Here is a 72,089-nt window from a genome sequence, read left to right as displayed (position 1 = left end):
AACCGCGAAATCATCACCTGAGCCAAAGTCAGATGCTTAACCAACTGAGCCACCCAGGCGCCCTTAACATCTCATTGTTCAGACAAGCTGTATGGCCAAGGAGAAAGGCTGTTCATTCAGCCCATTGTAAGGAATGGCAGAGATGTATATTCACAATTTTAGTAAAAGGAAATGAAGAATTGGGTGAATATTTTCTTTTATCTGAAAATATGAAATAATTTGACCGGGATTTACCAAATTTCTTTCAAAAAGAACTTGGACCCCGTAGAAACCAATGCTATGACAAGACAAAGCATGACATTATGTTGTCTATGTCTGTATCAATTAATCCAATAGCTAACATGTGGGATCTTATTTTACTTACATAGCAGGAGACTTTCCTACCTTGGAAGCTTCCAGAAGAAATCATATTTAGTTCAATCACAGAACTATAACTATAGCGCTTTTAATCACTGTAGATTTTCCTCTTTTTTATTTATTGTAACCATATTTTTAAACCGAAATATAATTTATATACATTATATTATTTGCAGGTGTACAACGTGATAATATATGTGTATAGACTACAAAATGATCACCACAATAACTCTAGTTAATATCCATCACTCTACAAAGTTATAAAGTTTTTTCTCCTGAGATGAGAAATGTTAACATCTACTCTCTTAGTAACTTTCAAATTTACAATATAATATCATTAACTATAGTCACCATGCAGTATATTTTATCCCCAGGACTTACTTATTTTAGGTTTGGAAGTCTGTAATTTTTGGTCATTTTTATCCATTTTGCCAACTCCTTGCACCCCACCTCTGGCAACCACCAATCTTTTCTCTGTATCTTTGAGCTCTTTTTTTTTTTTTTAAGATTCCACATATAAGTGATATTATATGGTATTTATTTTTCTCTGTCTGACTTCTTTCACTTAGCACAATGCCCTCAAGTTCCATCCATGTTGGAAATAAATGACATGTCATTTTTTTACTGGCTGAATAATAATCCATCAATATGACATTTTCTTTACCTATACATCCATTAAAAGACACTTAGATTTTTTCCATATCTTGGCTATAGGAAATAATGCTGCAATGAACATGGTAATGCATATATTTTTTCAAATTAGTGTTTTTGTATTCTTTAGATAAATACCCAGAAGTGGAATTGTTAGGGCATATGATAATTCTATTTTTAATTTTTTGAGAAATCTCCATACTGTTTTCTATAGTGCAATTAGTATTCCCACCAACAGTATACAAGGGTTCCCTTTTCTCCACATCTTCACCAACACTTGTTACTTCTTGTCTTTCTGATAATAGACATTCTAACAGGTATGAAGTGATATCTCACTGTGGCGTTGATTTGCATTTCCCTAATGCTTAGTGACATTGTGCAATTTTTCATGCACCTGTTGGCCATCTGTATATCTTCTTTGGAAAATATGTATTCAAATCTTCTGCCCATTTTTTAATTGAATTGTTATTTGGGGTTTTGTTTTTGTTTTTGTTTTTATTTTTGTTTTGTTTTGTTTTGCTGTTGAGTTGTATGAGTTCGTTACATATTTTGGATACTAACCCTTCCTCAGATATATGATCCACACATATTTTCTCCCATTCAGTGAATTGCCTTTTCATTTTCTTAATGGTTTCTTTTGTTCTGCAGAAGCTTTTTAGTTTGGTATAGTACTACTTGTTTATTTTTGCTTTTGATGTCTTTGTTTTTGGTGTCAAATCCAAAAAGCCAACATGAAGATCAATGTGAAGGAGGTTACTATATATTTTTTTCTTCTTCTAGGAGCTTTAGGGTTTCAGGTCTTATGTTCAAGTCTTTAATCCATTTTGAGCTCCATTTTTGTGCATGGTGTAAGATACTGGTAGAATTTCAGTCTTTTGCATGTGACTGTCCAGTTTTCCCAACACCGTTTATTGAAAGGACTGTCCTTTCCCCCATTGTATATTTTTGGCTCCACTGTCATAATTTAGTGGTCATCTATATGTCATGTCTTTTCTTGAGGATGGAATAAAAAATGCTGAGAACTAAGAGAAGCAACCCCTAAAGGAATTTGGGCTTCAGAGAGTGTGACTTTTCTTTTTAAAAAATGAATGAAAATATGTAATTTTCTTCCTTGAATATCATATAACCTGTACAGGCAACTTCATCAATGGTAGAACAGTTTTATCCATAGGAAATTTAGGTTTAATTGCCACCAGTGACTCTTCAGTGTTCAATGAAAAGCAGTAGGCATATGAAATTGATCATATCTATGGAGGTCCTTAGTTAAATTGAAAATGAAAAAAAATTATAAGATAACTGCCTTTCTGTTAGACACATCGGAAAAGAAGTTTAATTTGGCTAGGAAAATAAAACAGATTTGACTGGACTTATTCTGGCCAAGGTATAAGGTGATTTTGTCCATTTATAGTTATTTCCAACCAATCTTCCATGCTCAGAACAATATATTGGGGATGAAAACCAGTACAGATACTCCTGGTGATTTGAAAGTTTTCGTTAAACCAATTTGCTTTTCATGAAGGACCTACATTAGTTCGTGTTTTCACTATACTAAGCAAAATATATCCAGAAAGAATTTTCCCTTTTATGAACAAAAAGGTGAAAAATGAAAATAGTATCCAGTATTTGTTGGCAGCAAACCATTATAGAGGCACAAAGAAGCTCCTTCCCAGGAAACTACACTTAGCATCTGTGTAGCATCAAGACCGCATAGCTTTGAACTTGTCTGTGAGCATCTGTGCTTCATCTCAATTTATTTTGTACATCTCTTAGCAAGATGTGTCATAAGGTATCAGAAAAGCATGAAAGGCTATTTTCTAAGTATGGGGATGCTTAAAAAATTCCATATTAATAATGGTATTGCTTCTTTGATTTCTGCCATTTCAGCTTCAGAAACTTTTCATGAAAATGCTCTACTTTTGGTCAGGAGGGGCAATCTGCAACTAAAAACTACTTTGTTTTATTAGCCATTGTTCCGGAAGTTTCATTCAATCACAGTACCTGATTCTTTACTTCAGATTTATTTGAAGTGGACGGCACCCACCAGATGGCAGCAAACTGCAGTTGCATCCAGGGTTTGCTTCTGAAGCCAGAACTCTCCAGAAATATTGAACAATTCTGTACATTTTTGCTGGATCATATGAAAATCCATTGCCTGCATTCATAAGGAAAAAAATTCTTATTTTTTAATCAGTTTGATCATGTTTTATAAATTATTTTTCTTAGTAATTTTAATGTGTTTACAGGAAACAAAATTTAATAAGTCAGAAAGAGACTCTACGGTCTTGGAAGACTCACTTAAGATATGGTCTTTCTTATGAAGACATTCACTAGCTATTGCCAGAAACAAAAACTGATACATTTTAAAGGGCAATAGAAAAGATGAGAAAGCATAGAGGAATATATGATTCTCATAAATGTGACTTGACTTAAAAGAATTAAAATAATAAACTATTTTTCCACATACGATTATAGATAACATAGATTTTAAATATCTATAAAATTATAGTGATCTCATATTTCTCGTATGTCAAATAATGCAATAATGTTTTCTGGAGAAAAATTATTAAATTTCACATCATTTGTTTCTAATATAAGGACAACTAAAAGGCATATATAACTTCACAAGGCTGAAAAACCTATTCATAAAAGATGAGTTATAATAATTTGTTGTGTCTTAAAAGTTGAAAGGTAGGGGCACCTGGGTGGCTCAGTCAGTTTAGAGTCCAACTTTGGCTCAGGTCATGATCTCATGATTTGTGAGTTCAAGCCCCGCGTCAGGCTCTGTGCTGACAGGTCCTAGCCTGGAGCCTGCTTCAGATTCTGTGTCTTCCTCTCTCTCGCTGACCCTCCCCTGCTCATGCTGTCTCTCTCTCACTCTCTCTGTCTCTCTCAGAAATAAGTAAAACATTAAAAAAATTTAAAGAAATATTGAGAGAGACCACATTCACATAACTTTTATTACAGTTATTCTGATACTTGCTCTATTTTATTATTAGTTATTGTTGTTAATCTTTTATGTGCCTAATTTATAAATTGAAATTTATCATAGGTATGTATGTATAGAAAAATCCATGGCATATATAGAGTTTGTTACTATCTGCAGTTTGTGTATCCCTAGGGGCCATGGAATAATTATACATATAGTTATTTATTTATTTAATTCTATCTTAACAGTGACATAACTGAAAGACTTGGGCATTATGATGATCTGAGGGTGAGGAGCACTGATGCAAAGAATGGACTCAACGATTTTGAAATATTTAATTTTAGAAAGTTTACTTATTTGAATCCCATGTACTTACAGCTGAAGAATATATTTGGACTATTTTTCCCTAGCTGTTGATTTTGGAGTGCAATGGCTTTCTCTACACTTCATCTTCATTTGAGTAAACAATGATGTCCATGTAATTTGATTTTAGGGAAAATATATCCCAAGTTTGCTACTGGCTCTCTAAGGATAATGTTAGGGTGTTTATCTCGAGTCAGTAACATGCAGGTGTTTGCTGGTTGATCACATGAGAATGACCTAGAAGTGACTCTAATGTTAGAGCATCTGTGCTAGAGAAATGCTACCTCATGAAATGAGGAAGGAAATTTAAGGGTAATAATAGTTCGTGGGTAAGAGTTAAGAAAATAAGCTCAGTTGTCAGACTGAGCTTTCAAATTCTGTTTTTGCCTGTGTAGCTTCGGGGAAGTAACTAGTATCTCAGCGTTGTTATTTCCTTCTGAAAAATGGGTGTATAACAGAATCTCCACCAGAGTCACTTGAATGATTAAATTATATGAATTTCATATAAGTTTGTTAAATCCATATAATTAACGGCCATCAGATTTGACCTTTCCTCCTGCTCTACACACTATTCATGTTACACCTGAGAGGAAGACACTAACTTTCTGTGCCCCTTTCTCTCCACTCTGTGCCATGAAGTGTCCCCAGCTCTCCAAGTGTATCTGTTTTCATTTCCATAGACAAAGCTTGAGAAACGCTTACTACTTTGTTATTTCAATCTTTACCTTTCACTGCAGAAAACTAAAAAAAAAAAGACTGTAAAATGACCAAAAAGGCAACAGAGCCCCCAATTATTTTTTTTTCTATTTAGTGCTATTTTTTATGTACATTTTAGCTAGCCAATATGCAAAGCAAATTGGTTTCAGGAGTAGAATTCAGTGATAGGTCATTTAGGTACCACACCCTGTGCCTGTCTCAAGTGTGTCCCTTCATACCCATCCCCCATCTAGCCCATCCCCAGTGGAATGCAAAATAGTATCTGATCATCAAATGCTGTATCTATTCATCTCTCTACCCATGCCTTTCTCTAGGAATCCTCTCTTATACTTTAACAATGTCATTTCTTTCACCCACATTTTAAAAAATGCAGATTGTTAGGGAAAATAGGGGACTCACTAGGTAGAAAAACTTGGTGAAGTTTTTCAAATAAGTTGTCATTGTGCTAAGGTTGTGTTTTGTCTCTCCTGAGATGAAGCAGAAACAGGTTTAGGTTGAAAGAGGCATAGTTTACTGACCCTCCCTAAGAATAAAATGCAGATACTCTCAGGCAACACTCGAGAATAAGCCTGAAATGAGAGAGGCTCCCAACTTTTTAAATCTTCATGCAATGATCCTTTATCAAATTGAGAAAAAAAGACCCTAACAATACTGCTGACTGCTAAGGGAGAATAGTGTCCTTCCATTATCACCATGAGCTGCACCCCCACAATTACCATCGGAGATGTACATGCACATAAATACAAACATTAATATCCTCTCTCCGTGTCCTTCTTTCTGTCTTACTCAATCTCTGTCTGTCTCTGTGTTTCTCTCTCTCTCTCTCTCTCTCTCTCTCACACACACACACACACACACACACACACACACACCTTTGAGAGAAACACCAAGAAAGATCCCGGATGTATCACTGACCCTAGAACAATGTATGTCCAATGTCATGCAGCTGACTCAGGAAAGAATCCTCAGGCTGATGTGGAAGCTAACAGACCTCACCATGACAAGATATGCACAATAATTTTTCAATTCTGACCTTCTCCTTTTTCCTGTCAAGAAATTTCTGTGTTGCTATAGGAATTGCATTCAGGTATATTCTGTTCTCACTCCTGTTAGGAAATTACTCTTCTCCTTTTACTTTTGATTTAAGGAGGATGCATGTGCTGTACAGTGTAAGTTCTTAAAGAAGGGATATATTCAGTAATGATGATTATAATAATAATAGCTAGCATGTTAATATAAATGAATCAAAATGGATACAGAAATGCATAAATATGTTTATATGATATATGCATTATATGAATATGATATATGCATTATAGGACCACTTATAAACGAATCAGTATTATAGTTTGAGTCATGTACAAAATCATTTTAATATATACAGCTAATATTTTAATTTGAGGATTACATGATTTTTTTATTAAGGTTTGATTTTAATTCCAATAGAGTTAACAGTGTTACATTAGTTTCAGGTATATAATATAGTGATTCAGCACTTCCCTACATCATTGTTCAGTGCTCATCATGATAAGTGTACTCAAAATCCCTTTCGCCTATTTCACCCAACCCATTGTCTAAAACTTTATGCACATGAGGAGCTTCTTCAAACTCATCTAATGACTTCCTCACCCACAGCTGCTATAAGAACAATTATAGTAAAAGGTTTGAGCCTACTTTTATCATTGAGTTTTTTTATGTAATAAATGTCTTCTATGCTTTCAGTAGTTTCCTGTTTTTAGGCCAAAATTAAAACTTAAATCCAAAAAGAGAGAGACAGAGAGAGACATCTCTGAGACATTGCTCTAAAATGCAACTCGTTCAACCTAAAATATAAGATCTGCCCAATTCTTTCTTCACCCACTGTATTGAGAAACAGTTGGTATAAAATAAACAGTATTCATTCCGAGTATACAGTTGTGAGTTTTGTATATGTGCTGCAGAAACAAGCATTACAATTCTGAGTTTTGGCAGTTTTATACAACAATGAAACCCTCATACCTAACTTTTATTTTAAAGTTTTTAAACATTTATTTAAGTAATCTCTACAGCCAATATCAGGTTTGACTGATGACCCTGAGACCCAGAGTTGCTTGCTCTTTGATTGGGCCAGCCAGGCACCCCAAGATACAGAATTTTTCTATCACCTCAGAAAGATTTATCATGCCCCTATTTAAATCATGCCTCTTTCCAACCCCATTCCCCGACAACCAATGATCTGATTTTTTTTTTTTGCATATCTATCTATCTATCTATCTATCTACCTATTTAATCTGCATACAATAGCACTCTTTCCCCGCAGACTTCTTTAACTGAGTAAAATTAATTTGAATTTATTCCTTTTTTCATGTGTAAAAGTAATTCATTCTTTTTATAGTTCAGTAGTATTCCATTTTCGGTCATACACAAACACCAGATTTGTTTATGCACTCTTAAATTGATGGGCAATTGAAGTGTTATCACCTTTTACATATTGCAAATAAAGCCAATATGAACATTCACATGATACATATTTGAAACAGGGCCTCCTCCGTCTCTCCTCTCTCCCAGACCAGCATGATAAGGAAGCACACAGGCAAGTGCAGACTCCTCTTCCCTTGAACCCCAGTCAAGGGCTACCGTACCACCTTGAGAATGGCAGGCTGAAAACATTCCTTATCCCCTCCAGCTCCATGCTACAGAGGCTATATTCAAAGCAAGAGTGGCTAAAAGGTCTAAAGATGTCTACCTCTACCCAGGACCCATTCATAATGTAGAAGGTCTGCCCCAAGCGTGATAGGCCAAGAATTATAAGACTTCAACTTCAATTGGTACATTCAAAAAATAGAGCTTTTTTTTTTTTTTTTTTTTTTTTTTTTTTTTAAAGAGATATTTTTTTTTTTTTTTTTTTTTTTTTTTCAGCAGAAACCTGCTCAAAAACTAGGGTGTCANTTTTTTTTTTTTTTTTTTTGCCAAAAGAGATAAGCTTAGAAGACTGTATGTACTGACTTCAGCAGAAACCTGCTCAAAAACTAGGGTGTCACTGTGAGAAAAGTGGGCTACTGCTCCTGTTCTAGTTCCAGAATAGTTGAGCAGGTTTTACTCAACTGAATGAAAGGCAAGCACTAATAACAGAGGCTCTAGACTCTCCTCAAGTGAACTGACTTTATTTGGAACAAAGTGTGGGAAAATTCTAAGTGACTCCCAAACACAAAGCACATTTGGTGGCAAGAGATTAAGAGGAGGCAGGTAGTTCCATGAGAGCAAAACACTAACTGTGACCAACTAGATATTTACCTGAGATAACCAAGGAAGGAGACAGCTAAGAAGGCCCTTCTGGGATTGGAGCAAACCTCAGACTGACCTTAAACACTATCCTTGCAGAGGGGACCAAAACAATTGGATCAGACAGAGGAGAAATAGATGTCCCACAATGTTTTCAAAGCAATAGAACAAGAAGAATTCATGGAGTCTCTTTGCTCAGTGGCAAACCTCCAAAGGCACATCACTCAATAAAATGATCAGGGGAGGACACAGCCAAAAGTGTCCCCAATAAAACCACTGTCATTCTAGATTACACACAGCCTAAGGTTGTGTCTCTGGGAAGGGACACAAAGGGTTTCTCCGAGAAAACAGATTTGAATAATAGAGTCAAAAAACCAAAACAGCAAAAACACAACAAAAATACAAAAATCAAATTCTGGAGTTTAAAGGGACAGTAACTGAAAAATATTATATAGCGGGAATCAGGCAGTGTGTACCCTTATCAGATTGGCTTCTTTCACTTAATAACATGGATTTACAGCTGCCTCATGTCCTTTCACATTATCCTTTGGATAAATACCAAGAAACATACTTGTTAGATCATAGATCAGTAAGTGTGAGGTTAGCTTTGTGAGAAACTGCCAAACTGTCTTCCAAGTCGCTGTTCAATTTTTGCAGCACCCACTAGTGATGCCTAAGAGCTCCTGCCACTCCACATGCAATGATTTGATGTTGTCAGTATTCTGTATTTTGATTATTCTGATAGGTGCATAGTGGTATCCCATCGTTGTTTTACGTTACATTCCCTGACTGTATATGATATGGAACACCTTTTCATATATTTATCTGCCATCTGCATATCTTCCTTGATGAGGTGTCTGTTAAAGTCATTGTCTAGTTTTTAATAGGGTTGTTTGTTTTCATATACTTGAGTATTAAGTGCTCTTTGCATATGTTGGATATCCTTAATTAGACATCTTTTCTACATATTTTCCGTGAGAGTAAGTCTTTTCTTCTTAATTGCTCAAATTGTCTTTCACATAGCAGAAATTTTTTTAATTTCAGTGAAGTTTAACTTATCAATTATGCTTTTCTTGGATCATGCCCTGGTGTTGTATCTAAGAAGGCATCACCAAACACAAAGTCATCTAGATTCTCCTATGTTATCTTCTAAGGGTTTTGTAATTTTGTGTTTTACACTGAAGTTTATGACTCCTTTGAGTTAATTGTTGTGAATGTCATAAATTCTACATCCAGGCTCAATTTTGCATGTGGATGCCCAGGTATTTCAGCAGTCTTCATTGAACATACTGTCTTTTCCCCATTGTGTTATCTTTGCTTTCCTCCTTTGTCAAATATCAGTTGAGTCTATTGATTTGGCTCTATTTCTAGTTTCTATATTCTATTCAATTGATCTATTTGTTTAATCTTTCACCAATACCACCCTGTCCAGATTAGTGTAGCTGTGTTGTTGTGTATGATTGAAGTTGTGTAGTATCATCAGTCATCCAATTCTGCTCTTTTCCTTCAATATTTTATTGGCTATTCTGGTTTTTTGCCTTTTCATATAACTTCATTTTAATATCTAAAGTTTGTTACTAACAAAAAAATTATTCACTAGAGTTTTAATTGGGATTGCATCGAACGTATAGAGCAATTTGGGAAGAAATTACATCTTGAAAATATTGTCTTCCTCTTCTGAACATTCAATGGTTCTCTATTTATATAAGTCTTCTTTGATTTCTTCCATTTGAATTTTATAATTTTCCTCCTAGAGATCTTATACTTATTTTGTGAGATGTATACCTAAATGTTTTACTAGGGAAAGTGATAATTAAAATAGTATTATGCTTTTCATTTTAAATTCAACTTGCTCATTGCTGGTATAAGGAAAGCAATTAAGTTTTGTATAGTAATCATACAAAAAATCATACATACATCACTACTATATTTCCTATTAGTTGTAGGAGGGTGTTTGGGTAATTGTTTCAGATTTTCTACATAGATAACTGTCCCTTGTGAACAAAGGTTGGTTTATTCTTCCTTTCATTCTGTATAATGCTTTATAGTAATTTGCCTAGGCTGTCATAACAAAATACCACAGACTGGGTGCCTTAACCACAAAATTTTTTTCTCCCAGTTCTGAAGACTGGAAACCCAGAATCAAGGTACATGAGTAAATATTCTGAGGCTTCTGACCTTGACTTGCAGGTGTTTGTCCTCCTGCTCCCTCTTCACATGCTTGTCCCTCAGTGTGTATGCACCTCTAGTGTCTCTCTGTCCAAATATTTTCTTATAAAGAGTCCAGCCAGACTATACTAGAACCTGGGTTAACAGTCTTATTTAGATTACTTCTTTGAAGGCTCTATCTCAAAATATACTCATATACAGAGGTACTGGGGGTTAAGGCTTCAACATATGACTTTGGTAAGACATGATTCAGCCCTTTATACTTTTATATCTGCTTTGTCTATTATACTACCTAAGACATCCAAAAAAGGTGCTGAAGAGATGTGGTGAAAGGGGACATCTTTGTCTGATTCCTATCTTAGTGGGATAGGAATCATCACTATTAAATATAATTTCAGCTGTATGTTTTTACAGATGTTCTTTTTCAAGTTAAGGAAATGACCCTCTATTCCTACTTTGCTAAGATTTCCTTTACTTTTTATTTGTTGGTACTATCAACAGGAACATTATACAAGACCAAAAATGGTGAGACACACCTCCTTTGTGGACCTCCGTCATACTAAGTAGTTAATTAGTTGTGTGTGTCTAACCTGCAATTTTTCAAATCACCTTTTTTTTCAATTACATTAGTATACTTCAAGCCCACATTGATAACATGACCTGATATATCGGTATCCTGACTCCAATCTTATTCCCTTTAAATAGATCTTTAATACAGCCTAAAGACATTACCTGATTGCCAGGACACACTCTTGGGCACCCTACTTTGGAATTTGTATGTTTATCTTTGGCATAAAAATCTGCGGATTTGGATTGCTTGTGCATGTAAGGATGTGATCATCGCACAGAATCGTAAGCTCCCTAAAGAATAAGGTTACTTATACCTGAGCCTACACAAAACATATTACACAGTCAATAAATTAATCAATTATATAAATATTCATAGGCATAGATGAGTAAATTGTGGTCAACAGACTATGTTAATGCTAACTTGCTCTGTACCTTTATTAAATATTCTTCACAACAATTAACCCAGGAAAACAATGTATGATAACCCAAATTGAAGCAATGATTGCTCAAAAATGTTTGCAGGTCTCTATCTACCACTTTGGTTCCTGATATTCAGATTAACAACTAGCAGTGTCTCAGGATACTACAATGCCTGATCATTCGATATGAAAATTTTCAAATTGATCTTTATAGCAAAGATTACATATTATTTATTTTTTATTATTATTACTTCCTCTTGACGCAATACACATCAGACCTGATTCAAAATGCAAATCCAATAATGACATGACATGCTAATACAAAGTAGTTATATAATTGGAAAACATATTATTTTAAAAAATAAGTTGGACATTCTTGTCAATGTCAGTGATTATGTTATGAAGCAAGGACAAATTCCAAAAGAAACAGCTGACAAAATATTGTTTATACACTGTGTTAATAATAAAAGTCATGCTCAGCAGCAAGCCATTAAATAAATACAAGTCAATTCTGTGAAACAGAATATTATTTGAGATAGTAGGAGGTTTCATCTCGAAAAATGCTTCTCTAATATCTAGAATATCTCCAGTACCTGAGATGTTCAGGATGACGAATGTTCCAGGGGCCTCACCAGAAAAAGGTTCTGATAATATATTTATGATGTTTAATAGAATAACTTTCATTAATGGCCACTAGGAGCATGAAAGAAATAACCACAAAATCAATGGTGAAAAAGAAATAATAATCAAAGAGTAGGATTCTTTTTCTCTAGAAGTTTTTTTAGAGCTTCTTTGACATCTTTGTTTCTCAGGGAGTAAATTAAAGGATTCAACATGGGAGTGACTAGGGTGTAACATAATGAGGCCACTTTACTCAGCTCAGGAAATCTATCAGGAGTGAGATACATAAAAAAGACGGCACCGTACAGCACACTCACGACTCCTAAATGAGAACTGCAAGTGGAGAACGCTTTCTTACGTCCCTCAGAGGAGTGTATCTTGAGAACTGTGGACACAATATACAAGTAAGAAATAATAATAACTATGATGGTAGGCAAGATGATGATGCTGGATAAGGAAAAGGAAATAATCCTATAGATGAAGAGGTCAGAACAAGATAGTCTCTGAAGTGGGCGGGTGTCACAGTAAAAGTGGTCAATGGCCCGAGAACCACAAAAGGACAGTGTAAAGGTCATGCTTGTCTGAAGAACTGAGCTGATGCAGCCACAAAAATAGGAACCAGCCACCAACTGGGTGCAGAGACGCGCTGACATCTGGACAGAGTAGAGGAGCGGGTTGCAGATGGCGATGAAGCGGTCATAGGCCATGGCTGCCAGGAGAAACCCTTCAGCCACGATGAAGAGGGCAAAGAGGAAGAGCTGCGTCACACAGCCTGCAAAGGAGATGGACTTGCTCTCAGACCAGAAGTTGATCATAGCCTTGGGGGCAATGACAGACGAATAGAAGAGATCAATGAAGGACAGGTTGCCTAGGAAGAAATACATTGGTGTGTTCAGTCGGGGATCGGTCATGATAATGGTCATCATCCCAACATTCCCTAGAAGGATCATGACATACACAAGCAGAAAGAGCAGGAAGAGGAGAATGTGGAGCTCTGGGAGGACCCTGAAGCCTACAAGGATGAAGTCGGTCACTTCTGAGTCATTGCTTCCTCTGTCAGCCATGGCAGAAACCTGCTGAGAGGCACAGGGACAAATAAACAAATGAACTATGGACTTTGAACATAGCTACAAATGATCATGGCAGAATTATGATTTCAAAGCTATTGTATGATCATTATTCTTGTTAACTTTATAAAATTACTGTGACTTAAATTTAAGCCGTTGCAACTGATGATGAATCAAAACATTAGTTTTATGTCCTTCTTTCTACAGTGGTGGAATTAGATGTTTTCCCTTGAATCGAATGCAGTCTCCTTCCACCCAAGTGCCTTTCACATTTGCAAGTATCACTTCTGTGTATATTTCTGTTTCATGGTTTATGCAATAAACTCACTGTCATGAAGAGGTGACTGAAAGGGACCACAAATAATTTAGTAGATGACATTTAAGAAGGAATTACAGTGTCTGCATTTGTAGATATGAGGGTTTCAATTTAAAAACTTAACTTCTATTTCATGTAAACATATCTAAAGGAAGTGACAGACTTTAAATAAAAATTACGTAAGGGGTGAAAATAATTTTTGTAGGTAATGGAAACTTCGAATTCTGATATAAGTTATTCACTCACTAGGATCAAAGTTGTGCACAAATAAACACAAAAACTATGGGGACTCACATGCTAAGGTTTCTCTCCCAGATGGGCCTCCATAGCCTTTTCATAAAGATAATTTCCCTGTATTAACTCAGCGTGCAGCTCCTTATTTTTTTAAGGAGAGGCCTCCAGATAGTCTAGATGGAAGAGTTACTTTAGAGAAAAATACTGAACAAAAGATACAGATGAAGGATTGTTGACTGCATTCATATTTACCCTAGATATGACTTGCATAGCTGTCACACCTTTAACTGTCATTTACGAGACAGCTCAACTGAGGATTTGAACTGCTTGTAGTAATAATATGGTAACTTTTTTTGTTCTCTCGGGCCTCTATGTGCTCGGTTCTCCCTAAATAATAATAATAATAATAATAACAATGACTACAATAATGTTGTACTTTTGATATGCCAGCCACTTTTCTAAATGCTTTTAGAGTAGCTCATTTAATCCATACAACAATAATATGGAGTACTATGATATTCCTTAGTTTACAGATGGGGAAACTGAGACACAGAGAAATAAAGAGCATTGATCCCATCTACTGGGGACAGAATCAGAGTTTGTAGCATAAACACTTGGCTCCCGAGTCCATGCATTCTTAGTCACTGCAGACACTGCCTTTTACAACAAACCCTTCTGGTTCCTTTACCAGACTTACCTCTACTTGTACTTCAGAATTCAGGTCAAGTTTCTTATCTCCAAAATATATTCTCTAATTTTCAACCTAGGTTAAAACATTTCTGCATGTATCATGCTCCTGAGGATGGTAGCTATTATCACCACATTTTAATATTCATATTAAATATTACTAAGTCCTTCCTTAAGACCAAACTTCAACTTGTCCTCCATAAATTCAGCACATTGTTCCGTGTCTGGAAAATAGAAGTCAATATTTCTTATACAGATATCTATTGCATGTTATTTGAACATGCAGAATCAGAAAAACTTGAGGACTTTGAAATACTGAGGTGGTTAGCGTGGGTTTAGGTTTAATTTAAGGAACGGCCAGTGATGCTTCTCATACTTACTAACTGGAACCTTGGACTAAGTGACTTACGCAACTTATTTGTTTCCTATACAACCTACTTATGTTCCTTAAGTTACTGATGTAATTATATGGCAAGTTACTACATCACTGTATCCCCGCATAGAGCAGGGATAACACAATATAACTACCAAGTTTTCCTGGGGGCATATACTTAGATGATGCACATAAGAGGTACCTGGGGGCTCAATTGGTTAAATGACTCTTCCTTGATCTCACCTCAGGTCATGATCTCATGGTTTATGAGTTTAAGCCCTGCTACAGGCTCTGTGCTAACAGCATGGGGTGTACTTGGGATTCTCTCTCTCCCTCACTCTCAAAATAAATAAATAAACCTCTTTTTAAATGTTTTCTTATTTTTTAGAGAGAGAAAGAGAACAAGCGGGGAGGAGCAGAAAGACTGAGAAAGAGAGAGAGAATCCCAAGCATACTCCGTGCTGTCAGCACAGAGCCTGAAGGGGGCTCAAACTCACAAACCATGAGATCATGACCTAAGATGAGATCAAAAGTCAGTCATTTAACTAACTGGACCTCCTAGGCACCCCATAATAAAGAAATAAACTTAAAAACAGGATAACACACATAAATGATTATCATTTATGACAGAATAGGCACTTGACAGATATTAACTATTATCACTTATCATATCTTTCTGTGCTCAATCCAACAATGCACACCAAATAATAAGCACTAATTAGGTTGAAAATAAATAATATGTATATGGGGTTTTTTTGGGTAAACTATTCTATGTTGAGGAAAGGAATCAGAGAAACTGTTAAAAGATTAAAAAGAATAAAGAAATCTGAGAGAAGTGTAATATTTTGCCCCAGAAGGAGATAACTGAAGAAAAGTAGTATGGTGTCTCAATATTATATTATCCACCTCCACCAAAATTAAATATGCAAATAATTGTATTATAAAAGAACAAAAGTTTAAATAGATAATACTTAGGTTCTGAGGAGACATAAGATACGTAGTTAAACAGTGAGAATAGAACCTGAAGTAGTCAAGAAATATTTCAATAATATATTTTATTTATTTCCTGAAATCTTGCAAAGGTCAAGATTGTACATCATTTTAATAATCCAGATTTATTCCTATCAAGTTTGTGCTAATCTTAGTAAGTTTACTTCTGAAGATAAGTAGATAAAAGATATTTATTCCTAGAAAAGGGAGTCTTGGGGCACCTGGGTGGCTCAGCCTGTTAAGCGTCCGACTTCGGCTCAGGTCATGATCTCGCAGTTCGTGGTTTCGGGCTCCCTGTCGGGTTCTGTGCTGACAGCTCAGAGCCTGGAGCCTATTTCAGAGTCTGTGTCTCCCTCTCTCTCTGACCCTCCCCTGTTCATGCTGTCTCTCTCTCTCAGAAATAAATAAACAACATTAAAAAAAAAAATAAAGAAAGAAAAGGGAGTCTTTCCTAGAGTAGCCAATAAGCAAGTAGTCAGTTTGAGACTTATTATTAGCCAAATCTCTCATGTTTTAACATGTACCCTTACCTTATACAGTCTGGTAACTTGTCAGATTCTGAAAATGAAGCAGCAGAATCCCCATGTTTTCCTCTTGTTATTGTTTTAATTCTAGAAAAGGTAAACATAAAGTTAATTAATGACTGTGCTACAAACACTAAATAATCAGTATGTGAGGATAAAGTGAATCCCCCCCCCCGCAAAGAAATTCCAAATGCATGGTTATTATCCCAGTTTTAGTTCTTCCCATAGAGAAAGCAGACTAATTCCCCTTATTGCTCTAATTAACAACTGTACTTTGCCTAACTAGTTGACTTCTTGGAATATCCTATGGTCCTTTGTAGAGGAGACACAAGGTGAATTTTCTGAAAGATGCTTTGCTAAGACTGAAACAGATCCAGGATTTACAGTCTATGGTTATGCAAAGGGAACCTGAGGAATCAATCCACAGGATATTCTGTCCTGCATTCTTGGATGCTGAGTGCTTTTAAAGAAGTGAAGTAGATTGTCTTGGATACGTAAGAGGTCCAGAGCCATCTGGAATCTCTGATCATCTACCGGAATATCATTACCAGTTATCCATCTTGGCTCTCGTTTTGGCATAACAGTGTAACTTTTTCAAATAATTACAGCCTTGAGGTTTCTCTTTTCTTCTGGGAGATAGTCCTCCTGGGAGAGAAGGAAGCATAAGGAAGCCATTAAGGTAGCTAGGTGCCAGAGCCAAGCTCCATCAGGATCACAGTTGCTCTAGATTTGGGGGAAAAGAGAAAGAAAGAGTAAGGAAAGAAAGAAAAAGAAAGGAAAAAGAAGAGCCTAAACTTAATAGGAGTCAAAATATATATAACAGTTGTTTTTCCTCTTTTCCTTTTTTGTTGTGTGAATCCTTTGGGAGGGACCAAAATGACCTCTCAATCTGAGTAACTTCACTGAAAAAGAAGCATTTCATTTATCTTTACAACAAAACTTGTCATAGACAAACTGACATAGATGTGAAAGAAAATACTGTTATGAAATATGTTTGTTAGAGGTATTTGTACTTCTAGTCATTAAGTTCATTTCATTTTCACTTAAAACTCTCCATATTTATTCTTTAGCTATATTTCATCATTGATAATTGATAATTAGTAGTACAAAAGCATACCACACTTGTTCATTCATATTTACCATCAGTCATGGTGGTGCTAGAAGACATCTTGGAAAATTCCCTAATTACTATTATACCTCTTCCTCTATTTTCTTTTAATATTTTTTTCTTTTTCTTTCTTTTTTTTTAAATGTTTTATTTATTTCTAGGAGAGAGAGAGACAGCGTGAGCAGGGGAGGGTCAGAGAGGGAGACACAGAATCTGAAGCATATTAATGTCTTTTTCTAATCACTATCAGTTACCCAAAAGAATACAAAGCATTTTGTTTACCTGTCGGTTCGGTGAAATGAATACCCAGGAGACAGGAGCAATTGCCGTGTCCCCCAGTAAAAGTAGTCCTCTGTTGAGTAGTCAGTATAATAACTCAGCAAAGTCCAATGTCATAGGGGCAGCAAGGAAAACAAAAGTGAGTTAGCAGGTTTTACAGTGGTAGTTGACATTCCAACAGTGACCCAAGGTACTTGGGCCAATAGTCATATTATGATAGAAATAACCTCATGTATTGTTTGCTAACTCAGTATATATACAATATCCTAGAGACAATAACCCAACTGTGTAAAGTGTTGCCAGCCAGGATATCAAAAAAAGGAATCTTCAATAAGTGATTTTACCATTCCATGAGTTCACCTGATTCTATCTGTTGAGGTGATTTATAATTCCATTGAATCTCATGGATATGAATATATAGCCTTATTTCTCTTCTTGTAAAGGGAGTGCCTTACACCAAAGTCCTAGTGCAATACGACTTGATATCAAATAAGGCATTTGTTGAGTCTTGATATAGTGGTATTGACATTAGTAATTTGAACAGGAAGGGCAAAATTATAACTAGAGCAGAGCCTGGACAAATCACTACTTCTCCTTCATGGAAAAACCAATGTAATCAAACTAAAGCATGATGACTGGTTTGTAGGCTCAAGTTATACTATATTTATCAGGAAAATTTTCTATTGTAGTAAGAATATTTATCATGAGATCTACTTTTTTAAAGAACTTTTAAGTGTGCAGCACAGAATTGTGACTATAGGCACAATGCTATACAACAGATCTCTAGAACTTATTCACTTTGCATAATCGAAACAAGTTGAAACCCATTGAATGATAATTCCTCATTTTCCCCTCTGCTCAATACCAGCAATCACCATTCTACTCTCTGTTTCTAAGAGCTTATATAATAAGATATATTATATAATAGGAATTATAGAATATTTGTCGGTGATTGATATTTTCTCTTAGCATTATGTCTTCCATGTTGATCCATGTTATCAAAAGGCAGAATTTCCTTCCTTTTTAATGCCAAATAAGGTTCCATTCATTTGTATATTCAGCATTATCCATTCATCCATCAGTAGGCATCTTGTTTTTCTCCCTATATATATATTTTTTAATTTTTAATGTTTTATTTATTTCTGAGAGATAGAAACAGCATGAGCAGGGGAAGGTCAGAGAGAGAGGGAGACACAGAATCTGAAACAGGCTCCAGGCTCTGAGCTGGCTGTCAGCACAGAGCCTGACGTGGGGCTCGAACCCACGAACTGTGAGATCATGACCTCAACCAGCTTAAGTTGGACGCTTAACCGACTGAGCCAACCAGGCGCCCCCTCCCTATATTTTTAATAACCATCATCAGAAAATTGTGCACTTAGTGTGGGTAATTTCCAGGTTAGCCAATGTTGAGCCATCCATGTTGTGAATTCTATCTCTTCTACCATGGTTATATTATTGATGAGACCTACTGAATGAGCAATGAAGTGGATGGCAAAGAATCTGGAAGATAATGATCATTGCTTTCACCAGATTACTGATAAACTACCCCATATCTGATATGAATTACTGAGCATTCGTGTGGGAAATTGATATTCTCAATTCCTTTTACCATTCATGGAGGCCCCTCTACAAATAAACCACCATGTCAGTAATCCTTCAATCTTGTTGCTTTCAAGCTCCTAGGTATCCATGTAAACCACTAGCCTACTGACCCTAAGTCAGTCTAAATATGTGTCTCAGACTATATTCTAGGCAAGACAACAACTATGCAGCTTGAAATTATGCCTATTTTGAATAATTTCCTTCTAAGCGATATGTGAAATACCTTTGAGCTGGACTACAATGTTGCAGCAGTAGTCCATTTCCAGCTGGTGCACCACATGCAACACCCACTATAAACCTGGCTCAATTTATTCTTTTCTCAAGACATAATAATGCTAAGATTCAAGTATTATTTCAAACCATGTATGATCTATGCTTAAATATGCATATAATGACCAGCCAACTTTCATATATTTTTGGCATTGGTTTCCCCAATTTAAGATACCAAATTCAGAAAGAAAACAAACTTCATAGCAGCACTCTCCACAATAGCTAAAACATGGAAAGAGCCTAAGTGTCCATCAACAGATTAATGGATCAAGAAGATGTGGTTTATCTATACCATGGAATACTACATGGCAATGAGAAACAATGAAATCTGGCCATGTGTAGCAACATGGATGGACCTTGAGGGTGTTATGCTGAGCGAAATAAGTCAGGCAGAGAAGGACAAATATCATATGTTTGCACGTAGAGGAGGATTAGGAGGAACTTGACGGAGGAACAAGGGGGAGAAGAAGGGCAGAAATGGTGGGGGAATGGGAGAGAGGCAAACCATGAGAGACTCTTGAATGCTGACAAAAACTGAGGACTGATGGATGTGGGGGGGTGGGGGGATGGGCATGGAGGAGGACACTTGTGGGGATGAGCACTGAGTGTTATGTGGAAACTACTTTGACAATAAACTATTTGTAAAAAAAAAAAAAAAAAAAAAAAAAGGAAGGAAAACAAACTTTAAAACGTATTTTGTCCTCTAAATATTTTTTGAGATTTTAAGATGGTTGTTCCATTTCCTTGTAATCCATGATGACATAGTAGTAATGATTGAGAATTATGATGTAAATAATTATAATGTTTGTGCTCCCTCTGTTTAATTAGCTCATCACAGTTATTTTAATAGCCCTGTTTGCAAGTCCACAATATGATTAACAGATAAGAAAGAAAAGTTCTATCTTCCTAAAATCATATACAGTTAAATGGATTGAATATAAATATATTTTATTCATTATATAATACTCATTATCAGTAGAAACACAGACATTATTAATTTTCCAAAAAGCATTACCTATATAAAAAACACAAGTCATAAATAGATAGCACAATAACATTCTTTCTTGTTGAAGGGGATAACCAATGGTTATAATATTCAGCAAACAAAAACTAGAAGGTCTAAACCCAAATTTGGTATCAATTTCAAATATTAACAGTAAATTTAAAAAGATTCCACCCTCATAATGTGTACATAAATTTCCTATTGAGAAGATAGTTATATCTTAAAATAATGAGTGTTGTCCCTCCTTTACATATTTAACTTGTTTTCTTATTTCATTGTTTATAATCCTTTGGTAAATGAAGATGAGTCGTTTGTAGTGGATATCTTTTCCTTTTACCTGGTTTCAAAAAGAAAGTTTCCAATGATTCCTCATTAAAAAATATTTATAGAAATTTTCTTTAATTCTGTGTTTTATGCCTACTTTCAGTTAGTTTTAAATTTTTAATGCCAGAAATGCATGTTGAATTGTATCAAATACTTTTCCTTGCTTATTGAGAACATTATGCTTTGCTTCTTCAGTGTGGCTCGATTTCTAGTTTCTCTATGCTATTCCATTGACTATTTGTTCATTTTTTTACAAATACCACACTGTCTGGATGAGTATGGTTGTGTATAGTTGAATTTGTGTATTGTCATTCCTCTGATTCTGTTCTCTTCTATGATATTATGTTAGTTATTCCAGTCTCTTGCCTTTTTCATAGAAACTTCATTTAATATCGAAAGTTTGTCAATAACCAAAAAATAACCTGCTAGAATTTCGATTTGGATTGAATTGAATGAATAGAACAAGTTGGGAAGAAAAGACATCTTGACAATGTTAACTTTTCTTCATCAGGAACATTCAATAGTTTTCCAAATTGTTAGGTCTTCATTGACTTCTTCAATTAGAATTTTATACTTTTCCTCCTAGAGATTTTGTTCATATTTTGTGGGATTGACATCTAAATATTTTACTGGAGGTAATTATAATACAAACGGTATTGTGTTTTTAATTTTAAACTCCACTTGCTCATTGGCGATATGGAAAGCAATTAACTTTTGTATATTAACCATGTATCTTGCAACCCTTCCATATATCCTATTAGTTTTACGAGAGTGTTTGGGCAGCTCTTTCAGATTTTCTACATAGACAACTATGTCACCTGTGGACAAAGACAGATTAACCTTCCTTTTCCTTCTGTATAATGTTTATGATGATTTGCTAGGGCTCCCATAACAAAATGCCACAGAATGAGTGCCTTAAACACCCGTTTTCTTCTCCCAGTTCTGGAAACTGAAAGTCCATGATCGAGGTGCCGTAATTATTCTGAGGCTTCTTTTCTTGGATTGAAGATGTCTGTCCTCTTGCTCCCTCTTCACACGGTTGTCCCTCAGTGGATATGCACCTCTAGTGTCACTCGATGTATCCTACTATCTCCTTATAAAGATACCAGCCAGACTGTATTAGAACCCACTATAACAGATTTATTTTATTTATTTCTTTGAAGGCTCTATCTTCAAATATAGTCATATACTGAGGTACTGGGGGTTAGGGCTTCACCATATGAGTTTGAGGAGGAGGAGTCAACATGGCAGAGAAGTAGAGGGACCTGAGTTTCCCTTACCCCTCAAACACAGCAGTGGTATTGAGGCCAGAAGACTTGGAATTCCAAGAATTCGGGCTATAGAGTGAGAAAAACATCCCCAGGGGCCACAGAGACAACACGGTGGGCCATAGGGGCATGAGTGCAAACTGGGAGAAATAAAATGTGTGGCATAGGAATGGAGGGGAGAGATTACTTTCTGTGAAGAGACAAAAGGAAGAAAAAGCAGGCTGGGGAAATGTAGGATTGTATTTGGACAAGAGAGAAATCACAGACCGGGGAGCAGAAAAAATGGAGAAAGAACCAATTTCTAACCGTGGGACATTCTCTACCCTATTCGTGCACCTGTAGAGGAGGGGAGCCAGACCCAGGCTCAGTAGCTGGCTCCCAGGTGCAGTTGTAGAGAGCCATCCTCTCCCTTAAGTGCAGTGGGAAGAAGGTAAATAACCATCCCAAGGACAAAAGACCCCGCAGACCCTCTGCCAACCAGAGGCCCTTTGTCAGCTGTCTGGTGGAGTGACAGCACCTCAGAACCAGAACCAGGGCATACAGAGTGGGATCCTTTAAGACATCGGGGTTTGAATCCCAGCCAAGCACTTGGGAGGAGTAGGAGACTATGGAACACAACACAACCAGCTCACTCGCACCTGTGTGGCACTGTGTGGATGGACTGAACAGACTCTTTGGGACACCCGGTTCTTGCTCAACACATCTCCAAAGGCAAAGGAAATAAAAGCAAAAATGAACTATTGGGACCTCCTCAAGATAAAAGCTTCGGCACTGCAAAGGTAACAATCAATAAAGCTAAAAAGCAACAGATGGATTCAAAGAAGATATTTGCAAATGACATATTGCATAAAGGGTTAGTATCCAAAATCTATTTACCAAACTCAACATGCAAAAAACAAATAATCCAGTGAAGAAATAGGCAAAAGACATGAATATACACTTTCTAAAGAAGACATCCAGACGGCCAACAGACACATGAAATGATGCCCAACATCACTCATCATCAGGGGAATACAAATCAGAACTACAATAGATATCACCTCACCCTGGTCAGAGTGGCTAAAATGAACAATTCAAGAAACAACAGATGCTGGTGAGGATATGGAGAAAGAGGAATCCTCTTGCACATTTGGTGAGAATGCAAACTGGTTCAGTTGCTCTGGAAAACAATATGGAGTTTCCTCAAAAAGTCAAACACAGCATTTCACTGCAAATTATAGCTAATGCAGTAAGGAAAATACATAAGGACTGGAAGAGAGTAAAAAGTATTAACATAGCAAAATAATTGCCCACAATGGCATACAATAAAATATAAAGAAAATCTGTATAAGGTTAGGAAGACTAATACATTAGTTTAGTCAAGATGCTCAATATTTCTCTATATGAACAGGAAGCAATTAGAAAATGTAATAGAGAAAGAAAGTATCCCTTTTATAATAAAAATTGGGTTTTATTTAGAAATAGCTATTAATGTGTGTGCAAGACCTTTTAAAGAACAGGATCTTTTAAAGAGCACTATACAGTTAGTGAAAGATATCAACTAAGGCATGAAGGAGGTAAAAGACATGCCATGATCAGAAACATATTCGTCATGAAGCTGAAGGAGCATAGGGTTAAGGACCAACCTGTACCATCCTGTACCATCTCCTTTGAAGTCACTGAAGGGATGGGAGAGCCCAGCAATGTTTTTATTTAGCTATGTGTTTTAAAATTTGCAAAAACATAGTACCTGCAACCAATTAAACAGCTTGCTCCATCCTCTGATAGTTCCTTTCAGGTCAGGTAATATTGAAGTGACAATTGCATTTTGGATCCAGGTAATGGGACTTTGAGTTGAGAATACATTTTAAAAACTTTTAGGAAGGTGTAGTTTATGTTTCTCAGTCACATTTATAAGTAATCAGGCAATGTTAGCTACCCTAGCTCAGAATGGTTTCCAGGAATATTTCTACTGCTAACTGTGTAGATCCATTGTTATAAGAATGTGTCTATTGAGTATGATGTGGTAAAGTTGGTGTAGCCACAGGAGGAAACAAGGAGGCTTGGAAGAAAGTTTATTTTGTTCACAGATCCCAGGAAGAAGGTTGAAAGAGGCAGGGGTTAAAATATGCCTTGGAGAACAATGAGGAAGATGCCAAGATGGAACTCAGGAAGTCCCATCAGCTATGGCTTATTGTTGAATAATATCACTGCAGTGATACTCCCTCCTCAAATTAGGTAGAAGTGGAGGGCTTAGACCATAGGTTTTATTGGCATTTCCACAGGAAAGGCAAGGTAGGGCCAGGTAAATGGTTTAGGATTGGCTAGTTTGAATAATTTCTGCTAGCTCTAACTACAATGGTGGTCCCTACTTGCTCGGTACCTGGTCCTGTAATGATTAAGATATAGGAATATTGCCTCTTGGAGGTAAGGGCCTGATAGCGGAGGTATGGCTCTGGATTGGTTATTTACCAATCAAAGGCATGCTCCTGGCTGGTTTCCTCTGATCAGCTAGCCCAGGGAGGGATAGTGTTTCTCCAGCCAGAAGAGTTTTTTAATATGTCAAAACACCATAATATATAGAAATTTGTTTTAATTTTTAAAGAATATTTGCAACATGTGTATCCAGGCATGATACAAGATGCAATGCCAAAGACTTATACGAAAGCATAAAATGGCACCCAGCACAGAAAATAAATGGGCTAAAATTACCAATACAAAAAACAACAAGTGTTGATGAGGATGTGAAGAAAGAGGAACCCTCCTGCGTTGGTGGGAATGCAAGCTGATTCAGCCACTGTGGAAAATGGTATGAAGGTTTCTCAAAAAGTTAAAATAAAACTACCCAATGATCTAGGGTAGTTTAGGTCTAGATTGCACTACTAGGTATGTACATAAAGAATATAAAAATACTAATTCAAAGAAATACACATACCATGATTGCTGGGAGCCACATTGGCCTCACTGGATGACTGTCACAGCGAGGAAATGGTAGCGTTTGCACAGCTCCTGCCATGAGAAACGAAAACTGGTATCTCCTTCTGCTACTACTGGCTCATGTTGGAAATGAGGCTGCTGATATTGACCAGGCCTCACAATATTCCAGATAAGACCGATATTCTCCACACAGATTGCTCATAAGGAAAAGCATATTCCTGCCTTTTCCAAACAGACTTCAGATGAAAGCATTGTGGATGATTGTCAAAAGGCTCTTCCTATGGGCCTTGCAGATCCAAGACTTACATAATAAAGGGGGCTAAGAACACAGAGTTACAACTGAGTCTGGCTCTGAGACAAAGAACCTAATTTAGAGTTAAGGACAGATATCTACCCCCACCCAATTGTTCCTTCTTGGAGCATCTTGTGAGTGACTTATTCTGGCCTTGAATTTGTGGATTGCTCCCTCTGATGGAACCTATTGAGGAACTTCTTCTTTTGTGATTATGGGAGCAAAGGTGTTCCCTGAAAGACCTGTTTTTCTTGATACTTCCACCTTAAACAACAGGCTATTGACCCCTGCCCACAAAGAAGTAACTTCACCCTTTTTATGCTAAAAACTTTGTCTGGTATGCTAAAGATGCCTTCCTTACCCATAGGATAAGCATCTAAATCCCCTATGTCAATCACTATTGATAAAGGTTATGCATGCGTCTTCTACAAATCTATGTTCTGGGAAATTCTTACATATCAAAGAAGTTTGTTATCAGAAATCATGGTCTAAGGCAAATGCCACTTCTGTGCTGTCCTGCAAACACTTAATGATAAAATAAAGTTGAGCCCCAGTCAGAGCAGAGTGGAGATGCCTGCCTGGTGGCCAGAAAGACTCTCAGGCCTCTCTCATCCCTCCCTTGCTGACACCATCCATCCTTCAGAGACCCCTGGACCCCAACCAGAGCTGGTCTCCGATGCATGATGTTTACAGCAGCATTATCTACAATAGCCAAATTATGGAAACAGCCTAAGTGTCCACTGATTGATGAATGGATAAAGAAGATGTGGTATAAATATATACAATAGAATATTACTCGGCCATAAAAAAGAATGAAATCTTGCCATTTGCCAATGACATGGATTGAGCTAAAGTATCATGCTAAGTGAAATAAGTCACTCAGAGGAAGTCAAATACCACATGATTTCACTCATGTGGAATTTAAGAAACAAAACAAACAGGCAAAAGGAACAAAGAAAAGAGAGAGAGAGTGAGAGAGCAAACCAAGAAACAGACTCTTAACTATAGAGAACAAACTGATGGCTACCAGAGAGGAGGTGGGGGTGGGGGATGAGGGTGACAGGGATTAAGGAATGCACCTGTGATGAGCACTGGGTGATGTATAGAATATTTGAATCACTACATTGTACGCCTGAAACTAATATTACACTATAGGTTAACTGACTGGAATTTAAACAAATTCTTTTAAATTGGAAATTAAACAAAATCTTTTTTAAAAATGCAGTCTGAAGATAAATCCAGTCTCATCACTGCTGTCTCAATCATCCTATGCTTAAATAATCTATTGGTGTATCTATACCTTTAGCAAATAATTTAAACATTGCATTGTGATTAGTACTTAGGACAATGTAAATAAGCCATCAGAGAAGTTTAAATTTTCTTCTGTACATATGGTTTGTTCAAAATAACTGGAAAATAAGTGTTCACAGAGGAAAAACAAAGAATGGACTCCAATTATTAAAGGAAAAAGTAACAATAGACCTTTTCATGTTTAGCATGAAAATAACATTTTATGAACAATAGCTATTTGTTCCAAATAAAATAGTAAGAAGAGAATCATTGGGGGTTTTTTGTTGTCTGTTTTGGGATGTTTTTAAAGTTCATTTCTTTGAGAGAGAGAGAGAGAGAGAGAAAGCAAGTGGTGGAGGGGCACAGAGAGAGGGAGACAGAAAATCCCAAGAAGGCTCTGTGCCAACGGCACAGAGCCTGACACAGTGCTTGAACTTGTGAACAATAAGATCATGATCTGAGCCAAAATTAAGAGTGGGACACTTAAATCAACTGAGTCACACAGTCACCTGAGTATCATTGTTTTTACTTTTGGAAATTTGTCTAGTATTTTGCTTAATAGAAAAGAGCTGGATTCTCTTATCTGCTCCTTCATTCAGTTGGTTGCAATATCAAACAGTATGTTGCCTGTGGAAAGCCTACTATATATACGTGCAAGAATGAAAGTGAAAAAGACCATAATATCTTATCATTATTATGAAATAGTTTTGATTTTTCAGTTCTTTCCCCTAGAGAACTCCCAGAAGTTCCCAGACTATCCTTAGAGAACCATGGTTTTTAAAAAAAAAAAAAAACACACTTTGGGGGCACCTGAGTGGCTCAGTCAGTTGAGCAACTGACTTTGGCTCAGGTCATGATCTCGCAGTTTGTGAGTTTGAGCCCTGCATCGGGATCTGTTCTGACAGCTCAGAGCCTGGAGTCTGCTTTGGATTCTGTGTCTCCCTCTCTCTCTGCTCCTCGCCTATTCATGCTCTCTCTCTGTCTCTATTATAAATTAAAAAGTTTAAAAAAATTAAGTGAACATGTATAATATTTCAAAAAATATTTAGTGGCAGAAATATTAAAGGCCAATTTCAGGAAGAGGAGTGTGATCCCCAAAAGCATATGTGATGGCAGAAGAATGATGAATAAAGAAAGGATTAAGTTGGTTGATAAATTTAAATGAACCATAATATTATGTAATGTTGTGTTAGTTTCAAAAATCAGACAAGACTAAAATGAAAACAACTGAGTAAAAGATGAAGGCATAAAAGAGCTCTAAGGCCTTATATTGTTTAGGAAAATGTTAAACATTTAGTAATCAACCCTAGATAAGTTAAACGCAGACGTTTCTAGGATAAATACTAAAAATATTAATGTTAAAAATGGCCAATTCAAAATATGACAGGAAGAAAAAGGAAGACACACAGAAACAGAAATCACAAAATCTGGTCAAAGAAAATAAATCCAACAATCAGTGTTACAAAAAATAAGATGTAATTTGGCTAACTATCACAATCAAAGGACAAATATCTTTTGACCAAATTAACAACACAATACATCTATGTGCTGTGTCCAAGTTACACATTCAAATATCAGAACAATAAGAGCCAAAAATGTGGAAGTGTCTGAACAATGCATTCTTCACCCATCAGATTGACAAAATTAAGATTGATACCACCCGGGGTTGGTTGTGATGTAAGACAAGGAAATGCATGCAATGTTAATGTCAACATGATACATATTTTTTATGGAAAACAATTAAGAATCATCTATTAAAATAGAAATGCATAAAAGTTTGATTCTAACAATCTTGCTTTTGGTGATGTATTTCATACAGAATAAAACGCTGACAGTACGTAAGGAGACGTGCAGAGGATGTTTACTACAGCAGTTTTTAGTAGCAAAAACATACACAAAGTGAATGCTCAACAATAGAAGAATGGTTAAAGAAGTAAGGAGAACATATAACATGAGATCTACCCTCTTAAAATTTTAAGTGTACAATACTGAATTGCTAACTATAGGCACTATGATGTACAGAAGATCTCTAGAACTGACTCATCTTGCATAACTGATGCTCCATCCCTGGAAAACAACAACTCACCATTTTCCTTTCCCCTAGCTTCTGACAACCCCCATTTACTCTGTTTCTATAAGCTGAACTATTTTAGAGACGTCAGTAAGTGGAATCGTGTAGTGTCTGCTCTTCTGAGGCTGGCTTATTTTACTTAGCATGTACCTTTAGTTAACAATTCAATGGTGCACTTAAAGTTTTTTTTAAAGGGCAGATCCCATGTTAAGTGTTCTTACCATTAAAACAACCAAGCAAGCAAAGCAAATCCAAATCAATCAAACAAATAAAAACAGGACAGGAGGAAACAGTTGGAGGTGATATGTGTGTTTACTACCTTGATGATAGTGATGACTGTTATGCCCAAATCGTGAGTCCCCAAAGACCTCCAAGGGGCTGGCACTGATGCAAGTACAAAAGTGTCTTTATTACAAGCTCAAGCAGGGGCTCACCCATTAGGCTGCACAGTGGCAGCAAGGAGAAGCCCTGAACAATAGTGAGCAGGATTTTTTATGGGGTAAGGGACGGGGGTGTTACAGTGCACAAGTTGTACGTATAGCATCATCACATAAGCACCAATCATAATTGTATCATACCCGTGGTAACTGTTTTGACCATTCAGTATCTGTGAGGTGTTCGTTACTTTTGGCAGGACCCAATCATGACCTTTGAGAATCCTTTGAAATGACCAATTGTGAGGTGAGTTCAAAGGGCCCACGTGGGGTTTTAGTCAAGAATCCTCAGTCCCTGACTCAGATTACAGGAATGTTACACATTTCTTTTGGTTGGCTGATCTGAGGGCGGTCCGAGGGTGGCTTCAGCTGAAGCTTTTCCTGGAACTGGGGCTACGTGCAGCCCGAGGTTGCTCTTAATGGAGGACTTAATTTCAGGCTCCTCAATGACCTCACTGGTGTATGCATATTCCAAATTCATTAAATTGCATATATTAAATGTCGTGTTTTAGATATCAACTATACCTCAATAAAGCTGTTTTTAAAAATAAATACATACAGGGAAATTCAAAAAATCTATAGAAAGGTAGAAAACCTGACTCAGAATGTGAGTAGAAACTAATTCTGGACACCCAGACTCACAACAAAAAATGCCAGCACCATGCTGCTCGGCGTTGGGAACCACCCTGTGTCACCATCATCATTACCTCAAGACAGTGAAATGCCACCACAAGCCACAGTGCAAAGTGTTTCAGGCATTAGATCCGGTCATTGCTACCGAGAGTGTTCATTTTAAACTGCTAAGGTTTCTTACCACTGTTCTCTCCTAATTCAAAGTCCCAGGCAAGAGCATCAGGTTATCTGACTCCTGATCATATACCCACATTCCAATTTACAGGAATAGAGAGACAAAGATATTAAAGATATCACTACTTGAGATTTCCGTAAGAAGTAGTGAGAGTATGCTTCCCACCAATAACTACACTAGCAGTTTTCCTGAATAGAGGAAAGTATTTAGATGCCAGGCAATCCAATAATAATACATTTTGTGACAAAATTATTATTATCTAAGCATCACTCTGATAGACTGTCCTCTAAGAACTGAGAAATTTAAAACTGTATAGTGGCTAGGTATTGCTTTTTTGCTGTTTTCCATTTCCCCTTTCTCAATAATGCCTGATTTATTTTTGAGGCATTGACCGTTTCCAATTTGATAGAGTCTGGTGGACTCAATTTAGGTGTCCCATCTTCCTTTAGTAAATTAATGGGCCCATAACAAAGGAAGGCCAAGAGAATAGTTCCTCACCAGAATTCAAAGTCAGCAGAGTGACTCAGACAGTACTAGTATTTCAAACTTGTGACATTCTCTTCAGAGGACTTCCTGCTATACCGTACCAATGTGCCACTTCATTCTCTGCAGTGTGTTTGTTCTTGACCTATTTTAAATTTTTTTTCTTCTGCCTCTTTATCAATTCTGTATGTTACCAGTAATTTTAGCCTTCTAATAAATAACTTTATGTTTAGGTTACTTATCTCAGTTTTTATTACTTGCACCCAAAACTCTAAACAAATACCCAAAATTGGTTTCATAATACATAGATGTAACTACATTGGTAAAACTAGTCAAAAATATAAGAAAAAGAAACTTTATTTTATACTGGGAATAGAACCTAGATGTTCACATTATTTGTGGCAAAATGGTCTATTAGCTTATCATACTAAGTAAATGGTTAAATGGAATCCTCTGCCCATGAAAGCAAGTATGTGATAGATGATACAGTCACCATAATGAGATAAAATTAGGGCATTATTGATTCAAAGACTGCAACATAGTACGAGTACTTCTGATAACTTAAAACAAAAATTAAGCTCAGATTTTTAAATTCATACCTCTGTATAGGAAACTTCTGTTACTCTGCAAGATAATCTCTTATATTTTTTAGCTGCGGAGATGAAATTCCAGAAAATTAAATCCTGGAGTGTGATTTGTTCTTTAATTTTTTCAGTGTTGATCTATTTTTTAGAGAGAAAGACAGACAGAGTGTAAGCAAGGGAGGGGCTCAGAGACAGAGGGAGATACCGAATCTGAAGCAGGCTAAAGGCTCTGAGCTGTTAGCACAGAGCCCAAAGCAGGGTTCAAACTCATGAACTGCGAGATCATGACCAGTTAACTCAAAGTCAGATGCTTAACTAAGTTAGCCGCCCAGGCGCCCCAGTGTGATTTCTTTTGGTTTGTTGACTACAAAGCATGTCAATTCATACTTCCAACATCTCATACAAATAAACTCTGCACATCTGGGTATGTAAGATTACTTAAAACACTTGGAATATCCTGATGTTTCTTTTTAACTTTTAGTTGTTTATTTTTTTATTTTTTATTTTTTAAAAGAGAGAGAGAGAGACAGCACAAGCTGGAGGCGGGGGGGTGGGGAGCAGAAGGAGAGAGAGGGAGAGAATCTTAAGCTCCATGCTTAATGCAGAAACTGACATGGGGCTCAATCTCACAACTGTGAAATCATGACCAGAGCCAAAATCAAGGGTTGTGCACTTAACCAACTGAGCCACCCAGGTGCCCTCTGATTTTTTTGACACTCTACCCCAACCACCTTCACAACAAAATCCACTCATATCCCTGAAGGAGCTCTTTCCTACTTACTTTAAGATGCTACTATTCCTGAAGACATTTCTCGAAGGAAGAAGTTAAATTCCCCTTTCATCCTGCTCCTAATTTTCATGAGTGCAGTACTAGAATCAGAACCCAGCATGCTGAGACAGGAGTATTGCTCCAATGCAGATGCAGATTTTTTTTGGCAAATACCTTAAAATTTTAAGTATTGTTTGGATACATACTGGCAAAATGCAAAGTGTGTCGATGTGAGTAAATTTTGAAGGCTCTTTTACTGGAGAGGAGAGAAGATATTGGGTAGGATCTGTACTTACCAGAGATTTGAAAACTCAAGAGCTGCCTCATGAAAATAAGTAGAGGACTAATGGTTTGCTGGATTGATAAATCCAAACCATTAACGGATCGTGGATGGCTCTAAAGAAGTTGGGACACTAGAAACACTTTGAGAAAACCTTAAAAAAAGAAATTCAATCTCTTTAGGAGACAGTGATGCTGAGGAGGACTAACCATAAATGTTCTGGGCTCATACACCCTGGTTAGGTGCCCCACAGGTATCAGAAAATCTTCCCTGCACCAGTGACAGAAGGAAAAACCAGTAACCTTCAAAGCCTCTGTGATGGCTCTAAGGGTGTTGGTGGGAGACAATGAAGTTAAATGTTTCCCTAGTGTCAATGGAAACAGGGCATCAAGTTGTGACATCTGACTGAAAGGAAAAAGGACAATTTGGTTAACATGATAGTAGCGGCTCTGGCTTATTAGTCAAAAAGGATGAATGTGGTCTAGTAATCTCCACATAAGGTTAGTTAATCATGAGATGTCTAGGAATAAAATCAATGGGCCTCTTCGGAGAGATAGAGAAAGAGTCCTGACTTGAGTTGTTATTACTCAGATCATGCTCATCCTCCAATTCCAAGACTCAGTTGGTTCACACACGGCCACTAGAATGTGGAGAAGGCTCAATACTCTTTAGTAAGGTGTGAACTGAAATCCTCCCAACAAGATTTCCTTAAATATTTTGGTAACTAATTCTCAGGTGACAAACCCTGAAGAAAAGTATATACCCAAACATTCTTTGGACTTTTAAAAATAGTTAGATCTTGTCTCAGAACTCATCAGCAGAGAGACAAAGAGCTGAAATTTTGTGAAATAAATATTTCCAAAAGTGTGGCATTAGACAAGTTCGGATCGTACTTAGAAATTCTTTGTCTATTTTCCACATTCTAATTTCCTGGAATGCTGACTAATAACTCATTCCCTCCAGGCTTACAATTGTGGACCAGAACCAAACAAAATCTATATATCTAATTCTTTAGCTTTTGCTTAAGTCATCCAAAGATAATTTATGCAAGTTGTAAGTACAAGACATTCAACTGAAAGAACTGAAAACAGTCGTCACAGTGACAGTGTGAATTAATAGATGAATTTTAAATGTTGATAAGGAAAGAAGAAAGTATTTCAAAAATCTAGAATCCACATTTCATAAAAGTAACAAATATAAAAATCACTCTTTGATTAATTTTTTTGTTTTTTTTTTGTCTTTTTTCTTTACCAAATTATAATAATTAAGAAACCACTTTGAAATATGCGTCTGTTTTCATGTTTTCACTTCCAGGATACGTTGCTTTTTTCTTATTCCATCTCCTCCCTCTTCTTCCCCTTCCTCTCCAGACCTCACAAATAAGTAGATTTGTCCTCAAAGAGATCTCTAGAAAAATAGCTTACACACACTCAAAACTTTTATTGATTTTATGACTTATACTGCTTTCAGGGGATTGGGCAAAGCAACATCTCATACTTGACTCACAAGAATAAGAATAACAGTCCAATATCAGTTCAACATTACATTTTACAATATCTTATCAGTTTAGCTTCTTCAATCACCATAACAATTTAAATCTCATAATAAGAATTTGAAACTATCATAATGAAAGACAATGAAGTAAGATTTGGGTGCTTATCCACAGATGCTTAATGTAGTCATTTTAACTTATATTAGTGAAGCTTCCAATCAGTGCTTAATTATCATTTGTAACTATCTAGGTCAGATAATGTTAGCGTCCTGGCAATAGAAAATATTATAAATGCCCTCACTGGAGTTCTGCATTATTACACTAAATGTTAGGTAAACATAAACAATACATAAAATTTAAAGACAAAATGCAATACATGATATTACAGAACAATAAATATATGTGCATGTCCAAAAACTTGTATCCAAGATGAATCATACAATACAGATAAGTTAACAGTGTTTGAGATATCAAGTTCAATCTTCAGCCTCTCAAGATAATATCACTATTAAAAGATTTCTCTATGTGGATTTTTTGCATATAATTTTAAAGTCCACTCTAAATAACAACTGATGGTGTATATGTTGCAAAATGTAATCTTCAAAGTCATTTGGGTATATCAGTGTTTCACAAACAATCCATGCATCATTAAAAAAAAAAAATAAAAGAAAAAAGAAGTTGTCAATGAAAGCCAACAAAAGTTGGTAAGACATTTGGGTGTCCTGATGGGATCTTAATGGCACAAGTAACAGGATATATAAATTAGGCACTACTTTTCATATAAGACCCAGAAAAAAAGCCACCAAGAAAAATGTTCATTGAAATTAAAAGAAAATTATAGGGGCCTTATTTAGCACCTTTGAAAGTATTCTGCCTTGGTTTTCAACTTTCTCAGATTTCTTCACACATTGGAAGTGGTTTCAGCAATGCCGTTTGTGAGGTTATGCACCTGAATACTGTTCTCTGTTATGTCTATAAAACAGGAAATGTAACTGACTAGACTAAAAACTAAAGCAAGCAAATCTACACTATATTCTTATCCAATATTCTAATCTTTTTCCAACAGTCCTTAGTAATCCACACTTGTTAGATCCACCACAGAGCAACATTCTGACTAATGGGCATCCAATGGAAATAAGTAAAACCTAAACCTAAAAGGGTGTTTTCCAGACTAACAATAATCAATGGCAACTATAACTTTCCCAGGCTGATCTGCGTTCCTATTTTGCTCTCAAATGATGTTTTTATGAATATCAATTAAACAGTAGCATCTGAGTACCTAGAAAAATGGTAAATTCATTCACAAGTTTAGGATGGAGAGGATACATACATTCTCGATTTTTTTAAATCATTTTGCTTCTCTCTGTATCTCTTAATTAGGAATAATTATTTATCAAGTGTCTTACCTTAACAAACATTGACCCACATAATGTATGCCCTTGTGCATTCATCAAAGAAGGCTTTGCTATCTAAACAAAACTGAAAGAAAAAGAAATGCCTAATCAGATATTCATATTTTAGGTTTTCACAATGCCAAGTACATGGACAAAACTAGTCACTGTATTTTACTTCTTAGGTTAGGGGTGTTTTTCACATTTGATATTGTCTGGACATAAGCACTGATTGTGTAGCAGAAGAATATTACTTATAGCACCTGTAAAAACAGTAACTTGCCATGATTCTTTCTGGAACTGGGTTTCCCTTGATACCTGTCAAATCTGTGGGATGCTTGCTTCATTAACCACTCTTATTCTCTCAATTGACATTTGATGTTTAGGATTAATCATATTTTTATTGTCCCTTAACCAAACTAATAAACACATTCATATAGGGGTGCCTGGGTGGTTAAGCTGGTTGAGTGTCCAACTTCAGCTGGGGTTATGATCTTCTAGTTCATGGGTTCAAACCCCGCGCCAGACTCTGTGCTGACAGTTCGGAGCTTGGAGCCTGCTTCATATTCTGTGTCTCCCTCTCTCTCTCTGCTCCTCCCTTGTTCATGCTCTGTCTCCCTCCCTCCCTCTCTCACTCTCTCTCTCTCAAGAATAAATAAACATTAAAAAATAAAAATAGAAAAATAAAAATGAACACACTCATACATACACAGACATAACACATGTATGTACACACACATGATCCAAATATTCATAAAGGTTATTGGAAGGCCTTGTGATATTTTTAACTGAGATTTTCAAGCTGACTTCATTTCAATATGGTACTTTCACTAACTGCAAACCCTCTACCAATAATTTTTATTATCCAAACGATAGAGGGCATGAATTGTAAAATATCATAAACATCCTAAAATGTTTTCATTGTAGGAATGACTGTGCCACTCAAAGAAAATCAAATAAAATATCTTAATTTACAAAATTAATTTTGCACTTAATGCAATTTTCATATTTCTTCTACTTTGGCCACTTTAATTCAACAAAGACCACTGGTTATTTTACCTTTCGATTTCCTCCTCATTATATGAACATGCTTTCTAATATTTTGCATGACATCAAAAACAAGATACAACACTAAAATTTATATGGAGTATCATTTGCATATAAACCATTGGCTCACACAGTTTCTGAGTTAATGTTATACTAGGTATTTACTGTATCTCAATTTTACCTTGGCATACAGGGAAGACAAACTATAAAATTCTATACTTCCCCATGTATATAACATATTATTACCTGGAAAATGAGAAATACATAACTCTCTGTAGAAATGCAGCAAATTTTCATGGTGTCCAGAACTTTCAGATCTAACATTGCCTTAAGAAAAAGTGAATATGTTGTTTGGAGCTTTCCTTGTAGGATGTTATTAATGCTGTGGAATAAAACAGTTAAGGTGGGTTTTTCTTTGGGGGGGGGGTGTTTATTTTTTAAATGAAACTGAGCTTTAAATGTCTGAGTCTAGAAGATCAAACAGACAAAATCAGTTGGTGCAAGACACAGTAAAACAAGTGAAAACAGATTTAAATTAAAACTTTTTTCTTCCATATGACTTTTTTCATGGCATCTTTAACATCCTTATTTCTTAGAGAGTAGATTAAAGGATTCAGCATAGGTGTGAACAAAATGTAACATACTGAAGCCACTTTACGAAGTTCAGGGTTGTTGGGAGGTGTGAGATAGACAAAGGAGACAGTCCCATAGAGCAAACTTACAACTCCCAGGTGGGAACTGCAAGTGGAGAAGGCTTTCTTCCTCCCTTCACTGGAGCGGATTTTTAAAACTGCCGACACAATATACATGTAAGACACCACAATAACAACTATTGTGGGCAAAATAATGAGGACAGCCAAACTAAATGACACCATCTTATTCATAAAGATATTGGAACAAGAGATCTTCTCAATTGGGTTTGAATCACAGTAGAAGTGATCAATGACTCGGGAAGCACAGAAAGACATTGAGAATGTTACACTGATTTGAAGGATGGAACTGACCCAGCCACAGAGATAGGAACCAGCCACCAACTGGATACAGAGGCTTCTTGACATGCGGACAGTGTAGAGGAGTGGATTGCAGATGGCGATGAAGCGGTCATAGGCCATGGCTGCTAGGACAAAGGCCTCTGTGACCATGAAAAGTGCATAAAGAAACAGCTGAGCCACACAGCCTGCAAAGGATATGGTCTTTTTTTGAGACAGGATGTTGACCATGGCTTTGGGTACAATAACAGTGGAGTAGGAGAGGTCAATGATGGAGAGGTTGCCTAGGAAGAAATACATTGGTGTGTTCAGCCGGGGATCGCTCACAATGATGCCAATCATGCTAAGGTTCCCCAGAAGGACCATCCCATAAACAATCAGGAATAGTAGGAAGAGGAGACTGTGGAGCTCTGGACGGACCCTGATGCCTACAAGAATGAAGTCAGTCACTTCTGAGTGGTTGTCTCCTCCCTTGTCACCCATGGCAAATTTCTGCTTAAAAGTACAACAGAAAGTCAACAAATAAAGCTTCCACTATTTCTCTATCATCACACATAACACTTCACATTAAAAAGACCTCGTAGTTGACAGAATACTTTCAAATCTATTATACCATTAAGTTTACACACATGAGCAAATTAAAGAGAGATACTAGACTTGCCTAAGGTAATACAACATGTTAAGGTTACACAACAGGAATTTGACCTCAAAGTAAATATTTTTTATTCAAGGTTACTGTTAATTTCAACACAACAAAATTTGATACTTCCATGTATCTAACTACCTTGTCATATGATGGTTTGTGAGATGACATTTGTGATTTCAAAAGACTAAAGCCTAACTCTTTATATGAAGAAAAAGACAATTTGTTAAATTTGATTTATAAGTTTATAATTTTATACTTACTTTCATAATAATACTTTGCTTCAACACAGTAATAAAAATAATTAATGAAAGAAAAGGAAGTTAAAAGTTCATTTCAAGAACTTTCTATCAAAAGGAGCTCTTACAACACCAAGTAAGTTCCTAAAGACTTAATTGTTTTATTTGAGATCTTTAGAAATAAAATCAGACTTCAACTTCTAGGAATAATCTAATTTCAAGTGAGAAACTAAAGTGTTATCGATGCCTTTATGAGTTTTATCCTGTAAAATTTATTGATACTGTGGCTCTCAAGTAAATCTGTCAAGAAATCCATTTCATCTCCACCTTCTGAACTTGAAAGAAAGTTAGAAACTTCAAAGTGAGTAACACATCAAAAGGCTACCTGTATAAAAGAATACATTAGATAGACAGCAAGTTTTATTCAACTCTTAACCTGATAGGAAAAGCTCAGTAGATTTGAAAATAAATTTGATTTTCTAGCAGCATCTAAATTAACCTATTTGGTTTTGGGTGACCTGCTAAGCAACCAAGGCAACTTTAGTTCATTTGAAATATTTTTTGTTATTTTTCTATGAAACAACACACTCGCTGTCAATTAAGAACGGACCTCACACATCTTTTCTTCTTTGGTGGCATTTAAACCAAGTGTCATTATGTTTTCTAGGAGAGGTATGAATAATGAAAACCAGCAAATAATTCACAAAATGTCTTTACTAAACTTAAAATGAGTGATAGAGCAGTAATCAAAATTAGAAAGTATTCAGTTTCTCCTTGACTTTCTATCCTTCTTCAATTGTAAGAAGGTTACATTTTTGTTTTTCAATTATCTACAAAAATCCCTCATATCCAAAAGCTTTTATGACTTTGCTTCAATTGTTGCCTCCCCCAATAACTTTGTCAAAGAAGGACATGAAATTAATTCATATACATTCAAAACGGGGGGGGAGAATATTAATGAAATATATTACTATTCTCACTCCTCACTCCACTGAACCATCATATGTTTGAAACCCATTCAAGTAATTGTACAGTAATTTGGTATTAGGAAGTGGTGGAATAAATCAGGTTTGCAAGTTAACATACATGAGGATGATTATATTTTATTCTAGAACTAATAGAATGAAGCTTTTTTTTTTTTTTTTAATGCATAAAGCTGAATACAGTAGTTTCAAGCACCAGTCATCATTTTCTGGTTTGGTTGGAATGGGAAAAAGAGGATGGTTAAAGAAAATAAGAAGCCCTTTTAAGACATGCTAAAATTTTTTCACACATAACCCTTCTTTTTGCAAGGAGGCACAAGTTTAATAGATCTTGATTTTTGGTCTTATTTAAAAAGGAGGAAAGGCGGGAGCCTGAGTGGCTCAGTCGGTTAAACAGGTGACTTCAGCTCAGGTCATGATCTCATGGTTCATGGATTCAAGTTTCACATCAGCCTCTGTGCTGACAGCTCAGAGCCTGGAGCCTGCTTCAGATTCTGTGTCTCCTTCTCTCTCTGCCCCTTCCCTGCTCAAGTGCCATCTCTTAAAAATAAATAAACATTGATGGGGCGCCTGGGTGGCTTAGTCGGTTAAGCGTCCAACTTTCGCTTAGGTCATGATCTCGCGGTTCGTGGGTTCGAGCCCCGCGTCGGGCTCTGTGCTGACTGCCAGCTCAGAGCCTGGAGCCTGTTTCAGAGTCTGTGTCTCCCTCTCTCTGACCCTCCCCTGCTCACGCTGTCTCTCTCTCTCTCCTAAAAATAAATAAAACATTAAAAATAAATAAATAAATAAATAAATAAACATTGAAAAAAATTTTTTAAGGAGGAGGGGGTTGGAGAAGGAGATGGAGATAGATCAGGAGAAAAACTCCTCAGTCCATATACCAAATCAAATGTTACTTTTTTGACACTATATCAATAAAAATAACCTATTAATATTTCAAAGATATACATTTTCATCTATTATCCATGGATGTGTTTATTCAATATTTTTGAGCAGCAATTCTGTGCCAACTATTGTGCTTATCACTGAATATGAAGATAAAAAGAACTGAATGCAATACTAATTTATGGCATGAAGTGATACTGGATACGAAATATTTATTATGACAGTAGAATTACATGTAATGCATTACTAAATGCTCAGTAATAAATTCACTGCTAGCTTTTGAAATAACACATTTTTTACAGTTTTATTATTTATTTCTGAGAGAGAAAGTGAGAGAGAGAGGGAGAGAAAGAGCCAAGTGGAGGAGGATCAGAGAAAGAGGGAGACACAGAATCCAAAGCAGGCTTTAGTCTCTGAGCTGTCAGCACAGAGACCGAAGTGGGGCTTTAACTCATGACCATGAGATCATGGCCTGAGCTGAAACTGGATACTTAACTGACTGAGCCACCTAGGCACCCCAAGAACACATTTTTTAAAATGTTTTAAAATTTTTTCTTAAATGCCAAACTAAGGATAATAAAACTTTTACCTATGAGGGTCTATGACCACAGCAGCCTTAGTATAGGCAATCCTCACATTAAATGCTCCATATTATATTCTGACCAAACTGGGTCACAATTCTTGGTTCAGAAAATGTCAATGTACCTCTAAGGAAAAGGTGATGAATCTAACCTAGAGTAATAAAATATAGTAAGATAATATTTTTTATTGCTTTTATACAAAATTACATAATATGGATGATGAAAGATTCACCTCTGTTCATAAATGAATGAATGAAAGAAATGCTCTTTCTTCAAGCAATGGAATATAAATCACCGGGATTTCTTCTCACCTTAATAATCTTTAATTTATGGCATACCATATTCTGATACTCAAAAAATATCTTTTAAGCATATAGAAAATGCCTATGGCTATTTTATGTGACAAAAATAGATATGATTGCTTTATAATTATTCTTTAAAAGTTTTTTTAATGTTTATTTATTTTGAGACAAACAGAATGCAGTGGGAAGGGGCTGAGAGAGAAGACACAGAATCTGAAGCAGGCTCCAAGCTGTTAGCATAGACCCCGACACGGTTCAAACCCAATGACAGTGAGATCATGACCGGAGCCAAAGTCGGCTGCCCAACCAACTGAGCCACCCAGGTGCCTTGCTTTATAATTATTCTTACCTGAACTTTTATACTTCTTTTCTATCTTGTGAACTTTTTCCTGTGACTCTGCAGAAATTCAAATTATTTTTCTTTCAGCCTAGGAAAGAAGATGTAGTTTAAGTATAAAACTATCAATGACAATGCCCAAAAGTAAACATCTCAAACAATGTTTTATCCCCAATAGAATAACAACCTCCTTAAGCATGGCCTGACCATGTTCTTTGTTAATGGCACTACCCATAGGTCCATAAGGTCCTATTACCTATTATTAAAGTTTGCTCTTTCTTTTATATAATTTTGCTTGAAAACCTGTTGTATTTGTCTTCCTGAACACTGAGTGAAGATGATAGACTAGGAATCTTTCTCTTAGAGAATTATGGGTATTTCTCTACCAAAATTGAAAGAAGAGACAATAAATCTATGAAATCACACTGCATGAAAATCTCTGCGTCCATGCTGACATGTTTTGCCGGCCTTGGAATGAATATGGGGGCACAATGGAAATTTAAGACCAGTAACAGAGTCCCCAGTCCCTGACGACCTACAAAAATAGCAGCAACCAGAATCAATGGTAGCCGTAGTTTCTTCCAATCCCATGAAACTATTTCAGAGAATTGCAGCATAAAGTTTTAAAATAAAGAAATAAAGTTTTTGGAGTAAGGAGTTCCTCTGAGAGAGAACTGAAAATAAGTCAATTATAATTTTGTAACAAGGGCAAACTCCAGGGCCATCCCATGAGGACTAAGTGAGGAGCACTTGTTGAATACTCTTGGGACAATTACAAAGTTATTTTGGACAAGACTCCTTGTTAGAAAGTTTTTTCTTCATATGATGCTACAGTTTGCTCGTCTGTAACATCTACACACCTGATTGTTTTCTTTGTAACTTCTACCCACCTTTCAAAGCCTCTACTCAAAATTCTGCTTTTGAAGTAACATTGAATATCTCCATTTGATCCTCTAAAATGTTTTAAATGTTTGCTTATTTTTGAGAGAGAGACAGACAGAGCACAGGAGGAGGAGGGGCAGAAAGAGAAGGAGACCAAATCTGAGGCAGGCTCCAGGCTCCGAGTTGTTAGCACAGAGCCCAGTGCAGGGCTCTGAGATCATGACCTGAGCTGAAGTCAGATGCTTAACTGACTGAGCCATCCAGATGCCCCTCCATTTGATCCTCTAAATGACATCCTTTCAAAATTTAAAAAAACAAATATACTATTGCCCTGTAGTTTTCTTATTTCTGGATTCAATGTCCTTATTTTTTATTTAGATCTTCTTTCAACAGTATTAAATGATTACTATCTGGGCAGTGTCTGTCAAACAATCCATTGCCACTATTTGATAACGGGCTGCACATAATCTATCCCCTTGAAATATCACTCCCTAATTACTTGTGATTTGTCATTCTTTTAGGGCATATAAGACTGAAAGTTTTTTAGCATATTGCCTCTTAGTAATCTTGCAGGTAAAAGAGACTTGTTTTGCTTTGTTCCATTTTGGCCTTACGTGAATGGCTCCTAAGCCTGATGTTCCCTGTTCTTATTCTGTGGATTTTTCCTACACCGTCTTCTATCTGTTCCACTATCCCTCGCAGTTTGCAGCATTTTATATTTCACCTCCTTTTATATTTTAGACTGTTGGCTTTAGCCTATATTTCCGTTATAAAACTCACTTCAAATATATTTGTGGACCCTGTAATATTAGTGAGTTCTACATGTTTTTAGACATGTAGATTACATCATATAACCTTCTAATTCTTCACTGACATGATTTTTGGACAGAAATAATTCAAGATTGCTTGAGAACTCTTCCCTACATGTTTGTGAAGATCTGTTAATCAATATAGGAAATGTATACTTGTTAAATCACTGTAAATCCAGCCTTTTTTCACATACTCTAAAATAGCTCATTAAAATACAAATACATTATATGATAAAATTCAAAATGACTAATGGTAACAATTTTAATGAGCTCCTAGCCTATTTATTAAATCACTGTAACTAACAACACAATTTTTCTATAATATAAGAAAATTTTTTTAATCCCGTACTTAAAATAAGGTGTACAGTATAGTGATTTAACACTTCCATACATTACCCAGTGCTCTTCGCAAGTGCCCTCCTTAATCCCCATTACTTATTTCCACCCTTTTCCACTCTGGTAACCATCAATTTGTTCCCTATAGTTAAGGGTCTGTTTCTTGGCTTACCTCTATCTCTTTTTTTCCCTTTGCCCATTTGTTTTGTTTCTTAAATTCCAACTATGAGTGAAATCATATGGTATTTGTCTTTCTCTGGATTACTTATTTCTACTTAGCGTAATACTTTAGCTTAATCCATGTCATTGCAAATAGCAAGATTTCATTCTTTTTTATAGCTGAGTAATATTCTACCGTGTGTGTGTGTGTGTGTGTGTGTGGTACACACCAAATCTTCCTTATACATTCATCAATCAATGGACATTTAGGCTGTTGCCATAATTCAACTATTGTGAATAATGCTGCTGTAAAGAGTGAGGTGCATGTGCCCCTTCCAATCAATATTTTCATGCCCTTTTGGTAAATACCTAGTAGTGCAATTGATGGATCTAGGATAGTTCTATTTTTAACTTTTTGAAGAACCTCCATACTGTTTTCCACAGTAGCTGCGCCCATTTGTATTCCCACCAGCAGTGTAAGAGAGTTCCCCTTTCTCCACATCCTCACCGATATCTGTTGTTTCCTGTGTTGTTAATTTCAGCCATTCTGAAAGGCCTGAGATGGTATTTTGTGATGGCTTTGATTTGTATTTTCCTGAATATGAGTGATATTGAGAATCTTTTCATGTGTCTGCTAGCCATCTGGATTTCCTCTATGGAAAAGTCTATTCATTTCTTCTTCTCATTTCTTAACAGGATTGTTTTTTGGGGTGTTCAGTTTCATAAGTTCTTTATAGATTTTGGATACTAACCCTTTATCTGATATGTCATTTGGAAATATATTCTCCCATTCTGTCGGTTGTCTTTTAGTTTTGTTGATTGTTTCCTTCACTGCGCAGAAGCTTTTTATCTCGATGAACTCCTGATAGTTCATTTTTGCATTTGTTTCTACTGCCTCCAGAGATGTGTCTAGTAATAAGTTGCTACAGCCAGCATTAAAGAGGTTGCTGCCTGTTCTCCTGAAGGATTTTGATGGTTTCTTGTCTCATATTTAGGTCTTTCATCTATTTTGAATTTATTTTTGTGTATGGTGTAAGAAAGTGGCCCAAGTTCATTCTTCTGCATATCGGGGTCCAGTTGTCCCAGCACCATTTGTTGAAGAGACTGTCTTTTTCCAACTGAATATTCTTTCCTGCTTTGTCAAAAATTAGTTGATCGTATAGTTATGGGTCCATTTCTGAGTTTCCTATTCTGTTCCATTGACCTATAAGTCTATTTATGTGTCCATACCTCATGGTCTTGATGACTACAGCTTTGTAATATAGCTTCAAGTCTGGAATTGTAATGACTCCAGCTTTGCTTTTCTTTTTCAAAATTGTTTTGGCTATTTGGGATCTTTTGTGGGTCCATGAAATTGTAGAATTGTTTGTTTTAACTCCATGAAAAATACTGGTGGTACTTTGATAGGAGTTGCCTTAAATGTATAGATTGCTTTGAGTATTATAGACATCTTAACAATATTTATTCTTCCAATCCATTAGCATGGAATGTTGCTCCTTTTTTTTTTTGAGTCATCACCAATGTCTTTCATAAGTGTTTTGTAGTTTTTAGAGTACAGATCTTTTACTTCTTTGGTTAGGTTTTCCCTATGGGTTTTCATGCAATTGTAAATGTGATTGATTCCTTGATTTCTCTTTATGCTGCCTCATTATTGGTTTATAGAAATGCAATAGACTTCTGAACTTTGATTTTATATCCTGTGACTGTGCAAAATTTGTATAACAGTTCTAGTAATTTTTTGATAGAGTCTTTCAGGTTTTCTACATAGAGTATCATGTCATCTGCAAATCATGAAAGTTTGACTTCTTCATTGCTAATTTAGATTCCTTTCATTACTTTTTGTTGTCTGATTGATGAGGTTAGGACATCCAATACTATGTTAAATAACATATGAGATGAGAGTGGACATCCCTGCCTTGTTCCTGACCTGAGAGGGAAAGGTCTCAATTTTTCCCTATTGAGGATAATATTATCTGTGGATATTTTGTATACAGTCTTTATGATGTTGAGGTATGTTCCATCTGTCCTTACATTATTGAGGATTTTTATCAAGAATGTATGCAGTATTTTGTTAAATGTTTTTCTGCATCTATTGAGAAGATCATATACCTCTTATCCTTGCTTGTATTAATGGGTGTATCACATTGATTGACCTGTGACTACTGAATGACCCTGGCAGCCCAGGAATAAATCCCACTTGATTGTGGTGAATAATTCTTTAAGTGAACTATTGGATTTGATTTGCCAGTATCTTGTTGAGAATTTTTGCATCCATCTTTATCAGGGACTTTGGCCTGTAATTCTCATTTTAGTGGGATCTTTGCCTGGTTTTGGAATTAAGGTAATGCTGGCCTCATAGAATGAGTTTGGAAGTTTTCCTTCAATTTCCATTTTTTGGAACTGTTTGAGAAGAATATATATTAATTCTTCTTTAAATGCTTTGTAGAATTCCCCTGGAAGTCATCTGGCACTGGACTTTTGTTTGTTGGGGAATTTTTAATTACTGATTCAATATCATTGCTGGTTAGGGTCTGTTCAAACTTTCCATTTCTTTCTTTCAGTTTCAGTTTTGGTAGTTTATATGTTTCTTAAAATATATCCATTTATGCCATATTGCCCAATTTGTTCAGCATATAATTTTTCATAATATTCTCTCATAATTATTTATATTTCTGAGGTATTGGTTGTGATCTGTCCTCTCTCATTTGTGATTTTACTTATTTGAATGTTTTTTCTTTTTTTTTATAAGTCTGGCTAGGGGTTTATCAATTTTATTAATTTTTTCTAAGAACCAGCTTTTAGTCTCACTGATCTATTTTGGTGGGGGTTTTGCTTGTTTATTTGTTTCTATATCATTTATTTCTGCTCTAATCTTTATTATTTCCCTTCTACTGGCTTTAGGCTTTATTTATTTTCTAGTTCCTTTAGATGTAGAGTTACACTGTGTATAACTTTTGGTTGTTTGAGGCAAACCTGTATTGCTATATACTCCCTCATTTTTGGCCACCTTTGCTGCATCACAAAGGTTCTGGACTACCATGTGTTCATTTTCACTTTTTAATTTCCTTTTTAGTTTTCTGGTTAACCCATTCATTCTTTAGTAGGATGTTCTTTAACCTCCATGTATCTGAGGGTTTTCCAAAATTTTTCTTGTGGTTGACTTCAAGCTTCATAATGCTGTGGTTGGAAAATGTGCATGGTATGATTTCAATCTTTTTGTACTTGTTGAGGCTTGATTTGTGACCTAGGGTGTGATCTAGTTTGGAGAATGTCCCACGTGCACTTGAAAAGAATGTGTGTTCTGTTGCTTTAAGATGAAATGTTCTGAATGTATCTGTTAAGTCCATCCAGTCCACTGTTTCATTCAAAGCCACTGATTCCTTGTTGGTATTCTGCTTAGAAGATCTGTCCATTGGGGCACCTGGGTGGCTTAGTCGGTTAAGCATCCGACTTTCGCTTGGGTCATGATCTCGCGGTTCGTGGGTTCGGCCCCACATTGGGCTCTGTGCTGACTGCCGGCTCAGAGCCTGGAGCCTGTTTCAGTCTGTGACTCCCTCTCTCTCTGACCCTCCCCTGCTCAGGCTGTCTCTCTCTCTCTCTCCTAGAAATAAATAAAACATTAAAAAAAATAAAAAAATAAAAAAGATCTGTCCATTGATGTAAATGTGGTGCTAAAGTTACCTATTATTGTTTTGTTATAAATGTGTTTATGTTTGTTATTTTATATATTTGGGTGCTCCCAAGTTGTCAGCATAAATATTTATAATTGTTAGGTGTTCTTGTTGGGTAAACCCCTTTGTTAGTATGTAGTGCCCTTCTTTCATCTCTAGTCGTAACTAGTCTTTGGTTTAAAATCTAGTTCATCTGATATGAGTACTGCTACTCTGGCTTTCTTTTGACATGCATTAGCATTATAGATTGTTCTCCATCCCCTTACTTTCAAACTGCTGATGTCTTTGGGTCTAAAATGAGTCTCTTGTAGGCAGCATATGGATTGGTCTTTTTTTTTTTTTTTTTTTAACCATTCTGATACCCTATGTCTTTTGATTGGAGCATTTATTACATTTACATTCAGAGTGATAATTAATAGATATGAATTTAGTGCCAGTTATTACCTATAAAGTCGGTGATTCTGTAGGTTTTCTCTCTTCCTTTCTAATCTTTGTTGCTTTTGGTCTTTCTTTCCTACTCAAAGAGTCCTCTTTAATATTTCTTGCAGAGCTGATATAATAGTCATGAACTCCTTTAGATCTTGTTTGTCTGGGAAACTCTGTCTCTCCTATTCTGAATGCAGCCTTGCTGGATAAAGTGTTCTTGGCTCCAAATCTTTTTCCATTCAAGCACATTGAATATATCAGGCCACTCCTTTCTCCCCTGCTAAGTTTCTGTGAAGAGATCTGTTGCTAATCTGATTTGTCTTCATGTATAGATTAGGGATTTCTTTTCCTTTGCTGCTTTTAAGATTCTTTCCTTATCTCTGTATTTTGCAAATTTTGCCATATCTTGGTGTTGGTCTACTTTTGTTAATTTTGATAGGAGTTCTCTGTGCCTCCTGGATTTGGAGATCTGTTTCTTTCCCCAGGTTAGGAAAGTTTTCAGCTCTAATTTGTTCAAATAAACTTTCTTCCCCCTTTTTTCTCTCCTCTTCTTATGAGACTCCTAAAATATGAATGTTATTGTGTTTTATAGAGTCACTGAGTTCCCCAAGTCTACGTTCATAACCCAATATTTTTCTTTCCCTCTTCTTTTCAGCTTCATTATTTTCCATAATTTTATCTTCTATATCACTAATTCATTCCTATGCTTCTTCTGTTCTTGTGCTCATTACACTGAGTCTATTTTGCCTCTCAGTTATAGCATTTTTTATTTCAGCCTGACTAGTTTTTAGTTCTTCTTTCTCTGCAATAAAGGACTTCCTGTTTTCCTCTATGCTTTTCTCAAGCCCAGCTTATTATTGTTGTTTTAAATTCTTGTTCTGGAACAAGAATTACTTATATCTGTTTTGAGTAGACCCCTGGTTGTGACCTCTTCTTGTTCTTTCATTTGGGATGAATTCTTCCATCTTGGCATTTTGCCTAGATCTCTGTCTTCTGCGTGTTAGGAAAGCTGGTTATGTTTCCTGCTCCTGTGAGTAATGGCTATATTAAGAAGAGGTCAGAGTGCCTGGGTGGTTGATTCTTGATTTTTACTTAGGTCATGATCTTGCAGTCATGAGATCAAGCCCCATGTTGGGCTGACAGCACAGAACCTTCCTGGGATTTTCTCTCCCTTCTTCTCTGCCTCTCCCATGTTTGTGTGCTGTCCTTTTTTTGTGTGCTCTCTCTCTCTCTCCCTCCTTCCCTCTCTCTCAAAATAAATATTTTTTAAAGAGGTCATATACTGGCCAGGGTGTGGTGCTTCAGGAAGTTTTTGTGGTGTATGCTGTATGCACTCTGCTGATGTGTTTTGGCTGTTCTTTCTCTCAGATCAGTCCTCTGCAGAGTTTCTCCTTGCCTGCCTTGGGAAGTGTTTGGACTTTATCCACTGTGCAGCAAGTTTTAACTAGGTATATTTTGATCTGCTTATTAAAATAGACTAGATCCTATTTTCCTTAGAGCTGAAGTTTTGCAACACTCTATGGCCAGTAGACTTGTTGGGTTCAGTGCTTGTGCTGGTCTTCTGTGAGAGGGGCTCACTACTGCTTTGATTCTCAGTCATACTTGCCCTAATTCAGAAGCTCCTGCAGGCTGCAGGGTTGGGGGGGCTTGGTGTAAGCAGCTCAAGCCTCCACTGTTAGTTCTGTGCCACTCATTGAAATCCTTCCATGCTGATGGGCAGGGATAAAAATGGCATCCGTTTTCTCTCTTGTCCCTAGAGAGGGGAGTTCAAGTCTGCCATTGTTAGGGAAGCCCTCAAGAAGAGCAAACATTCTTACCTCTTCTGTCCCAGGCTTCTATCAGATCCTTGCCTTCACCATGTCTGTGTCCAAGCCATCTGCCCACCAAGTGGCCCAGTGCTCCTGTGTTTTATCTCAGGCACACCAACTGGGTTTCAAAACTCCAAATTTTAGGAATCCATGCTGATCTTCTGGGGGAGGGTCTCACCATGCTAGGGCTAGCGTCAGTTTGTCCTACAAGGGCAACCACACAACTGCATACAGTCTTGGGGTTTGTATCAAAGGGCAACAATAAAACCCAGTGTCCAGGTTGGCTGCCCCCAGCAGCTATTAAATGAGGCAACTCAATGGTGCCTGCCAGCTCTTTTGACCCGTGAGAGGCAGTGTCATTTCTCCCAGGTGCACTCCAAGAAGGGGAACTGTTCACAGTACAACCTTGGGGAATCCTCAGATTATTATGTCCACTCCCAGGCTTCTGCCCCTTCTCCACAGGAGCACCTCTTTGCCCGCCCGGCTCCACCCTGGCAATGGTGCAGATTTCTAATGAGCTCCACTACTTATAAAAATTTGTCATTATCAGCCCCTCTTATTTTCTCCGTCAGTGGTTTTGGGGAAGTGTTTTTCTTGTGCAATGCACTGCACCCTGTGTGCTCTCTCTCTCTCTCTCTCCTCTCTGTCTCTCTCTCTCTCTCTCCCTGATCAGGGCTGTCTCCCTTATGCAGCACCAGTGATTCTTTTCTCCCCAAATCATGTCTCCGCACCTCTTACCTTCCACGAGGTAGCCTCTTTTCTCCAACTGTGCAGTTTGTTCTCTCAGTCCTCAGATCAATTCATGGATGTTCAGAATGATTAGATATTTATCTACATGTGTCTGAGGGACAAGGTAAGCATAAAGTCCTCCTACTACTCCACCATCTGAATTAGGATTCCCATGTCCCTCCTTTCTTAAGAATATTTGCTAGCTCACAATTTTTATTTAACAAATTTGACTTTTTATTACTCTCCAAATTATAACCTCATGCAATCAATGGGCTGTCTCACTTTGAATCCACTCATCTTGCTCTGTCTAAGCTTAGCACCCTGACTTTAATTATCCCTGATTCTTTCTCCTTGAGTCCAGTTCGAAATCCTAGCAACATCTAACACTCACTTCAGATCTGTGTACTATATACCATTGTTTTGCTATAGTAACTATTTTAGCCACTTCTTCATACTCTTTTTCAATATAATTATAGTTATCCCTACATATTATAGTACCTGCCTATACTTTGATTACTTCATACATATAATTTTTCATTCCCAACTGGATTTTGAGCTACCTTAGATAGAATGCATTGCTTTGCAAGGCCTTTAGCATCTACCACAATTTGGACTGCATCATAAAGACTCATTTATTGTTTATTTATTGAATGCATTTATATTTCTTTATTCTAAAAAAGATTTTGGAGTAACATGCAGCAACGGCAGTGAAAAAATTATATATTAAATGTATTGAAAACTCAGCTTGTGTAAAGCATTTTTCTAAGCACTTTTACATAGACTGCATATTTTAATTCTAAAATAATGTTATCTACTAATGTCTTATGTACTACTTTTGTCATTACAGAGATGATAAAACTGAGGCGTAGAACAACTTAATATCAATGGGAGGAGCCCACTCTAACTCAGGAATTCCAGCTTCAAAAACAATATTCTTAACCTCTTGATCCAAATAAGCAATTTGTAATAGCTGCAATGGTGATTATAGGCACAAATTATATATTTACAAAACACTTAAGCTTTTCAGAACTGGGAAGATTAATTCTGTGTTCTAATGAAAGCATAGAATGGTGATATTTAAGCTTTCTCTGTGCCATATATTAAATTTCATCAATTTTTTTTCATTTTTTACTTGAAAATCACCACCATATCCATCCCTTCTTACCTATTTTTACTGCTACATTGGTTATCCAAGTTTGAAGACATTCTTCCCCAATCTAAATCTCATACTGAAACTAAACGAGTGGATCAAGTAGTATCCTACTTATAGCTGAAGAACATAGTAAAAATTCGTGTTTGTGAAAAAACTTATTGTACATCTGCACTGGGGTAGTACTTCAGAATCTTCAAGAAAAAGGGCAGAATTTTTTTCATTAGTTTTTGGATCTTTTCCAAATAATAACCAGAATTCAGATTTATTATACAAAGTCCTGGAGTAATATCAGTGAGACTTTTTTTTGAGAATAGAAACTTTGCAAGTAAATGTTAGCAGTCACTTACTCTGATGTGTCCACTTTTCTGAAGAGCACGCATTTCTAAAATTTTTAAATGTTTTTTTGTTTTTGAGAGTTAGAGAGAGAGTGGGGGAGGGGCAGAGAGTGAGGAAGACACAGAATCCAAGCAGGCTCCAGGCTCTGAGCCGTCAGCACAGAGCCTAATGCCGGGCTCAAATTCACGAATCACGAGATCACAACCTGAGCTGAAGTCAGTTTAACCAACTGAGCCACCCAGGAGCCCCAAGTAGCATGCACATTTCTATATGCTTACTTGCATATGTTAGTTACCAAAAAATATATATATCTCCAGATAATAGAGTGGATGACATTAAATTAGCTTAAAAGGAGATAAAATGCAGTTCTACTCTATCACATTTAGGATCAAAATCTGATGTGACAAAGACCCTGCATGGCTGTGAATATGAATTTTAAGATGGAGACTTTGAAACAGCATAAACCCTGTCTCTAGCACACAATGAGTTCACCAAATGTTTATATAATTAAAGATCCTAAAAATTATGTTGAAATTATGCAGCTTAACCCACACTTGAAGTAAAAGGCCAATGACATGTCATAGAAAATGAATGATAAAAAAACAATGTAACAAATAAAATTAATAAATAGGTAAAAATTGAATTTAAAACTTGTTTCTATATATCTTTTCCCCCTTTTCTATATTTTCCTCTTTAAAGGAAAAATAAGAGACACCTGGATGGCTCAGTCGGTTAAGCATCTGACTTCAGTTCAGGTCACCATCTCGCAGTTTGTGAGTTCGAGCAACACGTCAGGCTCTGTGCTGACAGCTACAGATTCTGCGTCTCCCTCTCTCTCTGTTCCTTCACAACTCACACTCTTTCTCTCTCTCAAAAATAAATATTTTTAAAAAAATTATATTTATACAGATATATGCAGACACACTAGTGTTAAAAGTAGATTGTCTCTGTAAGTAAGCTTTTATGTGTAATATGTATTTTATGTTTTGAATAGAAAAGTTTTACATAAGATACTATTAATTTAATAATGTAGCCACTGAGGTATTACTTATTTAAAAGGCTAATAGAAGTTGTAGACTTAGACCATGCTTGGCATATTTCTCCATGATGGCACCGATAGGCAAATACAGATCGACAGATTAAAGGAAAGGAGTGGTGTGTGAAGCTAATAAAACGGATATTTTAGCCAGAAGTATACACATGATATACACCACATATCAAAATAGATGTCATATCATGATGTAAAATTCACCAAAGAAGTGGGTAAATACCTATGTCACAACTTAAAACATATCATGTATAGGGAGCTTGCTCAACAAAAAGCACCTACACTAGCAGAACAGAACTAAGCTTCAATCCTCTCTTTCTTTGTGTAGAATTCTCTCCCATCTTGCTAACCTTCCATAGTTAGAGTGTAGGAAAGCAAAAGGAAAGAAGGGAAGTTCTTATTTGATGGATTCTGTTATTATGATCCACCAAAGCTGCTCACACACCTCATAAATCTTGAAAAAATGACTATTTCACTAATGGATGGAAAATGGACTCTTTTTCCCAGCTTCTCAGTATCTCTCCCCTGTGGTTCTCTTGGATCTATGTGTCCATCATCACATGAATGAATAACTGAGGGAGGTAGGGGGGAGGGGGGATGGGCATAGAGGAGGGCACTCGTGGGGATGAGCACTGGGTGTTTTGTGGAAACTAATTTGACAATAAACTATTTGTAAAAAAAAAAAAAAGTGACCCCTATAAACAAAAGAATATTATTCAGCCATTAAGAAGGAAATCCTTGATGATTATAGCTTTGTAGTAGAGGCTAAAGTCTGGGATGGTGATGCCTCACATTTTGGTTTTATTCTTCAATATTACTTTGGCTATTCGGGGCCTTTTGTGATTCCATACAAATTTTAGGATAGTTTGTCCTAGTTTTGAGAAGAATGCTGGTGCAATTTTGATTGGGATTGCATTGAATATGTAGATTGCTTTGGGTAGTAATGACATTTTAACTATATTTATTCTTCTGATCCATGAGCATGGAATGTTTTTCCATTTCTTTGTGTCTTCTTCAATTTCCTTCATAAGTTTTCTATAGTTTTCATCATACAGATCTCTTATATCTTTGGTTAGGTTTATTCCTAGATATTTTATGGTTTTTTGTTTAATTGTGAATGGGATCTGTTGCTTCATTGTAGGTGTATAAAAATGCAACCTATTTCTGGTTGTAGCCCCTCTGGAAAACAATGTGGAGTTTCCTCAAAAAATTAACAGTAGAACTCCCCTAAGACCCAGCAATATCACTGCTAGGAATTTACCCAAGGGATATAGGAGTGCTGATGCATAGGGGCACATGGACCCCAATGTTCATAGCAGCACTCTCAACAATAGCCAAAGCATGGAAACAGCCTAAGTGTTCATCAGCTGACGAATGGATCAAGAAGATGTGGTTTATCTATACAATGGAATACTACATGGCAGTGAGAAAGAATGAAATCTGGCCATGTGTAGCAACATGGATGGACCTTGAGGGTGTTATGCTAAGCGAAATAAGTCAGGCAGAGAAAGACAAATACCATATGTTTGTACATATAGGTGGATTAGGAGGAAGCTAACGGAGGACCATGGGGGAGAAGAAGGGGAAAAATAGTTGGAGAGAGGGAGAGGCAAACCATGAGAGACTCTTGAATGCTGAGAACAAACTGAGGGCTGATGGGGGTGGGGGAGAGGGGAAGAGGGGTGATGGGCATGGAGGAGGGTACTGGTGGGGATGAGCACTGGGTGTTATATGGAAACCAACTTGACAATAAACTACTAATAAAAAAAAAAGACAGAAATCCTGCATTTGTGACAACAGGAGTGAACCGTGGGGACATTATGCTATGAGAAATAAGTCAGACAGAGAAAGACAAATACTATGCGATCTTACTTAGATGTGTAATTTTTTAAAAACCGAACATAAGCAGAGTAGAATGATGGTTGCCAGAGGCTGAGAGGTGGGGAAATTGTTGAGGGTAGTCAAATGGTGCCAACTTCTGGTTATGAGAAAGTTCTGGAGACTTACTAAACTGTATGCTGCCTATAATTAATAGTACTCTACTGTATACCTGAACATTGCTGATAGAATAGATCTTATATATTCTTACCACACACACACAAAAAAAAATTAAATAATTGGGGTGCCTGGGTGGCTCAGTTGGTTATGTGTCCGACTTCAGCTCAGGTCATGATCTCACGGTTCGTGGGTTCGAGCCCCACATCGGGCTCTGTGCTGACAGCTAGCTCAGAGCCTACTTTGGATTCTGTTTCTCCCTCTCTCTCTGACCCTCCCCTGCTCACACTGTTTCTCTCTCTCTCTCTCTCTCTCTGTATCAGAAATAAATAATAAAATAAAAACCAATAAATAATTATGTGAGGTGATGGATTTTTTCAACTAATCATTTCATAATGTACACATATATCAAATCATCATTCTTTGCACCTTAAACATATACAATGTTACATGTCAAACATATCATAACAACACTGGAAAGCAATAACAACAAAAGCCAATATTTAGGTATTATGATAGAAAGTCAATGTATCTTAAGCTGCATTAACATACACACGTATTCATATTGAAATAAGGAAATGATCATGAACTGTTTGTTTGTTTGTTTGTTTAAATGGAGTTGAATAATGGAGATTGTGTGCCTGGAAATTCCTAAGATCATTGAAAAAGTGACAAACTATTCCTGGTCTCTGATATGTAAGATTCTTCTGAGCATTTTCTCAGTCATTAAAATGTACTACTAGTTCAGAGTGGCTCTCCCACTAACTTGATTTTCACTGAACTTCAGTCAGGGGGAGTGAGATTGGGAGCATCTGAGGGGAAGATACCTGTTACTGTGTGTGGCTGCTCTAGGGGCCGTCCCTTCAGTGAGCATACTCTGTGGCCTTGAAGAGAGACTCTGGGCTCATCAAATACTCCTTCTAGAGCTCTTATGGGTGCCAGTAACATGACATGGCCAAAAATCCACACTGTGGCAAACATGGAGTGTGTTGTACAAATTTAATACAATGTGAATGAAATCTCTGTGTAAGTAAAAAGAAGAAGAAGAAGAAGAAGAAGAAGAAGAAGAAGAAGAAGAAGAAGAAGAAGAAGAAGAAAGAAGAAGAAGAAGAAGAAAAGAATTTAAAAAAAGAAAGAAAAAAAGAAAGATCCCTTAACAGACTAAAGCTTCCCTCATAATAATGTGGTGTGTCTATATTGGTTTATATTATTGCTCAGTATCCAATGTGTTAGAGGGACCAAAGATTAACTTTATATTATTCTCTCAGTTATACATCACTGACTTGTTTTCAAATTAGCAAACCTCTCTTTCCCTCTGTTTCTGTCTCTGTCTCCTTTTCATATACAACTTTGGAACTATACTTGGAACTGTACTCATAGATACTTCTCTCCCCCAACTCAGAATCACAGCACATGAGCCCCTCTTCCCAGTGGCTCTGGTAGATGTAGGAAAGGGGCTCTGGCCCAAAGGCTGTGCAGCTAAGGGACTTCACCAGGGCAGAAAGAGGGAATGAACTGGGAGTGTCATGGCCAGAAATCTATAGCATTCCAGGAAGCCTAAGCACCAAGACAATGGAAGTTTCTGTTGTATAACCCTGGGCCCAATGCTTAGGGGTAGCAATTAGTGATGCCACTCTCATTTCCACACATCGATTTCTGGACCCATGAATCCTGGCTATGGAAGAAACAGGACCATTCATTGGATGCTGATTCAGAGCATATATAGCCTCCTGGAGAACCTTGCTCCAGCCCTGCAAGGTAGTGTCACCTAGCTGGTGATATAAATAGGTCTTCCATAGGCCATTGCACCATTTCAGCAGAACAGCTGTTTCAGCGTGGTGGGAAACATGTGAAGACCAGAGAATTCCATTAGGATGGGCATGTTGCTGACCTCTTTTTGCTATGAAGTGAGTTCACTAATCAGAAGCAATGCTGTATGTAATACCATGATGGTAAATAAGGTATTCTCTTTCTCCGTGAATGGTAGCAAGGGCAGAAGCTTTATCCTCAGGGAAGGTGAATGCATATCTAGAATGTCTACTCCAGTAAGAACAAAGCTCTGCCCCTTCCTTGATGGAAACAGTCCATTGTTACCACCAACCTGCTACTAGGTAGCTGGTTGACTACCTCAGGGAAAGGGACCACGTTGGGGACTCAGTCTTAGTCTCTGCTGCTAACAGATTAAGCATTCAGCAGTAGCCCTAATAGGTCAGCCTGGTGAGTGGAAGTCCATATTGCTGAGCCCATGAAAAACTTCATCCTTGCCACCATGGCCACTTTGTTCCTGAGATTGTTAGGCAATGACAGGGTGGCTAGGGAAAGATGCTGATTAATGTCCAAAGAATGGGCTATCCTATTCACTTGATTATTAAAATCTTCCTCTGCTAAGGTCATCCTAAGGTGAGCATTCCCATGGGACACAAATGTCTTCACACTTCTTGCCCATTCAGAGACATCTTTTCACATAACTTTTCCCAAAACTTCCTTGTCACAAATTTTCCAATCGTGTTGGAAATCTTCTAAGTGCCAAGCCATTTAGAGAAACCACTGGACACAGCCAATGAACTTGTATATAATGGCATGTCTGGCCACTTCTTCTAAGAAACGTGAACAAAGATATGCACTGTTTGAAGTTCTTCCCACTGGGAAGATTTTTCTTCACTATTGTCCTTCAGGAATGCCCCAGAAAGAGGCTGTAGAACTACAGCCATCCATTTTGAGGTGGTTCTTGCACATCAGGCAGAAACATCTGTAAGCGAGCCCAAGACTCTTTTCCTCTGTCAGTTGATCACAGAGAACTCCCCATGAAGCCAGAAGTGCAGGTTGGGAGAGAAAGCCAGTGTAGCAGGAATGGGAAACATGGGTCTTTGGCTACTTCTTCAGGTTATTTTCTTGTGCCTTCAGGGCCTGCTTGAGCCTGATCACATATTTACCATCTCCATTTGAGGATGGAGCACATCCAACTTTATGGCTTGGCAAGTCAGACAAATACCCGGTTTATGGCTGTTAACTGAGGTTGCGTGGTAATCTTCAGTCTTTACGAAGGTCCAGTAACACACCAAGAGCTGTTTCTCAAAGGAGAGTTGTTATCTGCATAATATGGCAGGACTTTGCTCCAAAATCCTAAGGGTATTTGCTATGACTCATCTATAGGGACCTGCCAAAGGCTGCAAGCAGAATCTCTATCTGCTTTTCAAGTATCACTGGATCTGCTGGGTCATGTGGCCCGAGTGGCCAGGCAGCCTACACCAGCAGCCTGGACATGTTGCCCAGCTTTCTCCTATTCTTGGCCCCACCCAAAACTAGCAGCTTTTCAGGTCACTCCATAAATGGGCCGGAGTAACAAACCCAAATAAGGAATAAGCTGTCTCCAAAATTCCAAAAGACCCATTAGGTGTTGTGCCTCTTCTCTGGCTTCAAGAGGGGCTGGATGCAACAAAATATTTTTCATCTCAGAAGGGATATCTTGATATGCCACACACCCAGGAAATTTCATTGAGGTAGAAGGCTTCTGAATTTTAACTGGATATATTTCCCCCCTCTGCCATGCAAATGTCTTACCAATAACTCTCTAGTAGTTGCTACTCCTTTACCCCTATATCCAATCAACTTAATGGTATCAGTATAATGGAACAGTGTGATATCTCATGGAAAAGAGAGGTGTCAAGACCCCTTCCAACTAAATTATGGCAAAGGGCTAGAGAGCTGATGTTCTCCTGAGGTAGGACATAGTACTGAACCTGTATTGCTGGCCTTTCAAACTGCAAACAAACTGTTTCCTATGATCTTTTCTAAGAGCTATGGAAAACAAGCACTTGACCTACCTGGATTTTTAAAAAAAATAATCTTACCAGATAATCCGGACTCTGCCGCTTGGCTTTTCTGGTCTAGTGAGTCCAATAGAGCTACATTTTACAATAGATCAAATGCCTGGTAAAGTTAATGATACGCCCCAATAAGATTTTAAATAAAAAGAATCTCACATTTTGAAACAAAGCTTTTTCTTCTTCTAAAATCAATTATGGGGCACCTGGGTGGCTCAGTTGGTTAAGCATCTAACTCTTGGTTTCAGCTCAGGTCATGATCTCACAGTTCCTGGGTTCAAGGAGCATGACAGCATTCCGTCTGCCGATAGTGCAGAGCCTGCTTGGGATTTCTCTCTCCCATTCTTTCTGCCCCTCCCCCACTCACATGCATGCTCAGTCGCTCTCTCAATAAATAAATAAATAAACTTAAAAAATCAAATACTATGTTGATAACAAGTCTGCTTTTCAAAAGGGTTCTACTGGAGCCTGAATGCTTGCTCATAACGCACCATACAATGTTGGAATCTGAGCTGCTCACTCAAACTGAGCATTTTAAGCTGAATCATAAAGTAGGCATTTCCAGAAATAGTCCCCATCACCCATTTTATTAGCAGAACTGAAAACTAACAGAGCCTAAAATCATAGGCAATTTCTATTAACAGGCTATTCACTCTCCCAACACAACTGCTCTGTCACATGGTTGGCCAGTAACACATATCTATGACTTCGTTGAGTTTTCTATGAAAATTGACTTAGAAAAAAAATCAGGCTTGCTTTCCAGATTCCTTGTCTTTTCAAGTACCTGATTATATATTTATAAAGAAATACCTTTATAAAACAGAATCATCTGTTGAATTACCACTACTTCAGTTGAGACAAATCATTATAAAATTATGAAGCTACCCATCATTATCCAATTATTTTCTTCAATTATATGACCATTAATTAAAAAATTAATGTTTTTACACTGATCACCAGAATATACTGTTTAAGGAGTGAGGAGTAAATATATGGATGGTATCTCTCATTTATACCAGAAGACCCATTTAAAAATATCAGATTCCTATGTCTAGGGCTCTGATATCTATTGGCTTACCCATTAGAGGACATAATGTCCTCTACCAAGAGACATAATGTATTTCAGTTGAATTAAAAGTAGCAGTTAACATGCATACTGATTTTAGATTCCAAATGCCACTAGACAAAGAAGTGGATTATGAATAGATTGAGATTATTAACTCTGAATATCAAGGGAAATACAAAGGTTGCTATAAGGTGGAGAAGGAAAAATCTGGATTTTTAAAGGTGATTTAAGTCACCTTTTTTTATTATTATATCTAATGATAATGGCTAGTGAACATGATGTGGGACACACTGGACATTGGACACTGATAGATATTAGAAGTTACCATGAGTGTCTGAGACTGCTCAACATTCCACGAAAGTAATTTTTCATCCTACTAAATTGCATCCTCCTTTACCTATTAGCATAAAGTTATACCTAGGAAGAGTGAGTATATTTCTTTTGTAGAATGGCTACAAATTGCATTGATGCTGAAGATATAACCCTGCTTTTAGGGAAGAGTAAATGATGAATTGGTACTACTCATGAAGTGAAAATAATTCATTGTGGGATAGCAAACTTAAAGGGTTCATAAATGACTCAAGTTTGACCCCATATTAAAAGCAAATAAGAGTGAAACAATGAAAGGGCGCATTAATGAGAAAATCGCAAATAGAATTAATATAAAGCTTTTTTCTTCCACAGGATTTTTCCCAAGGCTTGTTTGACATCCTTGTTTCTTAGAGAGTAGATCAGAGGGTTTAACATGGGTGTGACCAATATGTAAAATACTGAAGCCACTTTGCGCAGTTCAGGATTGCTCGGAGGTGTGAGATACACAAAGGAGACAGTCCCATAGAGCAAACTTACCACTCCCAAATGGGAGCTACAGGTGGAGAAGGCTTTCTTTCTCCCTTCACTGGAAGGGATCTTCAAGACTGTGGTCACAATGTACATGTAAGATACTACAATAACAACTATTGTAGGCAGAATAATGAAGGCAGCCAAACTAAGAGACACCATCTTATTGACAGAGAGATTCGAACAGGAGATCTTCTCAATTTGGTAAGAATCACAGTAGAAGTGATCAATGACTCAGGAAGCACAGAAGGACACTGAGAATGTTGTGCTGACTTGGAGGATGGAACTGAGCCAGCCACAGAGATAGGAACCAGCCACCAGCTGAGTGCAAAGACGTCTTGACATGTGCACACTGTAAAGAAGAGGGTTGCAAATGGCGATGAAGCGGTCATAGGCCATGTCTGCCAGGATTAATTCTTCTGTTACTATGAATATTGCATAAATTAATATCTGTGCTTTACATCCTTCAAAGGAGATAGTCTTTTTCTCAGACAGGAAGTTGACCATGGCTTTCGGGGCAATAACAGTGGAGTAGGAGAGGTCAATGAAGGAGAGATTGCCTAGAAAGAAATACATTGGTGTGTTCAGCTGGGAGTCAGTCACAATGATTGCCATCATACTAATGTTCCCCAAAAGGACCATGACATAGGCCAGCAGGAATATGAGGAAGAGGAGACTGTGGAGCTCTGGACGGACCCTGAAGCCTACAAGAATGAAGTCAGTTACATCTGAGTGGTTGCCTGCTCCCTTGTCACCCATGGCAAGAACCTGATAAGAAGTACAAAAAAAGGTTAAAAATTAAACTTTGTATCTATTTACTAGTATCATAAAATATTCTTTTTCTCAGAGTGTCTTGGTGGCTTAGTCGGTTGAGGTTCTGACTTCGCCTCAGGTCATGATCTCACAGTTTGTGGGTTCGAGCCCTGGGTCAGGTACTGTACTGACAGCTAGCTCAGAGCCTGAAGCCTGCTTTGGATTCTGTGTCTCCCTCTCTTTCTCGGCCCCTCCCTCACTCATGCTCCATCCTCTGTCTCTCAGAAATAAATAAATGTTAAAAAATTTTTAACATTCTTTTTCTCCTGTGGAAGACATTGAAATTTGTGTTATCCAATTGTGTTAAGTATGATTTGCCGCACCCTTTTATAAAAAGTAAATCTAAGGTATATTGAAATTGTCCATCAGCACACAACATGTAAGTTACCTAACTCATAGTTTTCTAATGTGACTCTCCAAATCCAGTGCTCTTCCCATTTAGCACATGTGACATTTATGCATAAAGCATTATTTCTTTATACCTGTTTAGCTCTTCACTTGATTTTCATCGTAAGTTTAATATATCTGAACGTTGTAGAGATGTAGAACTCTTTGTCCTCATCTTTAATTTGTAACTTCAGGTTCATTTTATTCTTGATAACGTTTCCAGCTTATGATAGAAGGATCTAATTAAAGAATGAAGAAAAACTCCTAGGTGGATCAGTCAGTTAAGTGTCCGACGTCGATTCAGGTCATGATTTCACAGTTCATGGGTTCGAACTTCGCATCAGGCTTTGCAACAACAGTGTAGAGCCTGCTTCAGATACTCTGTCTCCCTCTCTCTCTGCCCCTTCCCCACTTGTTCTCTCTCAAAAATAAACAAACATTGAATAAGTTAATTAACTGGTTAATTAAAACTCCATGAATAGACATTAGACCCAAATACACATTAATATTTCTGAGAGATAAAAAGAGATTACCAAGATATTTAGTTTGGTATACAAAATGAAAACCTTGAAAAATAGAATGCATCATCATCTTCTTGAAGTGGACAAAGCTCAGACACACTACCAGGAGGAAAAATCCATGGATTCTATGTATCTCTGTACAAATCTGTCAAGAAGCCAATTTGACTTTAAACATCTGTGCAAATGAAAAAAAAAAAAAAAAGGAAATTTCAGACGATGTATTGACTAAAACTTTGGAAAAGTAATTTTATGATGTCTATTTAGAGTGAGATCCATGAACATATTAAAATTTTTAAAGCAATTATTTTGAACCTGTCACACAGTTAGAAATAGTCTGATTTGTTTTTTCCATAACTTTGGAAACTCTCTGTTTTCTCCCATAAAGTGACACAGCTATTTCTTTTATTCAGATTTTAAAATCAACTGTGATTTAAACCACCCAACAGTTTGGACAGCTCTGATGGCTTATCAAAAGCGCCAAAGGATCTAAAGTATTCATTTTCGATTTGGCACGTGTGGGCAGAGTCACCGTGTCCTGCTCTCATCCTCCATCAGGCATGTGACCATCTGTCTTCATCCTCTGCCCTCCTGCCTAGGCTCCTCTTGCTCTCAGCCCATCCTCCTCCTCTCCACCAGATACTAACCTTCTCCAAATGTTAGTAACCCAGCGCCCACGAGGAAAACACTGGCAACAGCTCCGTAATCACGTCCTTAGGCTCCTTCCTTACCTCACTGCTCCAAGGGCAAACTGAAATCCACTGAAATAATCTTAATTACATTTATTTTTGAGAAAAGTACTAAGTCCCCATGTTAACTCGTATAAGGACATTTGCATGTAAACACTGTTGTAAAACTAGGTTTAAAGGAATAAAGATTTAACAATGGAGGGGCGCCTGGGTGGCTCAGTCAGTTACACATTCAACTCTTGATAACTGCTTAAGTCATATTTCACAGTTTGTGAATTCAGGCCCCACAGGGAGCACTGTGCTGCCAGTGCAGAGCCTTCTTGGGATATTCTCTCTCTCTCTCCCTCTTTCTAAATAAATGAAATTAACTTTAAAAGAAAGATTTAACAGTGCAAATATAAGTGAGTAAAGGCAGAGAAGAAAGATTTTATATTTTAGAGAAAGTAAGAAGTCCCTGTCAAAGTTACCAAATTCACGTCATACAACTGGATATCTGGCAGTATTTTAGTAGAATCTTTTTTTGTTTTCTAATTCCCATTGTTATCAACCAAATTCTATTATATTGCCTGAAACTATATCAGCCAGTATGCAGTGACAGAAAATCATTGTTTTGAGATTGCTATCATTTTTCAAGAGTAATGCGTATTCATCAAAACGTTCATTAAGTCACTGAACACTATGGGCCACCTACACTGTACACCATCCAAAGTACAGGAATACACAAGTATCAGAAAGGAGTTTCTTCCCAAAGTACAAGTGCATCACATTTTCTTCGTTGCCTACCTTTTTATTGTGAAATAACTAGTAGCTGTGATTTGCCCTTCAGGAAAAGGGATATGATTTTTTTGAGGTACATACCAGCTTTTAAAAATAATTTGTGACAAGTAAATCTTACCAATCATAGAATAATTTTTATGCATGAAGGCACTCAGACATACTCATAAATGACTAATTATTTGACTGAAATAAATGTAAATTTACCTCATCTCTTACCTGACTATTCCTTTCTTTACATGTATTGAGCAATTTGTTAATGATAGAAGCAAGGATGCAAAAGTTACTATGCTTAATTCTAAGAATGCAAAACAATTTATGAAGCTAAACAAAGGAAATCTAAAGACTAGGTCAAAATTAAACAATTTTTAAGAGTAAAATTTCACACAACCTATACAAATCTGGTTTTAAAATACATAACTTTATTCTATAGAAATAGGCTCTGCTCATAGATGAATAACACCTCTTCCTTCAATTAAGAGTATCTTTTTATCTCCATCAGCAGTGTTTCTGCCTGAAAATCCCCTGTAATTTTGTACCTTGTAGAGAGAAGAGGATGGAAGAGACAGTCCAGTGGAGCCTCTTCCAACCCTGGGAATGTTGCTTTATTGAAACTGAAAACAAAATTCAACTGAGCCTCGAGAACCGCCCTGCATGAGACACCTCTCCTGCACTGGGGGGTATCTCACAGGCCTCAGAATGAGGGTGATGACAGCAAATGGGAATTTAAGTAGGGCAAAGCAAAGTCACCAGTGTACACTGCAGTCCCTGATGGCCTGGGGAATGCAGCAGGAGGAGTCCTGGCACCCTTAGTTAGCTCTACAGCTACCATTTCAGGTCATTATTATATGTATCGGGTTGAAAAAGCTCCACTGAGGGAGGCTAAAATTAAGTCAATTATGGGATAATAACAATGGCAGGCTCCAGATCCATCCCATGAGGACCACATAGAAGAGACAAAGAGAACAAACTATATTTACTCTACTCACCTTGACTCATCTCTGGGTCTTTTTTGGACATGACTTATAAGGAAAACTTGTTTTAAGATTGACATAACATATTTTACATAATTTCCATTCCTAAATTCAATTTCTGCCTTCTACAGTCACATCTACTAATGCTTTCATATGAGAGTTCAATGTCTTCTATGGTCCCTATTTTCTTGTTATATCTTACTCTCTGCTAGATGATTTTTATTTTGCACATTATGCATAGATTATATTACAATGTTACCAGCGTATTCATAAGTAAAATTAATAAGCATCAGTCTGTTAATAAGCCCAACTATTTGAATATACATGACAATTATTATCTCAAGGCCTTGTTATCTCTGGTGGAATAAAACTTAGTTCTAGCTAGACTACAAGTTTTGGATCCAGATATAAGAATGTACCTATTTCAATGAAATACAAGAAGTAATGAAAAAGAAATGAGCTTTAAGGAAATAAACACACAGATCAGCAATTCTGCTGATCCTGGCCATGCAGTCTCCACTTTTGATGGCCTTAGCTGGGATGACTCAAGCAGCCTATCTCTTCTCTGTATTGTGTCCTCTTCCCAGCAGGCACCCCCAGGCATGTCTTGTTGTGATGGTTTAGAGAGAATAGTGAAAGGAGAAATGAACCAGCACTTTTTCAGTAATAACCCCATTGGCCAAAGTGACTGAGATGGCTGAATCAAGACATGGGGCAGAGAAGCCTCGCTTGAATGGGGGAACACACAGTTACACAGCACAGAGCATGGGTAAAGGAAGGGGTGAAGAATTAGGACCTTTTCAACATAAGGCTATGTCCTGAAATGGAGTCCCATTGGTCCTTTTCAAAGGCTTTACCACAGGTCTCTGGCATATGCTCCCTATTAGATTAAGGAAAACTTCTCATGCTTCCAGGTGATTATCTGTCAGCTATTTTGAGTTTTTCTACTCTTGTGCCTATTAGAAATTCCACTTCTTCATTTATTTTTTCCTCACACAAAGACCAATCATATTCAAGTCTTGATGTTTTTTTCCACCTTCTTGTACTTGAAGAATAATAGTCATACTTTGTCATCCAGATTTATTGTAAAATTATCCATGAGATTTGGTCTTGCTAGCTAGATGTTCAGGATTAAAAAAAATTTTTTTAATGTTTATTTATTTTTGAGAGGGAGAAACAGAATGTGAGTGGGAGAGGTGCAGAGAGAGACACACAGAATCCAAAGCAGGTTCCAGACTCCATACTTGTCAGCACAGAGCCCAACGCAGGGCTTAAACTCACGAACTGCAAGATCATGATCTGAGCCGATGTCAGAGGCTTAACCAACTGAGCCACCCAGGTGCCCCAGTGTTCTGTTTTCATGTCGATATTTGGAAGTCATCATCTTGCTATTTGTTTTCTACTTGTCCCATTTGTCCTTTGCTCCATATTTGTTTGTCTTATTTTGGGTTGAGTATTTCTATTATTAAATTTTTCTCCTTTGTTTACTTATTACCTATAACTTTTTTGTTTTGTTATGCTAGTAGATTTACAGTATATATTATAAACCTTGCTTTCAGATTTACAGTATATATTATAAACTTACCACAGCCTATCTTCAAGTAAAACTATACCAATCCATGCATATTAAAACAACTTTATATAATCTACTTTTATTTCTCCCCTCCTAGTCACACATTTTTCCTATGCATGTTATAAATTGGCCATAAAATATAATCTTTTTGTTTAAACAATTATTTGCAAAAGATATTTAAATAATAAGAAACTTATTACATTCTTACCAATGTAACTCCTATTAAATTACCAATGTAATTCTCCTGGCTTTTTAGCCTTTTAAGTAGATACATATTTCTCTCTGGTATCATTAATCCTTTGTCAAAAGGATTTCCTTTAACACATCTTCCTGTGTGGATCTGCTGGGGATGAAATCTTTTGGCAGTTGGGTGTTTGTAAATGTCTTTATTTCACCTTCACATTTTGAAAGATATTCTCACTGGATATAGAATTTTAGATTGACAGTTTTTCCATTTGGCACTTTATTTATTTATTTTTAAATATTTTTTTATTTATTTCTAGGAGAGAGAGAGAGAGACAGCATGAGCAGGGGAGGGTCAGAGAGAGAGGGAGATACAGACTCTGAAATAAGCTCCAGGCTCTGAGCTGGCAGTCAGCACAGAGCCTGACGCGGGACTCGAACCCACGAACCGCGAGATCATGACCTAAGCGAAAGTCGGACACTTAACCGACTAAGCCACCCAGGAGCCCCCCATTTGGCACTTTAAAGACTTTTCTCCACTGTATTCTCACTTGCCTTGCTTCCTATAAGAAATCCACCATCATCCTTATGTTTGTGTCTCTGTTTGTAATGTAGGTTCTTTTTCTTTCCACTGATAAAATTTTTTCTCTGTCATTGATGGTGAATAATAATGACCATGATATGTCTTAGTGTAAGTTTCTTCATTTGTTCTTGGAGTTTGCTGGAAATCTTAGAGTGTGAGTTTCTAGCTTTCACCAAATTTGTACAGTTCGAAGACTCGATTTGTTAAATCTTTTTCTTGCCCCCTCCTCTTCCCTGAGGGACTCAAATTACATATATCTTAGAGCACTTTAAGTTGTCCTTCATATCACTGTTGGCCTTTTCATTTTAAAAATTATTTTATCTTTGTGTGTAGCTTCTATTACTATGTTTTTAAATTCACTAATCTTTCTTCTAACATATATAATATGTTGTTAATTTCATCTAGTGTATTTTCATCACAGACATTGTAGTTTTTATCTTTAGAAGTTTGATTTGGGTCTTTTAAAAACCTTCCAGGTTCTTCCATAACTTTTAGAACATATAGAATTCCATTATAATTGCAATGCTCTTGTCTACTCTTTGCAACATTTATCTTAGTTCTGGATACATTTTCATTGATCGGTTATTCTCATTATGGGTCATGCTTCCTGCTTCTTTGTATATCTCATTATTTCTTACTTGAAGCTGGATATATTTGTATTACTATAAATATTCTTGAGCTTCCTTCTAGGATGTATTTAAATTGGATCTTGCTTTTGTGATTTGGTTGACAGATCAAAGCCATGTTCAGTCTAAGGGTAATTATTCTTCACTGCTGAATGAGGACCTCTCTGAGTATTCTTTTGTTTTTATGCTTATTTATTTATTTGGAGGTGGGGGGGGTAGAAAACACAAGCAGGATAGGAGCAGAGAGAGAGGGAGAAAGGTGACAGCACAGAGCCCCACATAAGGCTCAATCTCATAAACTGTGACATCATGACCTGAGCAGAAATCAAGAGTTAGATTTTTTTTTTTTAATGTTTTTTTAAAATTTATTTCTAGGAGAGAGAGAGAGAGACAGTGTGAGCAAGGGAGGGTCAGAGAGAGAGGGAGTGACAGACTCTGAAACAGGCTCCAGGCTCTGAGCTGGCAGTCAGCACAGAGCCCCATGCGGGGCTCGAACCCACGAACAGCGAGATCATGACCTAAGCGAAAGTCGGGCGCTTAACCGACTAAGCCACCCAGGAGCCCCTCAAGAGTTACATTCTTAACTGACTGAGCCACCCAGGTGTCCCCTTTCCCCCCAAGGATCCCATGTTCCAGTAACTGTGAGGTCTGATGAGAATAGGCACTCTGCCAGCACTGTTTAAAATTGAGTACTATTTCCATAAATCCTTTGGGATATTTTTTCTTCATGTATATGCTAATCAGTATTCTGCTGATCACTAGCAGGAAACCCTTTGCAGGCATCTGGAGAACCCATCTTTGTGCTACTCCCATCTTTCCAGCACTCTGTTCTACAAACTCTGCGTTCAGTTTATCTGACCCCTCAACTCTATCTTTAACTCAGTGAACCCACCAGGCCTCGCCTCGTTTTTTCTTCTTGCTGCCCCACAGGCTAGAGCTCTCTCAAGCCAGTAAGCCAGGGCAATCTTAAATTCCCTTTGTTTGTCTCAAGGACCGTTGCAGTGCCTTATTAAAAAGTACTGTTTCAAAGATTTTGTCTGAGTATTTTGGCTGTTTCAGGTGAGAGGCTTTTGTTACTTTATCTTGACCAGAAGCTGAAGTGGATTTTTAAATCAAAACAAACAAGCAAACAAACAATAAAAACATTTCATTTTTTCAGTTGAGGATTATTATATATATCAAATGGATTCTAAATAAATCTTAGCTGATGAACTCATAGTAATGAGTAATGAAGAAAAAAATTATATAATATTATGGCCCACAAATCAGAGCATTGTTTAAGAAGTTGAATGAAGATAATCCATACCACATTCACAATGAAAGTACCCTTAACAAACAAGCCAAGAGCCTTCCCATTGGGATTTATTACATTCAAGTTATGTGGGATTAGTAATTATTTTTTAATGAGATTTAAATTAATTAATTCTAAAGTAATGTTTTTAATCCTTTTGTCTTGCTACCATGTAAGCATATCCAGGTTTGGTGATTTTTTTGGTCACTACCAATGTTGTTATTTCATATTATTTTCAGTATAAAACCAGTAACTAAAAAAGAGAACCACAGTTATCCAACCATGAGATATACAGGGTTATTTGAGTCTATCAGTATATTGTTTACCTAAGCCATTGGAAATAGCCTTTATTTAATATGTTAGCATTAAATTATTTTTGAACTGTCTGGGTAGCTCAGTTGTTTGAGCGTCTATATCTTGATTTCGACTCAGGTCATGATCCCAGGGTTGTGATATCAAGCTCAGCATTGGGCTCCGCACTGGGCATGGAATTTGTTTATGATTCTCTTTCTCTCTCCTTCTGTCCCTCTCCCCAGCTAGTGCTCTCTCTCTCTAAAATAAAAAAAAAATTGTTTTTGAATTAAAAACAGGGATAATCAAATACTTTACTATTTTAGCATTTTTAGGTATGAATAGAAACAGGTTCCAGAATAGCTAGAGTGAAGATAGGAAAGAGGAGGAAAAAATAAACTAATTCATCTATATAAAGAATACTGAGCAAAGAAAGAGCTATTAAATAATCTGTCTCACAAGACTCAATATTGGATGTCCAGTAGATTGTCATTTAGCAATTACTAAGTCAAAGTTATCCTTCTTTGACCTTAACTAATAACGCTCGAAAGATATCCCTTGGGTTATTTATAAATAATCACCCTATGCCAAATTACAACTGCATGAGGATTTTATTATGCTACCACTGATACTACCACTTAAACCTCAAAAATATATATGTTACCAGAGGCAGAAAATAACCAAATCAGAAGGAGGATGTGAATGTTAAGAAATATCATAACCATCTTAACAAAAACCTATCAAAATAAGAAAAGGAGGTTCTCTTTTTTTTTTAATTTGTAAGTTTGCAAATGATTAGCCTGGAAATTAATTAAAATTAAAGTGGTCTGCCCATCCTGGTTCTGCCAAAACTATTTAGCCCACCTGTCTGGTTACCTACCATTTGCCAGATATTCTTATCCACCTTCCTTTTTTTTTTTTTTTTAATTATTGGTTAGACACTTTTACTTTATGGGGTCTCCTACAGCACACCCAGCCATCCAGAGGTGATTTCCTCAGATAAAAATTTTATTATTTTAAACCAATTGTGACTATTTAATTTCACTTGACAGTGACTAGTTTATGTCTGAGCATGTGAAACAACTCTGTGCAATAAGACAGAAAAAGGAAATTGACACTATTGTTGGAAAAGTTTTTCTAGGTTTCATAGAGACGCATACATCATATTGATGACTATGCTGAAAATTAATAATTAAAGGAAAAAACATTAAACATTTATCTTGTCTTTCTGATAAGAACTCCATTTCAGGGGTGCCTGGGTGGCTCAGTTTGTTGAGCATCTGACTTCAGCTCAGGTCATGATCTTACAATTGGTGGGTTCAGGCCCTGCATCGGGCTCCGTGCTGACAGCTCAGAGCCTGGAGCCTGCTTTGGATTCTGTGTCTCCTTCTCTCTCTGCCCCTCCCCTGCTTGCACTCTCTCTCTCTCTCTCTCTCTCTCTCAAAAATATACATTTAAAAAAAAAACAGAAAAAACAAGAACTCCATTTCAGAAAAAAAAAAAAAAAAACTGTCCTATCAAGAAAATGCCAGCTAATAAATTTAGAGGATATTAAGGAAATAACTCGCTCAATAAGAATCATCATCAGTGTATGCTAAAGCCATTAACTGAAAGAATGAAATAGAAGTAGGTATTCACATAGTATCAAAGAAGCACATGTAAATTATTTGCTGTCTTAAATGGGGAGAAAAAATGGGCTCCTGGGTGGCTCAGTCGGTTGAGCATCTGACTTCAGCTCAGGTCATGATCTCACGGTTTGTGGGTTTGAGCCCTGCATGGGGCTCTGTGCTGACAGCTGAGAGCCTGAATCCTGTCTTCAGATTCTGTGTCTCCCTCTTTCTCTGACCCTCCCCTGCTCACACTGTCTCTCTCTCTCTTTCTCTCAAAAATAAATAAAAAAAACATAAAAATAAACTTAAAAATAAATAAATAAGTGAGGGGAAAACTCCACATGATTTCACAATGGCAAGATCAGCCAAACTCACCTAAATCCAATGGTGAAATTTTGTATCACTAATGGGATATGACCTAACATGGTATATCTGTAATCCAATGTAACAAAAATACATCTCTGAAGTATTATTTACAAAAAGATATAAATTAAGTTGAGACTTTAGATCTAATCTCCAGTTTGCAAGAAATACAAAAAGTTAAGGAAAAATTAACTATCACACTGATGAAACATTAAGACAAATTTACAATGGGTCACTTTACACAAAAAAGAGCCTGGCCTCTACAACAAATCAAATTCATGAAAAAAAGGGCTCAACTGTTCTGATTTTTAAAAAACTGACGTACAACCAAACACAATGAGTGTTCCTTTATTTACTCATGGTTTTAACAAGCCACTCATAATTACATATTTGGGGAAATGGAGGATTTTTATTACAAGAAGGCTAAGTGACATAATGAATTATTCATAATCTGCTTAAGGATAAAAGAAATTGGAATATTGAGTATTAAATTAGGGTGAGTATATAGATTTGGAGTTTACTATTTTTCTATTTTATTATTGTCTGCATATTTAGAAATTTTTATTCTAAGACACCTGTTTTTTATTTATTTTATTTTTTTTAAATATAGTTTGCTGTCAAGTTTGTTTCCATATAACACCCAGTGCTAATCCCAACAAGTGCCCTCCTCCATGCACATCACTCATCTTCCTCTCTCCCCCAGCCCCCATCAACCCTCAGTTTGTTCTCAGTATTTAAGAGTCTCTTATGGTTTGCCTCCCTCCTTCTCTTTAAGTATTCTTTCCCCTTCCCCTCCCCTATGGTCCTCTCTTAAGTTTCTCCTATTCCACACATAAGTGAAAACATATGGTATCTGTCTTTCTCTGCCTGACTTATTTCACTTAGCATAATACCTTCGAGTTCCATCCACATTGCTACAAACGGCCAGATTTCATTCTTCCTCATTGCCATGTAGTATCCCATTGTATATATAAACTACATCTTCTTGATCCATTTGTCAGTTGATAGGCATTTAGGATCTTTCCATAATTTGGCTATTGTTGAAAGAAGCACCTGTTTTTTAAAGGCCTACATGATAGAGAATTAACAATACTCTCCTTTAGACAAAGTAATAAATTGATACCTAGAACTATTGCAACCATCATGTGACCATACATGGCATGGCTGACCTGCTGATGATGGCAGAACAGAAGGTAGGGAGAAATCTGTGTCTTCGATGAGGTCCTTGTGCCACTGAACCCACCCCAGAATCAAGGTATCTCCAGCAGCCTTGTTATATAAAATAATAGACCCCTTAAGTATGAAGCTCCTTTCAGCAAACCTTTAGTTCCTTGCTGCTGAATACTTCATATTTGATTCAGAACATATGACTAGAAAGAAATATAGGAAAAAATGATTTGCGTATGTATCTAATAAA

General features: G+C 36.9%; 3 protein-coding genes across 3 annotated transcripts; all 3 read right to left on the bottom strand.

Annotated features, from left to right (window-relative positions):
* Positions 1-12,179: 12,179 nt before the first annotated feature.
* LOC120220053 (olfactory receptor 9K2) lies at positions 12,180-13,157 on the bottom strand. Its single transcript, XM_039217025.1, has one exon. It carries the CDS (start codon positions 13,116-13,118, stop codon positions 12,180-12,182), a length of 939 nt encoding a protein of 312 aa, XP_039072956.1. The 5' UTR covers positions 13,119-13,157.
* A 23,329-nt stretch (positions 13,158-36,486) lies between these two features.
* On the bottom strand, positions 36,487-37,428 carry LOC120220014 (olfactory receptor 9K2-like). The gene has a single exon (XM_039216969.1). The coding sequence runs from the start codon at positions 37,426-37,428 to the stop codon at positions 36,487-36,489; it is 942 nt and encodes a 313-aa protein (XP_039072900.1).
* A 22,386-nt stretch (positions 37,429-59,814) lies between these two features.
* LOC120220023 (olfactory receptor 9K2-like) lies at positions 59,815-60,756 on the bottom strand. Its single transcript, XM_039216977.1, is given in 1 exon segment — positions 59,815-60,756. A coding segment is annotated over 1 exon segment (942 nt).
* Between the last annotated feature and the right edge of the window lie 11,333 nt (positions 60,757-72,089).

Source organism: Hyaena hyaena, unplaced genomic scaffold (genome assembly GCF_003009895.1).
Source record: "Hyaena hyaena isolate Hyena2069 unplaced genomic scaffold, ASM300989v1 scaffold_663, whole genome shotgun sequence".
NCBI classification, from domain to species: domain Eukaryota; kingdom Metazoa; phylum Chordata; class Mammalia; order Carnivora; family Hyaenidae; genus Hyaena; species Hyaena hyaena.
This window is presented reverse-complemented; position numbering and strand designations above follow the sequence as displayed.

Coding starts and splice junctions, on each gene's coding strand:
- LOC120220053 (XM_039217025.1), bottom strand. CDS start 13,118: ATGGCTGACAGAGGAAGCAATGACTCAGAAGTGACCGACTTCATCCTT.
- LOC120220014 (XM_039216969.1), bottom strand. CDS start 37,428: ATGGGTGACAAGGGAGGAGACAACCACTCAGAAGTGACTGACTTCATT.